Below are 72,089 nucleotides of genomic sequence, written 5' to 3'. Positions count from 1 at the left end.
GAGATGCGTTGATAACTGATTTATTCTTCATTTGGTACATGTTTATATACTACTTGGAACATGGAAGTTTAGTGTAATGATTAGTGAAGTAAGCTATATTCTAAAGTAGGAAGGTAGGTCAGGGAGTTTTGATTGTGGTAGCAGTTTGTGTAGTTGGCTTGGCAGACACTGCAAAATGTGCTGACTGCATTGGCGGGTCAGTGTGCCGTTGAGTCGGCGAGACGGTGAGATAGTGAGACATATAATATGCTGATCAGCAATTCTCATATGCAGTGGGTGCTACTGAGCGTCTGGTACTGTTCCCAACTTGGCTATTGCTTGATTTGTTGGGTGTGGTCATGTTGAGCACCTTTGGGTGCGAACACTCACCATGTCTCTACCCCAACCTGCAATGGCTTCTAGCAGCCAAGCTAATAACCAAGTGAGCGATTTAGTTGCACATATTGTAAATAATGAGTTGAATTTTTTAAGGAATGAGATCGTGAGCACAACTAAATCAAACTATAAAAAAGGTTGAAGATTTTCAAGTAGAAGTCATTGACTCAAATATTAAATGTGAAACTTCATTCGAAATTATCAAATCAGTCAGGGAATTTATTGGAGAAGAAGACAAATATGTTAGTTGGAGAGAATCAGCAGAAATAGTCATGGGGGAATATGCTAGAGGTAGCGAAAGATTCTTTTCTGCATTGTCAATATTGAGAAACAAAATAACTGGTACAGCAAACGATGCCCTAACACACAATGGGACAGTATTAAATTTTGACGCCATAATGGCAAGGTTGGACTTTGTTTTTAGCGGCAAACGTCCAATCCATATAATTCAACAAGACTTAGGAGTGCTAAGTCAAGGGAAACTGTCCATAATGGAATATTATGGGTTAGTTAATAAAAAACGAACTCTAATAAATAAAACTATTATGACTTACGGCAGAAATTTTCGGCTAAAGAGCTAGTGGGATGGCTCTGAGGGCGCCGAGCTGAAGGCTACCGAACGGGTCGCAGGTTGCGGATAGCGAGTGCCCTGGTTCTCCAGGGTAGCTACGAATAAGCGTGGAAGGTGGACACGGCCCGGTTACCACCAAGTCCCCAACACGAAGCGCAAATAAGTAGCCCCGGACAGTCAGCGGGTATCTGCGCCGTAGCAGTACCGACGTCGCGCTTGTGCTGCCGTCTCCGACAAATAGCTCACACACACCCCTACCCATACGCTCTGTACCTACCTCTTCCCTACCCACACAACTCATCTCACCCCGGGCTGGACTAAGGTGTCACTCGTACCGTGCCGAGAGTCAATCTGGCTGGGAGCCCGAGTCATCAAATAACTCAGTCTCAAACGGTGAGCTCAGGCAAGTGGCGACCGCCTGTTCTAATTCAGCCTTACCCGGGTACGGCGGATCTCTGCCCGGGTGGACCTGTCCTTTCTCCGCAGCTCGTGGGAATTAACATGGAGAACTTAACAAATATAAAACTAAAAGACTGCACAAGACAAGAGCCCGACACTCTTATAAAGTCGGAAGTCGTAACCAACGACGAAAGAAAGAGCCAAATCACGGCTCTGACTACCCCAGTTTACGTGACGTCCACCCCTGCCAAGGCCAGCGAACAACGCAGCCGGCTAAGCCAAACTCGCCATAGCGACAAGCCCAAGCCTTCCACCAGCGTAGGTGTGGCTAACCAGCCACTCCAACCTGAGGGTAGGATCAGACATCGAAATTGGATTACCAAAAAATCCAAGAGGACATAGGCAAAGGCAATTATCCCAGACTTCGACATCGCTATGACCACCAGCCACAGCAACAAGCGAGAGAGGTCGATGGAGTCAGCTCAACCAGCGAGCAAGAAGGCTAAGGTAACCAACCGCGGCACATGGTCGAGATCCTTTGCGGAAGTGGTAAAGGATCGGAAGATCATTGGTGTCATCGACCAGAGCGTTGAGGGCGGTAGGATCCCACGAAACCAATGGGGTCTGGTTAGACGGGCCCTTGCATCAGTGGCCTTGAAAGTGCTGGACGAAAACCCAGGCCTGCCACCCGATTGCACAGATGCAGGGTGGTACCAGGGCAATGTAAAGTTGATCGCCTGCGAAGACGAGAGATCGGCAGCACTCTACAAGGCTGCAATTACCAAAGTCGGCGAGGTCTACCCCGGGGCCAAGCTGGCAGTTTGTGAGGCTGCAGACATCCCGTCTCGACCGAGAGCGAGGGTGTGGCTGCCGTCGGAACCATCGGAACCAGAGGCTATACTCAGCCTACTGACCAGGTTCAACCCAAAACTTCCAACAGACGGTTGGAAGGTGGTCAAGGTGGAGAAAATCGAGCGAGTCACCATGAGCGTGGTTATCCTCCTGAACCAGGCCTGCTTGGAACCCCTCGCAGCCCAACAACACAGAGTGAACTACGGGTTCGATAAGGTGCAGCTACGCATATATGACACCGATAAGTTGGCGGCAGACAACCTGGCTGCCTGCGCGTCGTACGAACCCCCGAGCGACGACGAACCAGATCACGAAGAGGCCACCCTCACCGGCTACGTGTCAACCGACTCGGAGCTGACGGAGAGCCTGAAGCAGCTGTGCACCCAGGACACAACCCGACCAGGGCGCTCTGTTCTCCAGGACATAGCGGAGGAAGCGGAGGGTACCCAGCCCGAACCCAGTCCCAAAGATGGTGCAGTTTCTGCAAATTAATCTGCACCACAGCAAGGCAGCATCCGCTGCCCTCCTCACCCGCCTGGCAACAGGCAACATAGACGTAGTCCTCATTCAAGAGCCATGGATTGTTGGTAACAACATCTGTGGCTTATCAACCCCCCTATACAAGCTTTTTTACACCAAGGACAAGGGTAAAACCAGAACCTGCATTCTTACAAAGTCACACTTTAACACATTTCTTATTCCACAGTTTAGCGAAGGCGACCTTACCACGGTCAGACTGGAGCTAAACGAACACACCCATCACACCATAGCATCATTCTATCTGGCTCACGACTACGAAGGGCCACTACCAAACACCACTACACAAGAACTCATACACACTCACTCATCTAAGGAACTCATCCTGGGTGGGGACGCTAACTCACACCACACACAATGGGGAAGTACAAACACCAACGAAAGGGGTGAGTTACTCTACGACTATCTCCTTCAATCAAATCTATTCATCTGCAACAAAGGTAATGACCCAACTTTCATCACTAGAAATAGGAGGGATGTACTAGACATTACTCTAATATCTGATCCCTTACTTAACCAGCTAGACGCGTGGAAGGTGGGGATCGAACACTCATTCTCGGACCACCGATACATAGAATTTACAATAAGTCTAGAACATCCACCCGCCGAGAACATAACTAATCTAAGATTAACCAACTGGGGATACTATAAAAATCTCCTCAACAGGAACCTACCCGCTCCTCCGACACACATACGCAACCGTCAAGAATTAGATAGCCTAGTTAACACTTTTACTGATATCTGCGGTGAGGCCTTAAAAAGGGCTTGCCCAAGTAGAACAGTCAAAACAAAGCACAAACCCCCATGGTGGAACCCAACCCTAGCGAACCTTAAAAGAGAGTGTAGAACTTACTTCAATAAAGCTAAATACAACAATAGCGAATCCTCCTGGAATTTATATCATACAAAACTAAGCCTATACAAAAAGGAAATTAGAATATCAAAACGAAGAGCCTGGGCTAACTTCTGCAGTAGTATAGAATCTACTGCGGAGGCATCCAGACTCAGAAAAATTCTAGCTAAAGCTCCAGCGACCATTGGCTATCTTAAAACCAATGCTGACAGCTGGACGGAAAACAGTCAGGAAACCCTTGAACTACTGTTAGACACCCACTTCCCTTAGAACACCCATGTAATGGAGGACCTCCACATAGAGGAGAATTTAGACGACCAGAGTATTGACAACATTTCAAACCCTGGCCGCATTCAGTGGGCTGTCAACTCTTTCAAGCCCTTCAAATCACCTGGCCCAGATGGGTTCTTCCCGGCCCAGTTACAACGGACACTAGATATGTCCCTTCCCTGGCTGACAGCCATCTTCCACGGCTGCCTTGCTCTAAACCATATTCCAACAAGGTGGCTGGACGTTAAGGTAATTTTTATACCGAAAGCCGGCAAGCCCTCCCACACCAACCCAAAGGACTTCCGCCCGATCAGTCTCTCTTCCTTCTTGTTGAAGACCCTGGAAAGGCTAATCGACACCCACATCAGACTAACCATCGACCATAGCCTACTCTCTGACGCACAGCATGCGTACCGTAAGGGTAGGTCAACCGATACCGCCCTCCACTCTCTAGTGTACAGTATAGAACGAGGCTTCCGCAATAAGGAATACTCTCTTGCAGCGTTTCTAGACATAGAAGGCGCCTTTAACAACGTCACCCCAACGGCGATTACTTGTGTTCTGACTAAACTGGGCATTGAGCGGCCCATAGTGGGACTCATACACACCATGCTAACCAGCAGGGTAGTGCACTCTACTATGGGACCGGCCCACTCGACCAGGAACGTCAGTAGAGGAACCCCACAAGGGGGCGTACTCTAACCTCTTCTATGGGTTTTAGTGGTCAACAAACTGCTTTCACTCCTAGAAGAGGCGGGCACAAAAGTGGTAGCCTACGCGGATGACGTGGTTATCATCGTTTGGAAACATCGTTTGGTGGCCTTCTCTAGATAAAAACTGTAACCTCCGGATCCTTCACAAGATCCAAAGAAGCGCAGAGCTCTGCATCAGTGGGGCGCTGCGCACTACCGTCACTGAGGCACTAAATACAATTCTCGATCTCCAACCCCAGGACCTACTTGCCAAAAGCTGGGCATCAGCCACAGCGCTGAGGCTCCGTGAAGCAGCGGCATGGACAACAGGCTCCACGGGTCACTCCAATATCCTATCAAAGCATTCTCCCCTACCACGTTATACAGACTACGTCCCACCCATAGTCGACTTCGAAAGAAGATACAAAATTTATATACCCACCCGTTCAGACTGGGACAACCTCCCACATCAATTCGTAAACGCCGTCAACATATACACTGACGGCTCCAAGCTTAACTCCCAAACAGGTGAGGGAGTCTTTTCCCCCGAACTAGACTTAAAAGTCTCTTTCCGCCTACCAGACCACTGTAGTGTTTTCCAAGCGGAAGTGATTGCAATTCAGGAAGCCACTACACACCTGAACACGTCTGTACATCAAAACATAGATATCTTCATCTTCTCGGATAGTCAAGCTGCCCTCAGGGCCCTCGACTCCTACACAACGAGCTCAAAAACAATCTCTGAATGCCGCAAATCTCTTAACGAGATGGCCACTCATCTGAGTATCAACCTCATCTGGGTGCCTGGACACCGCAACATTGAGGGCAACTGCATAGCAGTCGAGCTAGCAAGACAGGGGACAACCGCCGATATCCTTCGCGATAAGGACACGGTAGGGATGCCCATGGCTATCTGCAAGCTCCATCTCAGGCAGAGATTGTATACTCTTTCCAACAACCGTTGGAACTCAATCTCAACATGCCACAATTCTAGACTCACATGGCCAAACTACAACACGAAAAGAACAAAAACTCTCCTACAATGTAGCAGGGAGAACATCTCCACTCTCCTAAATGCCCTCACGGGCCACTGTCTTATAGGGACTCATGCGATAAGGCTGGGTCTAAGTAACCACGACTTCTGCCGCAGCTGCAAACAGATAGACGAAGAGGAGAGCATCGAACACCTCCTATGCTTCTGCCCAGCGCATAACCTAAAGCGCTTTCAAACCCTAGGTAGCTACACACTTCCGAACCTTGCGGCCATTCAGGACGTAAGCATTCAAAAACTACTATGTTTCTTAAGAAAAACAGAATACTTCGCGAAAGCAGATAACCCATGAGCTAGGGAAACGGATCTTTTCAGAGATCATGTGGTATCACAAGGGGCCCATTGTGGCCTAAGTGACGGGACTAAAATTTAGTCTCCAACCACTCCTACCTAACCTAACCTAACGGCAGAAATAAACCATTAACTGCTGAAATGAGCGAAAAACACAAAAAGACAGAACTAAGAGTATTCATAACTGGCCTCAACGGTCATATCTCAGTCGTTATATTTTCTATGAATCCACCAGACTTACCGAACGCTATGGTAATAGTACAAGAACTAGAAAGCAATAATTTGAGGGCCCAATTCGCAAACAATTTTACATCATCACAGCGCAAAAATTATGAGTCAAATTTATTCGGGTACCAAAACTCAAATAAAAATCCCAGGCAAGGTAAACATAATAACTATAATAGCAATCAGAGGAATACTTACAACTTGATGTTTAACCAACCCGATAGCCAAAATAGAAACAATTATAATCAGAATAAAAATCATAATTGGAATCAGGGCAGACAGTATAATCCTCAATATAATTCCCATAATCAATGGAATTCCAATAAAGCTCAACAAAACAAGCCAGAATCGATGGAAGTAGATGAATCTTTACAGATTCAAAATAGGCCAAAGTACAATCAGGGTTATAACAGTTATGGCAACAACAACTATAACCAGAATAAATGGAACCAAAATAAAAAACAGGAGACACAAACAACTCCGCAAAATAATCCGCAGAACAAAAGAGAACAAACAGATACGGTCAACCAACTTGCAGCGTTTCTAGACATAGAAGGCGCCTTTAACAACGTCACCCCAACGGCGATTACTTGTGCTCTGACTAAACTGGGCATTGAGCGGCCCATAGTGGGACTCATACACACCATGCTAACCAGCAGGGTAGTGCACTCCACTATGGGACCGGCCCACTCGACCAGGAACGTCAGTAGAGGAACCCCACAAGGGGGCGTACTCTCACCTCTTCTATGGGTTTTAGTGGTCAACAAACTGCTTTCACTCCTAGAAGAGGCGGGCACAAAAGTGGTAGCCTACGCGGATGACGTGGTTATCCTACTGCAGGGTAAATTCCCGCAAACCCTTTGCAATCTAATGGAGACAGCCCTATCCACCCTCTCCCGGTGGACAGCTGGCTGTGGACTGGGAGTTAACCCGGAAAAAACCGAACTAGTTCTCTTTACAAGGAAGTACAAGGTACCAATTCTAGTTCCCCCAAAACTACACCAAACGCGCCTAACCTTTAACAACCAAGCAAAGTACCTAGGTGTCATTCTTGACAAAAAGCTTCTCTGGACTGATAACATCCTAGATCGCACACGCAAAGCGGCCATAGCCCTCTTCGCTTGTAAAAAAGCCATAGGGAGGAAGTGGGGTTTCTCCCCCATGATAGTTCACTGGCTATATACTGCAATAGTCAGGCCCATTCTACTCTACGGAAACATCGTTTGGTGGCCTTCTCTAGATAAAAACTGTAACCTCCGGATCCTTCACAAGATCCAAAGAAGCGCAGAGCTCTGCATCAGTGGGGCGCTGCGCACTACCGCCACTGAGGCACTAAATACAATTCTCGATCTCCAACCCCTGGACCTACTTGCCAAAAGCTGGGCATCAGCCACAGCGCTGAGGCTCCGTGAAGCAGCGGCATGGACAACAGGCTCCACGGGTCACTCCAATATCCTATCAAAGCATTCTCCCCTACCACGTTATACAGACTACGTCCCACCCATAGTCGACTTCGAAAGAAGATACAAAATTTATATACCCACCCGTTCAGACTGGGACAACCTCCCACATCAATTCGTAAACGCCGTCAACATATACACTGACGGCTCCAAGCTTAACTCCCAAACAGGTGGGGGAGTCTTTTCCCCCGAACTAGACTTAAAAGTCTCTTTCCGCCTACCAGACCACTGTAGTGTTTTCCAAGCGGAAGTGATTGCAATTCAGGAAGCCACTACACACCTGAACACGTCTGTACATCAAACCATAGATATCTTCATCTTCTCGGATAGTCAAGCTGCCCTCAGGGCCCTCGACTCCTACACAACGAGCTCAAAAACAATCTCTGAATGCCGCAAATCTCTTAACGAGATGGCCACTCATCTGAGTATCAACCTCATCTGGGTGCCTGGACACCGCAACATTGAGGGCAACTGCATAGCAGACGAGCTAGCAAGACAGGGGACAACCGCCGATATCCTTCGCGATAAGGACACGGTAGGGATGCCCATGGCTACCTGCAAGCTCCATCTCAGGCAGAGATTGTATACTCTTTCCAACAACCGTTGGAACTCAATCTCAACATGCCGCAATTCTAGACTCACATGGCCAAACTACAACACGAAAAGAACAAAAACTCTCCTACAATGTAGCAGGGAGAACATCTCCACTCTCCTAAATGCCCTCACGGGCCACTGTCTTATAGGGACTCATGCGATAAGGCTGGGTCTAAGTAACCACGACTTCTGCCGCAGCTGCAAACAGATAGACGAAGAGGAGAGCATCGAACACCTCCTATGCTTCTGCCCAGCGCATAACCTAAAGCGCTTTCAAACCCTAGGTAGCTACACACTTCCGAACCTTGCGGCCATTCAGGACGTAAGCATTCAAAAACCACTATGTTTCTTAAGAAAAACAGAATATTTCGCGAAAGCAGATAACCCATGAGCTAGGGAAACGGATCTTTTCAGAGATCATGTGGTATCACAAGGGGCCCATTGTGGCCTAAGTGAGGGGACTAAAATTTAGTCTCCAACCACTCCTACCTAACCTAACCTAACGGTTAGGAAAAACACAAAAAGACAGAACTAAGAGTATTCATAACTGGCCTCAACGGTCATATCTCAGTCGTTATATTTTCTATGAATCCACCAGACTTACCGAACGCTATGGTAATAGTACAAGAACTAGAAAGCAATAATTTGAGGGCCCAATTCGCAAACAATTTTACATCATCACAGCGCAAAAATTATGAGTCAAATTTATTCGGGTACCAAAACTCAAATAAAAATCCCAGGCAAGGTAAACATAATAACTATAATAGCAATCAGAGGAATACTTACAACTTGATGTTTAACCAACCCGATAGCCAAAATAGAAACAATTATAATCAGAATAAAAATCATAATTGGAATCAGGGCAGACAGTATAATCCTCAATATAATTCCCATAATCAATGGAATTCCAATAAAGCTCAACAAAACAAGCCAGAATCGATGGAAGTAGATGAATCTTTACAGATTCAAAATAGGCCAAAGTACAATCAGGGTTATAACAGTTATGGCAACAACAAATATAACCAGAATAAATGGAACCAAAATAAAAAACAGGAGACACAAACAACTCCGCAAAATAATCCGCAGAACAAAAGAGAACAAACAGATACGGTCAACCAACCGGCAAATAACCATCTGTTAGGCCAGAATCCGGAGTAGGATTACCCTACTTAATACGATACGATAGCAAGATAAATAAAAAACTTAACATTTTAATTGACACAGAAGCAACCTCCTGCTATATCAAAACTGGGATATATAAAAACAAAAACGAGCTTCCTATATATAAAAGAGTATCTACGGTTAATGGATATTCTAAAATTAAATATTATCACATGGTAAAGATGGGGGCAAAGAAGAAAAATTGATTTATAATAATGACAGCTCTTTTAACCAACTTTTCTTATCCGAAGAAAAAACCATACTTCCATTAAAGGAATATATTATACAAAATACTTTGATGAAAAGGCCAAAATCAGAACTGAGTCTGAAAAGGCAAATCAAAGCAAAACAAGTTTGGGATTTAAATATCCTTAACACGCCGTCGTCGAAGTATCCGACAAAATTACAAGTTTGGGTTTCAAAAATTCTAAACACGCAGTTGTTGAAGTATCCGACAAAATTACTAGTTTGGGATTCAAAAATCCTGAGCGCGCCGTCGTTGAATTATCCGACAAAAATTCTAGTTTGGGATTAAAAAGTCCTGAACAAGCCGTCGTTGATTTATCCGACAATAATGAAATAAACAATATGAGTGAATCAACTCCAAACCAAAGAATGGATTTGGAAAATGAGATAATAAATATTTTTTATATTCACGCTTGCCTCTTTATTTTAGTTGACATTGTATACTAAAACATTACCCTCTATTGTAAAGCATTATGATCCACAATGAAAACGGTAAATCATAAGCTTTCTTGTTATGCACAGCCCAACCAAATGTATAACCAACAGCAGAATATAGTCGTGAAGTAAATATCATTGACTCCGTCGTTTTAATTTTTGGATCAAGCTCCGCCATCTGCACAGGGGCAGAGGCGGTGCAATAACAACAACCACTGGCATTTGCACGAGGGCAAATTTCACCTTTGGCTGCCTCCCATTAGGCAGGGGACTAAACATTGGCGACCGTGACAGGACAGCTGTCCTAAACCTTAACAACTCGGCTGCGAGGGATAACAAGGGATTCAGTAGCAGCTACAATTCAAGCGGATCAGTTGGAAAGTTATCTCAACTTGGACTTTTACGGCATCACACCATTACGTCACCAGTACACCTGAGACACTTACTGGAGCACGTAAGCCTTTAAATCGGCAGATTTAACCCAGTTCACTTGTTATTTGATCTTTCGGATGCAAATAACACAAATAAAAAAAAAGGGAAAGTCTGGTTGTATCTAGATATATGTGTGTGATTTATTTAGCCTATGTCCTAAAAGCTTCTCAGAACACGCAGGCTTGTTGTACCCCAGTGTACGCCGGGGGGTAGCGGGGTACCGTGGTGGCTCTGATGGAATGGCGTGGGAGGCGACGGCGGGAAACTGGCGGCGTCGGCGGGCTGCTGCGCTGGGCTTCGGTGGCTTGCTGGTGGTGCGGTTTGCTGCTGGTGCTGCGGAAGCTGTAGGGGAGAAACCACTCGAACGCGTATTGCCCCTTGATCGAAAATAAATGTACGCACAAAAGTTATCTTGGTAAAAGTAGGCGGGGGTACGACCGCGGTTTATTCAGTTGAACTTCAGAATCGAACTAATTTAGTCTAAGCTCCTCTCTGCGCTCCAAAGCGCAGCGGAGACTTTATGGCAGGAGCTAGGAACAGCGCAGGAGAGCGGGAGCGCGAGAGAGCGGGAGAGCGGTAGAGCGGTGCAGCTGGATAGCGGGGCCAGTCCAGATTCGCCGGACAGTGGGCCTGAACACCCAGTGTTACATCAAAAGTTTTTGCAGTTACTCTAAAACTGTTGTAGGGTTTCAAAACTTGTCTAAGCTTCTCAAACGCATTTTCCTTACAGTTTGGCTGATCGTTCATCTCTTTGCAAACCATCTGTAGAAGAACAGCTAGCTGCACTTAGGCGCAAAAGAACTCTGCTGCAACGAAACATGCAACGAACTTGGAATCGAGCGGTTGCAGACACAGCAATGGATGCTACACGGCAGAGTGTCACTTGGCCCTTTTGGAATCGCACTTTAGGCAATTGTGTCAAGTTCAACAGCAAATTGAAGAAATAGACTTCGAAGAAGATTCTCGCGATCAGTTTGAGGCAGATTTTATAGCAACAAAATCTACGCTTTTAAATCGTGCAAATGTTAGCAAGCGCAATGGCCCTGAGGACTCCGTCTTGATAAGTTCCACCTGCTTAGGGGCCAGTTCCCATAATCGATTACCTTTTCTAAAACTATCAAAATTTGACAGAAAATATGGCGAGTACAACCGTTATATTGCAGCCTTCAATCATAAGGTTCATGATGATGTCTTACTGTCTGATATTGACAAGTTTACGTATCTACTCGGATGTCTTTCTGCTTATGCTTATGCACGCTAATGGTCGATGTCAGAACTATGATCAGTTTCCAACTTGGGATAATTTTTACAACATATTAGGTAGGCATTGTCAGTTTCTAGAATGCAGCGCAAAGCCAGGACAGGAGTTCAAGCTGAATGATAAGCGTTCAGAAAAACTAAATCACCCCCACAAAAAGGCATTCCTAACGGCTAGAGGCAGTTGTATAAAAAGCGATTCTACAGATCACAATCTAGGATCGTGCCCTTCGTTCGTTGCACTTCCACATGAGAAGCGACATGCTTGTGTCAAACTGTCTTCATAAGGACCACATCGCAGCTGACTGTCCTTCGAAATTTCGCTGTAGGACTTGTCGCGGGTTGCACCATTCTTCGTTATATCGCAGGAGTGAAACACAAGAAACTTCTCAATCAAATGTAGAACAGACGAACGAGCAACATCGTTGCTCCACACAGGTAGTCGCATGTCTTTCTCGTAAATCAAATCGAGCTCTTATCCCAACCGCTGTAGCACTTATCCAGGAGAAGTACGGAATGTTCCACCCGGCAAGGGCCTTGCTTGATTCTGGATCGGAAATTAACTTTATCACAGATACTTTGGCCAACAAATTACAACTTCAGCGAAAGCGTCAACATTTTGAAGTTTCTGGTATAGGAGATGTTAGAGCAAAACTTCAGTTCTCAGTCTCGACGACCATACGCTCACGTTTGTCTGCTGACGAATGGTCATTGCAATTGGCTATTACCAAGACAATAGCATTGACTCAACCCGCCACTCGAATAGAATCATCAACGTGGTCAATCCCTGACGGAATAGATTTGGCTGACCCATTGTTTTTTAAACCACAAAAAATTTATATTTTACTATGCACCCAAGAATTCCTCGAATTGATCACTGGCGGAAAATTATCACTGAGGCCTGGGCTGCCATGCCTACTTAACACTACACTTGGATGGATTATTGGAGGACAAGTTGTTGATAATCCGCAATCTACGGCGAAGGCTAATGTTCTTATGTGCAAAATCTCGCAGTCCCAACAGCTGGATGAAAATCTAAAAAGGTTTTGGGAAATCGAATCGTTTCCAGAATCATCTCAAAACCAGTACACAACTGAAGAGGAAGAATGTGATCGCCACTTCTGTAAAAACTATGCTTTTCTCGAGAATGGGCAAGTTCAAGTTCGGCTTCCCTTTTCGAAATCTACCCAACAATTGGGAAGTTCAGTGGATATTGCCAAGCAACGATTTTGGAAAATAGAGCGTCGTTTACAACGTTTACCCGATAAAAAAAAATGTATTCTGATTTCATGCAAGAATATATTGATTTGGGGCACATGCAACCTGTAGGTAGTTTTGACTCAAATCAACCTCACTATGTAATCCCGCATCACGCTGTACTGCGTCCAGACAGCTCAACAACAAAGTTGCGTGTAGTTTTTGACGCGTCTGCGAAGTCCTCATCAGGAGTATCATTAAATAATATTTTAACAGTTGGACCGACAAATCAGCAAGACCTTATCTTAACCCTGCTTTCATTTAGGTTGTATAGGCATGCTCTAACAGCTGATATAACAAAAATGTATCGGCAATTCATTGTAGATCCACAGGACCGCAAGTTTCAGTTGATTTGGTGGAGGCACAATATTTCTGACCCGTTGAAATTATATCAGTTGAATACTGTCACATATGGGCTTGCTTGTGCACCATTTCTCGCCATCAGAAGTTTGTATTTTATAGCAGAGAAATATAGGAAAGAATTTTCTATAGGATTATAAATTATATCTAAAGAGATGCATGTCGATGACCTCCTTACAGGTTCTGACAGCATTGAGGATTTAAAATTGAAGATTGATCAAGTTACTGGAATCTTGTCTTGTGCCGGATTGGAGTTAGCCAAATGGAATTTTAGAAAGTTTTATGATAATATCAAAGAACATCGATTCAAGTTAGACAGCAAAGATATCACAAAAACCTTAGGAATGTCGTGGAGGTACCAATTGGATGAATTTTGCTTTCGGTTCGATTTGCCAAAAACTAACGCTATGACGAAAAGGAACATTTTCTCAATTATTGCACGTTTGTATGACATACTTGGCTTGTTAGGACCAGTGGTTATAAGATGCAAAATTTTTGTGCAGGAGCTGTGGATGAGTCATTTGGATTGGGACAAAATACTCCCTCAACAATTAATAGATCGTTGGCAATCTATTTATCCTGACTTTCACAATTTAAACCAAATCGCCATACCCCGATATGTAGGATTTCCCCCGAAACATGATTGCGAAATACATGGATTCGCAGATGCTTCACAGCGTGCATACGGCTGTTGTATATATCTGCGCTCAATTCAAAATGGATTAGTAGAATCGCATTTAATCATAGCAAAGTCAAAGGTTGCCCCAATTAAAGTCCTTTCTCTTCCACGATTAGAGCTCTGTGCTACATCAATTCTTTGTGATACGTGGAACAAAATAAAACATAAGTTCAGCAACATACAAAAGGTTGTTTTCTGGACAGACTCCAAATTCGTATTACACTGGCTCACTATGCACTCTTCCCAATTAAATTGCTTTGTAGCCAATCGGATCTCAGGAATTCAAACTAAATCATCAAACATTTCTCGGCGTCATGTGCCAGGAAAAGTAAATCCGGCTGACATCATATCTCGTGGATGCAAGGTCAGCGAACTTCAAAATACAAGTTGGTTTATAGGGCCAACCTTTCTTAAGTTGGAAGAACATCTTTGGCCGCAGTCGTTGGACAAAATCGAAACCATAGATGCGGATTTGGAAATAAGAAAAATTTCATCATTCAAATGCACAGAATCTAAAGAAAACATCCTTGAGCAAGTTCTGAATCGAATCTCTTCGTATCATCGTGTTCATCGAGTCACAGCTTACGTTTTGCGGGCGTTTAACAAGATCCCTGCAAGCGAAAACCACTGCATGTCGGAAGCGGTTGAAATGCCAGCAACTGAGTTGCAGCACTCGTTCCTGTTTATTGTAGGACTTATTCAGCATCAAACGTATTGGAAGGAAATTGATTGTTTAAGGAAGGGTAAAGTCCCCAGCGCAGATCTTTAAAGGCTGACACCTTTTCTGTCGGAATCAGCTATAGGAACTCGCACGATGACACTGATTCGTGTTGGCGGGCGTCTAGAAAATGCGCAAATCCCGGTAGAAGCCAAGTTCCCACTTTAATTGCCAAAAGATCACAAATTCACATACAAACTCGTCGAATTTCTTCACCAAACTAACATGGACGCAGGGCCCAAGGCTCTAATCGGAATCCTACGCCTTCAAGTATGGATCGTTAATTCTCGTCGACTGTTTAGCAAAGTGGTGCGCAACTGTGTCCACTGCTATCACTACAAGCATCATTTGCTGGACCAGATCACTTCACTGCTGACCGGTTGTCACTCACAAAACCCTTTGCTGTATCTGGAGTCGACCTGTGTGGTCCATTTCTGACGTCATATCGCATTCACGGAAAGGCTCCATACAAAACATATATGCCCGTCTTCGTTTGCCTTGCCACCAAAGCAGTACGTGTAGAACTAGTATCTGATCTTTCAACTAATACCTTTATTCTCTGTTTAAATTGTATGCTAAAACATTACCCTCTATTGTAAAGCATTATGATCCACAATAAAAACGGTAAATAATAAGCTTTCTTGTTATGCACAGCCCAACCAAATGTGTAACCAACAGCAGCACATAGTCTCACACAGAACGTCGTGAAGTAACTATCATTGACTCCGTCGTTTTAATTTTTGGATCAAGCTCCGCCATCTGCACAGGGGCAGAGGCGGTGCAATAACAACAACCACTGGCATTTGCACGAGGGCAAATTTCACCTTTGGCTGCCTCCCATTAGGCAGCATAGACAGCTGTCCTATACCTTAACAACTCGGCTGTGAGGGATCACAAGGGATTCAGTAGCAGCTACAATTCAAGCGGATCAGTTGGAAAGTTATTTCAACTGGACTTTTACGGCATCACACCATTACGTCACCAGTACACCTGAGACACTTACTGGAGCACGTAAGCCTTTAAATCGGCAGATTTAACCCAGTTCACTTGTTATTTGATCTTTCGGATGCAAATAACACAAATAAAAAAAGGGAAAGTCTGGTTGTATCTAGATATGTAGGTGTGATTTATTTAACCTATGTCGTAAAAGCTTCTCAGAACACGCAGGCTTGCTGTCCCCCAGTTTTACATCAAAAGTTTTTGCAATCACTCTAAAACTGTTGTAGGGTTTCAAAACTTGTCTAAGCTTCTCAAACGCATTTTTCTTACAGTTTGGCTGATCGTTCATCAACCATCTGTAGAAGAACAGCTAGCTGCACTTAGGCGCAAAAGAACTCTGCTGCAACAAACATGCAACGAACTTCGAATCGAGCGGTTGCAGACACAGCAACGGATGCTGCATCGGCAGAGTGTCACTTGGTCCTTTTGGAATCGCACTTTAGGCAATTGTGTCAAGTTCAACAGCAAATTGAAGAAATAGACTTCGAAGAAGATTCCCGCGATCAGTTTGAGGCAGATTTTATAGCAACAAAATCTACGCTTTTAAAACATGCAAATGTTAGCCAGCGCAATGGCCCTGAGGACTCCGTCTTGATAAATTCCACCTGCTTAGGGGCCAGTTCCCATAATCGAATACCTTTTCTCAAACTACCAAAATGCGACAGAAAATATGGCGAGTACAACCGTTTTATTGAAGCCTTTAATCATATGGTTCATGATGATGTCTTACTTTCTGATATTGACAAGTTTACGTATCTACTCGGATGTCTTTCTGGTCCTGCATTGAGTGTAGTGGTTGCATTTCAAGTATCAGAAGAAAGTTACATTGGAGCGCCTTAAGGAACGATAGCATAAAAGAGTGTTGATCTTACTCGAACATGTATCTAGCCTTTTTGCCATCTCTCAAATGAGAAAGTCAGATTCTTCATCCCTTCTAGAAATTTTAGACTCAGTGGCAGCTTTGCGTGGTTCACTACTCTCTCTTGGCACCGAACAAAATGCATTTGAAGCCATTTTAATTCAGCTCGTTTTGCAATAGGTTGATTCATGCTTATGATCGCGGTTAGAACTATGAGCAGTTTCCAACTTGGGATAATTTCTACAACATATTAGGTAGGCATTGTCAGTTTCTAGAATGCAGAGCATAGCCAGGCCAGGAGTTCAAACAGTATGATAAGCATTCAAAATAACTAAAACACCCCCACAAAAAGGCATTCCTAACGGCTAGAGGCAGTTGTATAAAATGCGATTCTACAGATCACAATCTAGGATCGTTCCCTTCGTTCGTTGCACTTCCACATGAGAAGCGACATGCTCGGGTCAAACAGGCAACGCTATATTTAAACTGTCTTCATAAGGGCCACATCGCAGCAGACTGTCCTTCGAAATTTCGCTGTAGGACTTGTCGCAGGTTGCACCATTCTTCGTTACATCGCAGGAGTGAAACACAAGAAACTTCTAAATCAAATGTAGAACAGACTAACGAGCAACCCTTTTGCTCCACACAGGTAGTCGCATGTCTTTCTCGTAAATCAAATCGAGCTCTTATCCCAACCGCTATAGTTCTTATCCAGGATAAGTACGGAATGTTCCACCCGGCAAGGGCCTTGCTTGATTCTGGATCGGAAATTAACTTTATCACAGATACTTTGGCCAACAAATTTCAACTTCAGCGCAGGCGTCAACATTTTGAAGTTTCTAGTATAGGAGATGTTAGAGCAAAACTTCAGTTCTCAGTCTCAACGACCATACGCTCACGTTTGTCTGCTGACGAATGGTCATTGCAATTGGCTATTACCAAGACAATAGCATTGACTCAACCCGCCACTCGAATAGAATCATCAACGTGGTCAATCCCTGACGGAATAGATTTGGCTGACCCATTGTTTTTTAAACCACAAAAAATTGATATTTTACTATGCACCCAAGAATTCCTCGAATTGATCACTGGCGGAAAATTATCACTGAGGCCTGGGCTGCCATGCCTACTTAACACTACACTTGGATGGATTATTGGAGGACAAGTTGTTGATAATCCGCAATCTACGGCGAAGGCTAATGTTCTTATGTGCAAAATCTCGCAGTCCCAACAGCTGGATGAAAATCTAAAAAGGTTTTGGGAAATCGAATCGTTTCCAGAATCATCTCAAAACCAGTACACAACTGAAGAGGAAGAATGTGATCGCCACTTCTGTAAAAACTCTGCTTTTCTCGAGAATGGGCAAGTTCAAGTTCGGCTTCCCTTTTCGAAATCTACCCAACAATTGGGAAGTTCAGTGGATATTGCCAAGCAACGAATTTGGAAAATAGAGCGTCGTTTACAACGTTTACCCGATCAAAAAAAAATGTATTCTGATTTCATGCAAGAATATATTGATCTGGGGCACATGCAACCTGTAGATAGTTTTGACTCAAATCAACCTCACTATGTAATCCCGCATCACGCTGTACTGCGTCCAGACAGCTCAACAACAAAGTGCAAATGCAAAATTTTTGTGCAGGAGCTGTGGATGAGTCATTTGGATTGGGACGAAACACTGCCTCAACAATTAATAGATCGTTAGCAATCTATTTATCCTGACTTGCACAATTTAAACCAAATCGCCATACCCCGATATGTAGGATTTTCCCCGAAACATGATTGCAAAATACATGGCTTCGCAGATGCTTCACAGCGTGCATACGGCTGTTGTATATAACTGCGCTCAATTCAAAATGGATCAGTAGAATCGCATTTACTCATAGCAAAGTCAAAGGTTGCCCCAATTAAAGTCCTTTCTCTTCCACGATTAGAGCTCTGTGCTGCATCAATTCTTTGTGATACGTGGAACAAAATAAAACATAAGTTCAGCAACATACAAAAGGTTGTTTTCTGGACAGACTCCAAAATCATATTACAATGGCTCACTATGCACTCTTCCCAATTAAATTGCTTTGTAGCCAATCGGATCTCAGGAATTCAAACTAAATCATCAAACATTTCTTGGCGTCATGTGCCAGGAAAAGACATTAAATCTTGTGGATGCAAGGTCAGCGAACTTCAAAATACAAGTTGGTTTATAGGGCCAACCTTTTTAAGTTGGAAGAACATCTTTGGCAGCAGTCGTTGGACAAAATCGAAACCATAGATGCGGACTTGGAAATAAAAAAAATTTCATCATTCAAATGCGAATCTAAAGAAAACATCCTTGAGCAAATTCTGAATCGAATCTCTTCGTATCATCGTGTTCTTCGAGTCACAGCTTACGTTTTGCGGGCGTTTAACAAAATCCCTGCAAGCAAAAACCTCTGCGTGTCGCAAGCGGTTGAAATGCCAGCAACTGAGTTGCAGCACTCGTTCCTGTTTATTGTAGGACTTATTCAGCATCAAACATATTGGAAGGAAATTGATTGTTTAAAGAAGGATAAAGTCCTCAGCGCAGAGGCACCGCCTCTGCCCCTGTGCAGATTGCGGAGCTTGATCCAAAAATTAAAACGTCGGAGTCAATGATATTTACTTCATAACGTTCTGTGTGAGACTATATTCTGCTGTTGGTTATACATTTGGTTGGGCTGTGCATAACAAGAAAGCTTATGATTTACCTTTTTCATTGTGGATCATAATGCTTTACAATAGAGGGTAGTGTTTTAGCATACAAGAGGCAAGCTCGGCTGAGGAATTGTGAGATGGTTCCAAAGTCGCCTAGCTGGGGCAACCGAGCGGGTCACAGGTTGCGGATAGCGGACGACCTCTCTCGAGGCCAACTGTGAATAAGCTGGTCGGATAAGTCAAACACGGAACCGTGGACGGAAACCCCAGTAAATAAACAGTCCCGGACAGCCATGGCGACCCCCTGTTCTAACTATCGCCTTACCCGGGCATCGCGGATCTCTGCCCGGGCGGACTTTTCCCCTTCTCCGCAACTCGGGGGAACAAATTATGGAACATATTAAGAAAACCAACAACACAACACAAAACACAGAGGCGGGTACTCTCAAAAAACCCATGGATAAGCTGAACACTGGTTCCACCATCCATACCAGCACGGTCCAGAAAGGGCTGCATCCCAAACTGGGGATGATGGGTGGCAGAAAGCCAGCCGCAAACGCCTCTGCCACGTGCGCATCTGCGCCGAAAGCAGCGGTAGGCACTAGGAGCACCGTTGCCACACCTTCGCCTGAATGGCTAAAAAAGGTAGAGTGGGCAAGGAAGGTGCTTCCTAACTACGGGCAGGATAAGCCCACTCAAGAAGGGACTCAGGCGAAAAGGCAGCGATCCCTCGAACTAACCGGGCCATCGGCGAAGAGATCTAAGATCCAGCCATCGGTCTCTTTCGCCGAAATCACGAAGAACCGTGTACTACTGGGGCTGATTGACAGGGGAAATCCGGAGGGCAGGATCCCCAGGAACAAGTGGAAGGCAGTGGAGTGTATCCTTTCCCTCCTTTGCCTGCGCATGGTACGGGAGAAGCCAGGCACCTCGCCCTGCTGCATGAATGCGGGCTGGTACCAGGGCAGCGTCAAGGTGGTGTCATGCGAGCAAGCTCGGCGAGGTATACGAAGGGGCGAACATCGTTGCGTTTGACTGGTGCGATGTCCCCAGTAGACCCCGAGCCAGGATCTAGCGTCAAGCAGCGATCAAGGAGGACATCCTCTTCATGTTGCAAGAATGCAACACGCACCTCCCCACGAAGGACTGGAAAGTCGTCAAGGTGGAGGAGCATGAAGGGGATGTCAACCAGGCGGTGTTGGTCCTGAACAAGGAGTCAGTTGCTCCGATCGAGACTGCTCGAGGAGTGCTGAGCTTCGGGTTCAGTGCGATACACATCAAGGTGTATAACGGCGACTCCAACGCCGCTAGAAGCTCTGCCGGCAACCCAGCCGAACAGGTGCTGACTGAGGAGTTGGAGGCACCTGATGGGCCGGAGGATGGCTACTCTACTGATCCGTCGCTAAGCAGAGAGATGCGAGCGCTCGGACCGGCTATCGAGGACGTAGACCTCAGCGATACAGAGGAGGCCGACGTCACTGTGGTGGAGGTTGAAGCTGTAGATGTCACTAAGACTTCTACAAATAAACCTGCACCACAGTAAAGCAGCGTCCGCTGCACTTCTGCTTCGCCTGACCTTGTACAGGATCCTTGGGTAGTAGGAGGCAAGGTTGCTGGACTAGGAACAAAGGAATACAAGCTTATGCTTGACCCCAAAGAAGGTAAAATTCGAACGTGCATATTAGCCAAAAGGCATCTTAGTATATTTCTACTTCGTAATTACAGCAACGGAGACAACACCGCAGTAAGCCTGGAGCTGCAAAGTGGGTCTATAAGGGTTCTATCGGCCTACTTGGCCTTTGAAAAGGAAAACCCCCCAGATGCGCTGGTCAGAGGACTGGCAGAGGAATGCGAAAAGCTCAGGAACGGTTTGGTAATAGGCTGTGACCCCAACGCCCATCACACGCAGTGGGGTTGCCCAAACAACAACGGCAGAGGTGAGTCTCTTTTTGATTTTATTCTAAATTCGAACCTATTCTTATTCCCTTGATCCGCCCTTGCCGGTCAGCTTCGCTTACCCCAGACGAGCCGACTGGCACAGGTACAAAGAAGTTCTGACAAATATCCTCCCCGTGGAACCGTCAGAAAGCATCACAAACCCAGAGGAGCTGGACGAAATAGTATATAAATTCACAGAGGCATGCAACACTGCTTTCAAAGTGGCATGCCCCACAGAGAAACCATGGGGTCCTTAATCCTCAGAACCAACTGCAGAAGGCTGTTTAACAGAGCAAAGGCGGGAAAGGAGGACACTAATTGGCTGAACTACAAGTATGAACTAGCCTCTTACAAAAAGGCCATTAGAAGAGAAAAACGAACGGCATGGCAGACCTTCTGCTCTGACGTAGAAAAAACAACTGATGCCGCAAGGCTCAAGAAACTACTCTCTAAGACAGCCGCGCCTTTGGGCTTATCTTCAAAAAGCAAATGGATCAAGGTCAGACTCCAGTAAAGAGTCCTTGGACCTGCTCCTAGACGCTCACTTCCCGGGGAGCCAACAAGCAGGTCATCCTCCTGAAAGAGGAGCAGGAGAGGGAATCGAATTAGATCCACTCCTATCAGACCGCAACATAAAATGGTCCATTCATAGTTTCAAACCATACAAATCGCCGGGACCGGACGGGATAACACCGGCTCACATCCAACAAGCAGGACAAATAGCCATAAACTGGTTGAAAAAATCTTCCAATCCAACCTGGCGGAGGAAAACTACCAACAGCATGGCAAGAAACAAATGTTGTTTTCATACCCAAGGCAGGAAAGGCTACTCACACCACAGCAAAGGATTTTAGACCAATAAGCCTAAAATCATTCCAGCTTAAGAGCTTTGAAAGAATGATAAGCCTACACATAAGGGCCACCGTAGACCGGTGACAAATGTCAGAAGCACAGCACGCTTACACCAAAGGTAAGTCAACCGAATCGGCGCTACACTTGGTGGTAAACAGCATCGAGAAATCACTCAACATCAAGGAATACACACTGATCGCCTTCCTGGATATATAGGGAGCCTTCAATAACGTGCTTGCCACTGCTATAACAGAATCTCTCACAGAACTAGGGGTTGAGACGCCAATGGTGAGGCTAATCCATAAATTGCTGATAAGCAGAATGGTCACAGCCACACTAGGGACCTCAACCCAGACTAGACTAAACAGAGGCACCCCGCAAGGAGGTGTTCTATCACCCCTTCTGTGGAGTATCGCAGTAAATAAACTACTGCGGATTCTGGAGGGAGGAGGCTGTAAAGAAGTGGCATACGCAGACAATGTCGCTATCATCTTTAATGGAAATATCTACCAACACTTTGCGATCTTATGACTGCTAAACTAAAAATACTATCGGAATGAACAATAGAGAACGGACTTGGGGTAAATCCCTCGAAAACGGAACTTGTCCTATTTACAAATAGATACAAAATCCCACAACTCAACCCACCTATTCTAAACAGATACTTGGGGCTTAAATAAACAAGAGAGAACCAATAAAGCGACCATTGCACCTTACTCCTGTAAAAAAGCAATTGGGCTAAGATGAGGCATGTCCCCTAAAATAGTCAACTGGATATACACAGCGGTAGTCAAGCCAATCCTACTATATGAAGTGGCTCTGTGCTGGACCGCGCTACACAAACAATGCATATTGACTCTTCTAAACAAAGTACAGCGAATGGCGGCTTTGTGTATTAGTGGAGCCCTTCGAACCACCCCGAATGAAGCGCTGAATGCGATCTTGAACCTCCCTAGCCTGGACGTAGCAAGCATGGAAAGGGCCAAATCGGCAGCTATTCGACTGAGGGACACCGGGAAGTGGAAAGGCAAATTTTAAAGCCATGCTAAAATTCTCCAGGATCTATGCAAATCCCGAGAACACAGTCACACCCTTTAAGGCCCTGATTCCAGATGGAGAAGAATGGGAGCAGGGCCGACCGGGCACTACGGACGCAATCTGCTTCTATACAGATGGCTCCAAATTAGAAGGACAAGTTGGCGGAGGTGTATACTTCGAATAATTAAATATCAGGAGACTTCCTTCAGGCTCCCGGACCACTGTAGCGTCTTCCAAGCGGAGGTCCACGTTATAAAGGAATCACTAAACTGTTTAGGGAACATAAGCCTCCAAGGAGGACACATAAATATATATAGTGACAGCCAAGCGGCTATTAAATCGATCTACACGACAAGCACCAACTCCCGAACAATAGCAGACTGTCGCAGATCTCTCCACGAGATGGCTAGTCCGTAAACTATCAGCCTAATATGGGTTCCTGGTCACCGGGATATCGTAGGCCACTGCATAGCGGACGAGTTAGCCAGGCAGGGCAACATCATGCCGCTCCTCCCAGGAGGAGCATGTCGGCATGCCCTTGGCAACTTCCAAGCCAAATATAAAAAACTATTTTAACAAACTAGCCAACACCCATTAGCAAAACGCACCACAGTGTCGTATCTCTCACCAGACATGGCGTGTGATAAACAATAAAAAACCTCGGAACTACTCAAATTCAGCCGCACAGAGTGTGGCATGCTAGTTCGAGCCCTAACAGGCCACTGGCTCGTTGGTAGGAATCCCCTTCATCGACTATCTTACCGAAATATCGGAGATTAATCAACTAGACTCCCAAGATAGCAGATATCGAGAAATAGTGTTCTTAGGTGGGTACACCTAGTTAATCCGATCCATACCGGCAGCCAAGTAAAAGCTCTAGTCTGGTATGAAAGACCTTGGACAATAAGAGAAAAGGGGAGAATCCATTGGGGTGTCTTGCTGACGGAAGCCGGCAACTCCGAGGAAAGTCGACTTTCCCAGGGGCAGTCGTCCACGGAGTCTTCTGCCAGCAGGACTAGCCACCCTATTCAACAGTCCTTGAGGAGGACACAAATAGCAGCTCGAAAGAATCTTATGAGTCGAACCACCGCAGCCATTGTCGTTAAAGAACGTAAAGAGGATCAACAATATGGTCGACATCCGACATACTGTGATGTTTGTGGCCGCCTTACCCGTGATCCCCATGCTTCTAAAAATTGTTCGATAAGGGCGACCGTGTTGATGGTCTTCGAACCGGTCTCCAGGATGACCATAGCTGTCGACACGACGTTTACCCGGTGCCGTTGAGGGAAGGAAGAGAGCGATGGACCCGGTGTCGAGGTGGCTGTGCGCGGCGGAGGGGCGAGCGCTCTGCAAGTTGGAGGATCTTGCCGGCGGAGAAGCGGAACGGAGCAAAGGATTTGGAGTATTCTAGGGCGGGCTTTACCTTCTCCGAATCACGGAACGGAAAGCTTACGAAATTCTTGCCGTTATCGTCGGTCGTTGTCGTCCAGAGAAAGTTTTCCTCACGGGTCAAATCCGAGGCTTTTGCCACTTTTACTGGCAGAACCTCAACCTCTCAAAATTTGGTGAGAAGCCTATCCAGGGACGTGTCAACTGTGTGGGAGATTCGTGTGAAAAAAACGGAAATCTGATTTTCCCTTGGAGCAGGAACGGGTCCTGTTAGGATCCACCCGAAAATGGTTTCTTGTCCGAGGAGAGAGCCACAAATATTCGTGCCGCTTAGGAGAATGGATGGCAGTATGTCGGCCCCGACCAGAATATCTATCTGTGCGCTCTCGTAGAACTTTGGATCCGCTAGTGGCAGTTCGGGAAGATCCTATAGAAACTGTTGCGGAATCGGACGAGATGGAAGGTTTCCAGCTAACTGCGAAAAAACATAGGCATTCGTGTTTATTTGCCAGCTAGGCCTGTTCGAATGGCAGAGTGATAGACCTTTTTGGATTCAGCGGATACTGTCTGGCTTAAGCCTGATACTTGGGCTTGGATTACTTGGTGAGGCAACTTAATTAATTTGAACAGCCGCTCAGAAATAAAAAGTACCTCAGATCCTGAATCTATCAGGGCACGTGCTTTGAAATTCGACCCCAGGTGAAGAATGTCAGTTATGGCGGTGCCCAGCAAGTCGGATCTATACCCCATCGCAAAGTTATTTTGGACTGTGGAGTCCGTGGACCCGGTAGCGGTGGCAACGGGTGTATTAGGCGCTGGGTAGGAGTTGCCTCTGTGTAGCAGGGTGTGATGGCGGCCGCGGAACTAAAAGCAACTATGAGTGCTTTTGCAGTCATTAGCTGATGCCCCGGATTATTTATATAAATGGCAGTAAACAGATCCCTAAAGGTCGGCCAACGCAGATAATCTCCGGTGAAAACCTCGGTATCGCACGGAGGCAGCCGACAGCCGCGATCTGAGCACCACATCTTTTGTAAACGGAATAGCACAGCTCAGTTGGAAAAAAAGTTTTTGGCACACACAAAAAAAACCTGGGAAAGGACCTGGTGTTTCGTGGGGACGTTGACGTTGACGTTGCTTACTCTTGGATGGCTGAGCTGCACGTCAGTTGCCATCTGTCGCCAGGAATGGTGCACAATTGATTCCAAATGTTACCGTCTGCAATTCAAAATCTTGAATGTGCCCTCGCTGTTGCGGAATAAGATGCGTTGGAACCGGGTGTTCTTCGGATCTACCCATATCTGTCGAAACATTTTCTCGATATCGGAACTCTATACGTATTGGAAATCTTTCCACTTCAGGATCTAGATGGTTAGATCGGACTGTAAGACTGGGCCAGCATGAAGGATATAATTTAAACTGGCCCCATTCTCTGAAGGGCTGGAGCCATAGAATATCACACGCAACTTTGTGGTCGTACTTTCTGGCTTGAGAACGGCATGATGCGGAAGGTAATAACTAGCAGAGTTATGGGTAGGAAGGACTTTTCTCATGCGGTTGAGTTCGAGATACTCTTGAAACACGAAGTCATATTTGGTTTTCAGCTGACTGTCCCTTTTTCGTCGTTGCTCGGTTCTTAGGAACTGCGACAACGCGGAGGATCTGGACCGACCTAGGGCGGATTTCACGTTTTCAGGATCACAAAACGGAAGGCTAATTATATACCTGCCGCTATCGTCTCTCGTGGTAGTCGGAAAAAATTGTCATCTCAAGTTACATCTTATGATTTTGCCACTTTTACTGGAAGTTCCTCCACCTCCCACATGTACATTAGACGACTATCCCAAATTTCAAGCCTCGGATTGTTGATGTAAATGGCCGTAAGACCGTGAGCGTGGCGTAAGCAGGTCCCTAAATGTCGGCCAGCGAAGATAATCCCCAATGAAAACATCTGTATCGCACGGAGGGAGCCGACACCCGGACAAAATATAGGTCTGGGAAGTTTCAGCTTGTGTTTGCGGAGTATGCGAGACTTCAGTGAACTTGTTCAGGGCATTTTCGGCAGCAGTTAAAACCATTTTGGTGCCAGCACGACTAACCCTTTCTTGGGGAGAAGGAGACTATTGACGGTTTTAGGTGCCGGCGGCTTTTTTTCGGACATGGAACAGGCGATAGTGCGTTAGAACTTTCTTTGGACACACCAAAACAATATGAAACAGTTTTAGTTTAGTGGTGTGCTCGCCTTTGTTTTTGTCAGAACGGAATGTGTGTGTGGATGTGTTTTGATTTATTGGTGGTAAGATATTCACAAAAAATCTTCCCCAGGCTTGATCGCTAATTGGAATGGTAATATTGTTAACAGATTTATTCGGACTCTTGAAATAAATCTCTTCAGGAAAAAGTACACCCCAAGGTTAAACGAATATCAAAAAGAAATAAATAATATATGTATGTAATATATGTAAGTGGCAATGTATGTACGTATCAATCTGGCTGGCGGGTATGTGTTGTAATTTTTTGATTTTTTGAGGACTGTATTGGGGCGGAACAGGTGTGCAAAAATATTTTAGCTGAGGAAAAACACTTTAAAAATGTAGGGGGCGAGTTTTGGCGGATCACTTTGAAAATCGGAATTAATTTGCACTGTGCGCTTGGAACTATTCACTGAATTTGGATCTCTTTTGGAGATGTGTATATTTGACACATTTGTATGTATGGATGAAATTAGCTTTGATGTATGTATACATGCTGTAACGAACTGATTTTTGTGGACTGCTCGCTACGAGATTCGTGCGGCTAGCTCAGTATATTGTGTGTTCGTCCCACCAAATTTATATTAACGTGACCGCCCAGTAGCTCAGTGAGAAAGCACAGAATTCTCGGGTTCTTAGTGGGTTTATTGCGGGTATATTATTACAAATGTCTTGGCAGCTTGGTTGGCCTTGCCTCTTCGCTTGTGGCCTTCGGTACTTCCGACGGTCCTGATCGATTCGACGACCTCTCGCCTTGACGCCTCGGTGCGCCAGTCCTGTAGCTCCCTGAAGATCTTCGCAGCTCCCTGAAGATGCTCACTCGCTGCTCGCTCCTCACGCGTGACTTGGTAACTGCTGGTAACGACTCGGACTCGCGAGGGGGTTCAGCCGTGCGGGCTTAGGGAAGCGTCACCGTTCTCAGACTAGGGTGAACAGAAGCTGCTCTCTCCAGGATCTCTACGTTCGACACACCGCCGCCTGTCCCTTGCTCTGTCCCGGATGGTCCCACTGTGGATTCTGCTCAGCCCGCGCGGACAGTCAAGGCGGAACGCCAGGAAGCTGTCTCGCGCTTTACTTCTCTTCCACGCCTAGTGTAGGCGAACGTTCCACCCTAGCCTCACCCTTTTGCTTTTGGTCCGGGACGTTTCCGCGGGCTTTTGGTGCTCGGGGCTCGGGCACGCCGCTCCGGGACCTCGCAAGTCGAATCCGTAGGGTTCTCCTGGACAATTCCACTCGAGACCGTACCGATCGACCGCTCTCCCCTCTGGCTTGTTATACTCTCTCCAGGCGTAACGCCAGGACTTTGTGGATAGGGTTAATCGACCGCCTTGACCTTGCCGTGTGACGCCCTCTGGACCTCAGCTACCTGTGTCTCAATTCGGAGATTCCTGGTATCCCAATCCCGAACGTCTTGACGTAGCAATCTTGCTCCTCGTAGGCTCCCACGGCGCTGCTTCTCCGCCGACTTGACTTGCTGTTGCTCCCTTGTAGATTATCTGGTTTTTTGATTGTTCACTTTGGTATCTGATTGATCTTGACGGTTTGACTCCTTGTGATCGACTGATCCAGCTGCCAGCGCTCTCCGGCCTTATATAGGGCCTCCCGGCACTTCGCATATCGACACCGACGGTGCAGCGTTGCCACCTGCTCGTTGCGATATTTCCACCTTTGGCCGATATTACCATTTTTGTGTACCCATCGATCGCACTATCGTCTAGTGCCAATCGATCGCCTATCGAGGCGCCCCCTTCCCTGGCTCATGGTGATTTTGCAACCTTCTAGGTAAGTTTTCGCTTCCGGGTGCGGAGAGGACTTCGCATTTGCTTCGGTGCAGGTGAGTATTTTGGTATCATTTGGCTGCTTCCTGTATTAACCCAATGTGAATTTCAGGATGCCGGAGCTGCCATGTATGCTTCTTTCTTTTGGCCCCTGTTTCAGCCGCGTTTCCCGTCCTATGCCGGTTTTAAACTCTGTTTAGTCTCTTTTGTTTAAACTTTATTCGGCCGCTCCTCGAACACTCTCGTGCCCGCAAGCCCCAACCGGACTCGGAACGCGCGCCCCGCTCTCCATACGCGCACGCTGCGCCTGCCGCCCAGGATGCGAGCCTCCTTCACCGCCGGTGCCTCCGCTATCCCTTCGGGCCATTCGTGCTCCGCGATCTCTCGCCGTCACGGGCCCTCCGGCGCCGACACCGTCCGCGACAATTTCGGGCTTGCCACCACCTCGGACACTTCGGGCCCCGAGTGCTGCCGCTTGAGCGGAGGTCGGCCACCTTCCACGGGCTCGGGCCTCACCCAGGGTCCTCGCTCCAGCGGCTCATCTGGCTCCGCGGTTACCGACGCGCTCCCTGTTGGCATTGGCGTCGATGGCCCTGTCCTTGGCGTTGTCAGTCCGGTGCTCGGTGTCGGTGGGGCCCAATGCTCCGGTCTGCCGCTGGTCCTGCGATCCAGCGGGCTTACCCGGGGACCTTTGTGTTCTTAACGTTCTCCTGATGTCCTTTATGTGTTTCATTGCACCTTTGTAGTTGCCCTGTAGTATCCTTGGAGTCGGTTTGTAGTGTCCCTTTCGAATCCTTGGAGGTATCCTTGGAATTTGCTAGTAGTATCCTTTGGGAATCCTTGGAGGTATCTTTGGACTACTTTCGTAGTATCCTTTGGGAATCCTTGGAGGTATCCCTGGACTCCTTTCGTAGCATCCTCTGGGCATCCTTGGAGCTATCCTTGGACTCCTTTCGTAGTATCCTTTGGGCATCCTTGGAGGTATCCTTGGACTCCTTTCGTAGTATCCTTTGGACATCCTTAGAGGTATCCTTGGACTCCTTTCGTAGTATCCTTTGGGCATCCTTGGAGGTATCCTTGGACTCCTTTCGTAGCATCCTCTGGGCATCCTTGGAGGTATCCTTGGACTCTTTTCGTAGTATCCTTTGGGCATCCTTGGAGGTATCCTTGGACTCCTTTCGTAGTATCCTTTGGGCATCCTTGGAGGTAACCTTGTACTTTCAATGTTGTTTTGCGTCTGTTGTGTCTGCTTGCTGTAGCCGTTCGCTTGTGTTTTCCGTTTGTTGCTGTTTCAGCTCGCTTACGTGGATGGTCCGCTCTTTCTTTGTGTTTATGTGTCGTATTTTGCAGATTACTGGTGACGCAAAACCCATGACTTGGTAAGGTCCGTCGTATCTTGAGGCCAATTTTGCTGCGAACCCCTCGGCCGCTTTTGATAAGTGGTATTCCTTGGCCCACACGACGTCACCCACCCTTGGCGTCCATTGCCTCCTCCTTAGGTTATAATGCCTAGCCTGATCCTAAGATGCTTTCTCCAGGTTCCGCCTTACAATCTCGAAGATTTCTCTGAGTTTGATTGCTTTCTCCTCCGGCGTCTCAGTCGGTCGTCCGGTCCCTACGGTTTCTCTGTCGTATAGGGCGCTCGGTAGTCTTGGTTCTCTGCCTTGGGTAATGAACGACGGTGTGTAACCTGTGGATTCTGAAACGCTCGTGTTTACTGCCAGCATGATTTCCGGTCATTATTCGTCCCAGTTTCTTTGGTCCTGCCCTGCGAATTGCGCTATCATTGTTTTCACCGTCCTATTTGCTCTCTCAGTCGGGTTCTCCTGTTGGGTGTATGGTGCTGTGAACTGTGGCTTGGCTCCCATTTCGGTCAGGAAACTCTTGAAAATTTTGCTGGCAAACTGGACTCCGTTGTCCGTTATGACTATTTTGGAGACCCCATACCTCGCGATTATGTGTTCTTTAAAAGCTTTCTTTAGGGATTCGGCCGTCGCGCTTCGCAGCAGCACCATTTTAGTCCACTTGGAGAACCGGTCTATCAATACCAGCCGCATTTGGTTGCCGTGCTTCGAGCGCGCCAGGGGTCCGACGAAGTCCGCACATACCGTAGCCCATGGTTCCTCTGGCACCTGCGTCAGCATTTTCCCAGCTATTTGCATCTGATTCGGCTTGAATCTCATGCATGTCTCGCATCCTCGCACGTGGGCTCGGGCGTCTCTGTGCATTCCTGGCCAGTAATACCGGGCTGCCAGACGTGCTATTGTCTTCCGGCTTCCTACATGGCCAGCCGCCGGTGAGTCGTGGTTCTCCTTCAGCACCGTTTCCCGTAGAGCTTTCGGAACGCACATCTTCCATGTTCCTGTACAGGGTGTTACCCTCCATCACGTAGTCCGGATACTTTTGCGACTGGGTCCTTATCTTTTCGCGCATTTCCAGAATCCAGCTGCATGCTGCAGAAGCTTCCGCCGCCGACGTCTCCTTGATCTTTCGAAGTTTTTCCGGCAGTGGCTGCCTTGACTAAGTGTCTGCCACCACGTTGAGTAGTGCTTTCCTGTACGCTATTTCGAAGTCGTACTGCTGCAACTCCAGGGCCCATCTGGCGATCCTCCCTGAAGGGCTTTCTATGTTGTTGAGCCACTTCAGCACCGTGTGGTCGGTTACTACTTTAAAGTGGTAACCTTCCAGATACGGCTTGAGCTTCCGGATCGCCCAGACGATTGCCAAGCACTCCTTCTCGGTCCTTGAGTAATTCTTCTCAGCCCCGCTGAGCGTTCGGCTTAAGTAAGAGATTACCTTTTCGCCTTGTTCAGTTTCCTGGGTCAAGATTGCCCCGATGCCGTAGTCGCTCGCGTCAGTTTGCAAGATGAATGGTTTGTCGAAAACCGGGCATGCCAGTACGGGGTCTGCGACGAGTCTTGCCTTCACCTCTTTGAACGCCGTCTGATGTTCCTGTGTCCACACCCACTTATTGCCCTTGAGTAGCATATTGTTGAGAGGTTTGACTATTTTTGCGAAGTCAGGTACAAACCGGCGTTACCATGATGCTGCGCCCAAGTACTGTCTGAGCTCTCTTACTGTCGATGGTGGTTCTAGTTTGGCGATGGCTGCTACCTTTTCCGGATCCGTGCCTATTCCTTCGCTAGTCACTCGATGACCAAGATATAACAGCTCTTTCTTGAAAAATTGGTATTTCTCCGGGCTTAACCTCAGATTTGCCTCCTTTAGCCGTCGGAACACTTCCTTTAGGTTGGCCTTGTGTTCTTCCAGCGAGCGCCCGATCACTATGATGTCATCCTGGTAAGCAAATGCGTGCGGCGACATTTCGGGTTGATCACCCGGTCCAGCACCCGTTGAAAGGTCGCAGACGCCGAATGAAGTCCGAATGGCATTACTCTCCATTGGAATAAACCTTTGCCCGGCACTGTAAACGCCGAATACTGCCTGCTGTCTGCTTTCAGTGGGATTTGCCAGTACCTATCCTTTAGGTCCAAGCTGGTGATGTACCGTGCTTCCCTCAATTGGTCGAGAATATAATTTATTCGGGGCATCGGGTGGGCATCCTTAATAGACTTGGCGTTGATTTGCCTAAAGTCGACGCACAGTCTCTATTTGCCCGTCTTTTTTTTAACCATCACGATGGGAGAACTGTATGGGCTTGTTGAGTGTTCTATGTATCCCATTTGGAGAAGCTCGTCCACCTTCGCATTGGCCTCCCCTTGAACTTTCGGATTCTTGGGATAGAATCGCTGCTTTATTGGGTTGTCGTCTTTCATCGTGATCTGATGCTCTGCCATGTTTGCGCTCCCTTCATGCTGCTGAAACTCGATAGCTCTGCCTACAGGAATTTCGTCGTGTCGTCATCTTCGCTTGCCCGTTGTACGACTGCCACCGATAGCTTCTCCTCGAGCCATCCTTTGTGACGATTCCTGGCCGGTATTATCACTTCGTGTCCAGCGCACTTAATCTCGGTACCGACTTGTGTTAGAAAGTTCCATCCTAACACCAATGAATCCACTACCCCTGGTAGTATCAGCAGGCTCATGCTCAGTCGCTTGTTCCCGAACGCGATTTCCACATCCAGCTGCTCATCGATTACGCCCCATCTTCCGTCTTCAAACCTAACTTGCCGTCGTATCCTCGTCGAGATTCCTGGTATCCCAATCCTGAACGTCTCGACGTAGCAATCTTGCTCTTCGTATGCTCGCACGGCGCTGCTTCTCCGCCGACTCGACTTGCTGTTGCTCCCTTATAGATTATCTGGTTGTTTGATTGTTCACTTTGGTATCTGATTGATCTTGACGGTTTGACTCCTTGTGATCGACTATCCAGCTGCCAGCGCTCTCCGGCCTTACATAGGGCCTCCGGGAACCGTTATTTCCCTTCTGCGCATGGCCCGCTGGATCTCTCCACTCCGGGTCCAAAGTCCGTGCCTCCTGGTTGACCCACTTGTCCTTCACGTACCGCTTCCGATCGATGCTCCGCCCACTGCTACCGTCCCGCTGATTCCCGTGATGCTTGTGGCACGCCTGTGTGCCGCTCCACTGCCGAGATGTGGCACTTCTTCTCCCGGTCCAAAGTTCACGGGAGAGTCTAAAGTCCGGTGGAGTCCGTTATTCGCTTTTGCACAAGGCACTCTTGCCTTGCCCGCGAAGTCTCCATTATCTCTCGATCTCCATCCTTTGTCTCCAAACTCTCTCGCTCTCCATCCTTGGTCTTAAAACTCTCTTGTTCTCCATCCTTGGTCTCCAAACTCTCTCGTTCTCCATCCAAGTCTCCAAACTCTCTTCGCCGCGCCGTAACTACGCGAATTCGCCGCGTATCTGGTTAGCGGCCGGTCATCTGTTGCTGCTTCTACTTGTGGGGAGTTATTCAACTCCTCACATTCCCCCCTACTTCGGGAAACATTTAAACTTGTTCCTACTTTCCGGAGTTTCCTTGCTTATCCTTGCCTTTGAGTCCTTGTGATTCCCGCGGCGCTCCCTCGTTTCTCCCTCGATGCTCCCACGACGCTCTTAACTCTGTTGAGTTTCTACAGCGCTGGTCATCCTCCTCGTAGCAACTTGAATCTCCCGCGCCGATATTTTCCATGACCCCACTGGGACATCGATACTCGTGGGCTATCGATCCCCAGCTCAATGCTCATTGCTGCGTTCTACTCCTTTTATTGGTTCCTCCGCCTGGTCGATGTTTATTCGCATATCGATACCGACGGTGCGGCGTTGCCACCTGCTTGTTGCGATATTTCCACCTTTACCATTTTCGTGTACCCATCGATCGCACTATCGTCTAGTGCCAATCGATCGCCTATCGAGGCGCCCCCTTCCCTGGCTCATGGGGATTTTGCAACTTTCTAGGTAAGTTTTCGCTTTTCCTCACTCCTTTCTATTTCATCCTTCCTCTCTCCATACGACCGCTCTCGCCTCTCGTCTCTCTCTCTCGCCCTTCAATCGTCCTCAGCCGGCTGATTCTGGCTTCACGCTGGCAACACTCGAGAGCGGGTGCGAGGGCCGCGCTTGACCGTCCTGCTAAGATAAATAAACCAATCGTAAAGTAAACACAAGCTTCCTTTCGAAGCCCAAACTTTTCCGTTCAAAGCCCACAGTATTGCGTTCTAAGTTCAGAACATATTGCGTTCCGATTTTCAATCAAATTGCGTCGGTCAGCATAATTTCATTTCACAACGAGATGCGACAGTTTCAGCATAAGCTTTTATTTTAAACAAAAATTAAAGTTCTGGAAGCTTAAGAAAAGGAAAGCTTCTGGCCGAGGTTGATTGGATAATTTTTAAAACTAAGAGTCAGTCCTATTTTGTCCGAGACCGCGATCGGTTCGAAAGTAATAAATAAGTATCTTGTAAAAGTGATAAGAAAAAAGGTTTAACACCCAGTTTAATAAAATAATAAAACTTTTTTTTTTAAATATTACCAGTGTCGAATTTAATTGGCGCCCAACGTCAGCCCCACGTTGGGCGCCAATTAAATTAATCAAAAGTTCTAAAAAAACAATTTAATGAAAGTTAAAAATTAAATTTAAACAAGGGAGAACGCTATAGTCGAGTACCTCGACTATCAGATACCCGTTACTCAGCTAAATGGAGATATGCAAGCAGCAAAGCGAGATTAAAATGCGCCACCTACCGGCGGTATACAGATTTAAGCGTTATGGGCGTTAGAGTCAGAACTAAGTATCCTCAGGCAGGGACGAATGACAGTTACAGAATACTATAATGAAGTCAATAAAAAAATGACACTACTAATAAACAAAACCATAATGACATACGGAAAGGACAGCGTAATTGCCAAAGAAACAAACAAAACAATAAGGAGCAATGCTTTACGAATTTTTATATCTGGGCTAAATGGATCTTTCTCAGAAACTCTTTTCTCATTAAATCCACCAGATTTACCCAATGCTTTGGCAAAGGTCCAAGAACTAGAATCAAACAATTTCCGTGCTCAATTTGCAAACAGGTTTAATGGATTTAAAAATGAAAATAAATATCAGGGAAAGAACTTACGGTTTGATCAAAAAAGACAGAACAATAATACTAATAAAACGGGAAATTATTGGAATAATGACCAGAATTATAATTGGCCACAAAAGGGAAACTTTTGGCAAAACGATAATCATAATAATAATCAAAAGCAACAAGCCGTCGAGCCAATGGATGTTGATCCATCGATTCAACTCCAGAATAAACCTAGTTACAATCGACAGCCGAATAATAATTGGCAGGCAAATAATAATCGAGGTAGATACAATAATAATTATTATCAAAATAATAATCGATCAAATAACTATCGCGCTAATCAAAATAAAGAGCAAACTCAAGCTCAGAAAAGGGAACCAGAAGGAACAGTAAATCAGCCAGCTAATAAAGTAACCAGATTAAACAATATCAACGAAGATCATTTTTTAGACCAGACCCCTACAGGGGAATGCCTTATTTAAATAGGACAGACCGAAAAACCAAGAAGCAGTTAAAGATTTTAATAGATACAGGAGCCACTGCTTGTTATATAAAAAAGGGAATTTTCGAAAACAAAAATGAGTTATCAATATACAAAAAGGTAACTACAGTTCATGGGTATTCAATTATTAGGTATTACCATATTATAAATATATTTGAAACAAGACAATTATTTTATGAAATCGAAGGATTAGAATCCGATCTGCTAATTGGATTTAATTTATTAAGAAAAATTGGAGCTATAATAAATATAGAAAAGGGAGTCTTGGAATATAAAGGGAAAACAGAAAAGTTAAAATATTATGACAATGAGGAAAAAAATGAAATAAGTTTAATTGAAGAAAATAATATTCTTCCGTTAAAAGAATTTATTATAAAAAAATATTTTGATGAAAAAAATAGCGAAAACACAGATTTATTATTTGTGGAAAATAGTGAAAAAAGCTTGGGAATTCAAAATCCTGAGAGTGCCGACGAAGTAAATACCGTCAATAAAAATACAAATATCTTGGGAATTCAAAATCCTGAGAGTGTCGACGAAGTAAATACCGTCAATAAAAATACAAATATCTTGGGAATTCAAAATCCTGAAAGTGCCGACGAAGTAAATACCGTCAAAAATCAAATAAATAAAAATCGTTTGAAATATAAAAATTTCAAGCCCGCCGTCGTTGAGTTATCCGACAAACAACAGATAAACAATATAGGTACTGATCAATTAGACGGACTAAAGGAAAAAATAGTTCTCTATATTGAAAAAGAGCATTCAAAGATAAATATGCAAATTCCTTTTAGAACAGACATAAAGGGGGAAATAAATCTTATTCACGACAGGCCAATATACGGGAAACAATATCCGTACGCTTTTTCTGTCACCGACTTCGTGAACAGCGAAATCAGTAGAATGTTAGCAGAGGAAATTATAAGGCCTAGTCGAAGCCCTTATAATTCACCAGTTCTGGTAGTACCAAAGAAAGGAGAAAATCAAGACGGAAGCCGTAAATTAAGACTCGACATTGACTATAAAAAATTAAATGAAAGTACCATACCTGACAGGTACCCAATGCAAGACCCATCAGTAATTCTATCTAAGCAAGATATTTTTTAACAATAGATTTAGAATCAGGTTTTCATCAGATATTAATGAAAGAATCTGATGTTGAAAAAACATCCTTTTCAATAAATAATGGAAAATACGAATTTTTAAGAATGCCATTAGAACTAACAAATGCACCAAGAATTTTTCAGAGAGCAATGGACGACATCCTAAGAGAACAAATAGGGAAAACATGTCATGTCTACATGGACGACATCATAATATTCTCAAACTCGATTGAACAACAATATAAAGACTTATACAAAATTATAAATATGTTATTAAAGGCAAACATGAAAATCTCTTTAGAAAAATCAAAGTTTTTTAAACGCGAAACCAGTTTTCTAGGATACATCGTATCTTATAACGTTATCAAGACAGACCCAGAAAAAATTTACACCATTATTAAATATCCGCTTCCAAAAAATATTCGGGAACTAAGAAGTTTCTTAGGCTTTACGGGCTGTTATAGAAAATTTGTTTTAAATTACGCCTCTATAGCCAAACCTCTAACAAAATATCTTGGAGGTCATAATGGCAAAATTTCAAAAAGAATGTCAACAAAAATGTTAAGTCAGCTGGATGACCCAGCTATTAAAGCTTTTAACGAGCTGAAAGAAAATCTCATTGCTCAAGTAGAATTAGTTCAACCGGATTATAATAAAAAATGTACGCTGACCACCGACGCCTCGGACGTCGTAATTGGTGCAGTATTATCTCAAGAAGGTAATCCAATTACTTTTATTTCAAAAACCTTGACTAAAACGGAACAAGTTTATGCAACTAATAAGAAGGAACTTTTAGCCATAGTATGGGCTCTTAAAAATCTAAGAAACTACTTATACGGAGTAATTGGAATTGAAATCCAAACCGATCATCAACCGTTATATTTCTATCTCTGATAAAAATCCTAATTTTGAAATGAAACGCTGGTACTCCTTCATAGAAAGTTTCACTCCAAAAGTCATTTATAAGCCAGGTACAACTAATGTAGTTGTAGATGCCTTATCAAGAATTCAGATCAACAACTTAACTGACGGTAACGAATCGGTCTCAGATCAAAACACTCAGCATTCAGCAGAGAATAGTTTTGAGAATGTTCTACAAGAAACCCGTAAACCCTTAAACCAGTTTAAGCAACAATTGCTATTAGCAACGGGGAGGTATACAATACATGAGTCAATTAATATATTCGAAAATACCAGACATATAATAGAATTTGACACTCCCGAAAATTTGATATCAATCTTAAGAAAATATATTCCTCCTAATTTAACGGTAGGTATTCATTGTACTTTAGAGGACTTTTATAGAATTCAAAAACCACTTAAAGATAATTTTGTGAATAAATTTTTGTATACAAAAATATTTGTCCAAGATGTAGAAACTTCTAAGGACAGAGCACTTATAATCGAAGAAACACATCGCAGAGCACACAGGGGACTTGACGAAAATTATAAACAAATCAGTAGATTGTATTATTGGCCAAACTTTCTTACAAAATTAAAAACATACATAAAAAACTGTAAAATTTGCAATGAAAACAAATATAACAGACACCCAATTAAATTTCCAATTGGAGAAGCCCCAATCCCGAATAAAGAAGGCGAAAATTTACACATCGACATACGAGTATATAACGCGCAATGTCTTGCTTTCATAACTTGTATTGACGCTTACTCAAAATTTTTAGTAGTAAAAGAAATCCAAAATAAATTAAATATCGAAATCAAAGTAATGGAACTTCTTCAACAACTTCCACAAGCCAAAGTAATAATGACCGATAATGAACCAAGCTTTACCTCGGCCCAATTTAAATCTTTTGCACAAAGGTGCGGTTTAACTTTACATTACGCAGACCCGAGGCACAGTACCTCAAACGGACAAGTTGAAAGGGCACATTCTACATTAACAGAATTAGCTCGGTGCTTTAAAGAAGAATTTAATTTAACCGACTATTCCGAAATAGTAATAAGAGCCGGTCAAGAATATAATCAGAGCATTCATTCTACAACGAACCAAAAACCTTTTGACGTACTATATAATAAAATAGAGCACGATAATATTCCTCAAATTTTAAAAAATACACAATAGAAAATGTTAGAAACACATAATGAAAACAGAAAAGAAAAAGTATATCATGTAGGACAGGTAGTTTATTAAAAGAAACACGGGGAAAGAAATAAACTTAAAACTAGATATAAGAAACAAGTAGTTAAAGAAAATTTACCTTACAAAATAATAATCAACCATAGAAATAGAATTATTCACAAAAATAATATAAAATTCTAAAAATGTATATGTTACTATTTTTTTAACTTTTCCTTATTTTATTAACAAAACCAGAAATAACTGACTATACAAGTCACGAGTATCTTTTATTCAAGGACAATAAAGACGTATTGACGTACGATTCATACGCAGAATTATTCCACGTAACTAACTTAAGTTTTTATAAAGAAATAATAAAAATTGGAATCAGATAATATAAAAAGGGATACTAATAAAAGGTCACAATGGGAAATTAAATATGACATAGAAGTAATCGAATTAATTTTATTACAATTAATATCAACTAGATCAAAAAGGGGGATAAATGACATAGGCACTTAAGACTTAAGAGAGATGGAGAGGGAGAGCGGACGGCAGTGCGACCGCGCGATATGTAGACATCTGGATAAAACTGCTGCTCGACACTGCCTCCTGAAATTAAACGCCCTTTTGACGTAAACATTCTGCCCCCCCTTGCGAGGACACCCGTAGCAAGAACCTCAGGATAGTGGGCTCAGGAATATGTTGGAAATGTAGATCGGTCGTCCGTATGTAGGAGAGTGTGGTGGTCCTTTCCACACTTGTGGCAGTGATGACCACTGCGGCAGGAGTCCTTGGTATGATTGTGAGTCAAGCAATTGGAGCAGTACTTTTGGATATGTACTTCCTGGAGCCGATTCTGGGGGCTTATATATGATGGACGTTGATGCACTACGAGCAGTACAAACAAGTGGCCCAACGACACCAAGCACGTGCTTTTTACGCGCGGGGCCCTTTTATCAATTTGGGCAAAAATACGAGTTCGCGAGGAAGATACAAAAAACAAATAGAGGCGGGACACAAATGAAAATAAAAGAAGCATCTAAGAATGATGCAAATGAGTTAAAATATTATTTTAATACCGGGATAGAAGTTGAAGTGCAAATTAAATGATAAAGGTTATAATTCTTACATAGAACGCGAAAGGGCTCGTGCAGACAAAAATTAGATGTACATCGTGGCAAATTTAGGGGATAATAATTTCGTGTTAGTCTAACAGGAACATTGAAAGTTAGGCGGCTTACAAGTTCTACAGAATCAATATCTCCTCTTATAAGATTTTGCATAAAAATAGTACCAAGCATTGTTCTACGATTTGCAAGGGTAGGTAAATTAAGCAATAGGTAGGTAGCCTTATGTTTTGATCCCAGTTTAAACTACGAAGGGCAAAAAGAAGAAATTTTTTTGTACCGACTCAATACGGTCAATATGCACTTGATATTGTGGACTCCAAACCGAAGAACAATATTCCAAAATAGGACGGACAAGGGAGGTAAATAATAATTTGGTTGTATAAGGGTCATCAAATTCTTTTGACCAACGCTTTATAAACCCAAGAACACTCATGGCCTTGCTGACAGTGGACATTATGTGGCAGTCAAATTTAAGTTTTGGGTCCAGAAGAACGCCTAAGTCATTAACTGAATATATACGGTCGAGTGGCGTATTTTGAAGAGAGTAACTAACAAAAGTAGGAGTACCCCTATGAAAAGTCATAACGTTGCATTTAAGGCAGTTCAAATTTAAAAGGTTATACTCACACCATCCCTGAAAACAATCAATATCTGACTGTAAGTTGAAACCCAACGCTATATCATTATGTGATAAACAAAGCTTAACATCATCAGCATACATTAGTACACGAGAGTGTGTTATGATAGAGGGAAGATCGTTAATAAACAAAGTAAATAGCAAAGGGCCCAAATGACTACCCTGCGGCACTCCAGATGTCACATATATCAGTTTTGAGGCAGCGTTCTTGAATATAACCCTCTGAGTCCTACCATTCAAATTACTTGAAATCCAAGTTAATAGATTACATGGAAACCCAAGTTGATTTAATTTGAATAAGAGAAGAGAGTGGTTGACAGAGTCAAAGGCCTTACTAAAATCTGTGTATATAACGTCAGTCTGCATTTTATTCTTAAATCCATTTATTACAATAGATGACAATTCCAGAAGGTTGGTGGTGGTCGATCTTCGCTTAACAAAACCATGCTGACACGGTGATATTAGCGAGGAACATAAATGTTGCAAATGAGAAGTAATAATACGTTCAAATGCTTTAGGAATTGCCGACAATTTAGAAATACCTCTGTAATTCTGGGCATCCGCCTTCGCACCCTTTTTGTGAAGTGGAATGATAAAAGAGTCCTTCAGATAGTAGGAAAAACTGACGATGAAATAGACAAATTAAAAAGTTTAAGAATCGGTTTACATATGGCTGACGCACAAAACTTAAGCACACACCCGGGGAGTCCATCAGGACCGGGAGAATAAGTTGGCGTTGTTTTTTCTAAGTCTCTTACGAGAGAAATTTCCGTTACTTCAGGGGTAAAGATACAATTTGCCTTATTTAAGGGATTAGGGTAGTTAGAATTTGACCAAGCAGCCGAACTATAAGTAGTTTGGAAAAATTGGCAAATAAATCAGCAATTTCAGAATCCGTCGATGCCTCCATTGAGTTAAAACGTACCGATGAAGGCAATGCTGACGACTTACGCTTGGCATTGACAAAGTTATAAAACTGCTTCGGATCATTTGAAAATTCAAATTTACATCGACTTAAATACATAGAATAGCAATGACTATTGAGAACATTAAAATCCGATCGAGCCACCACATATTTCGAAAAATCAGATGGCTTACCCGATTTCTTATACTTTTTATAAGTGTTTGTCTTAAGGTTTTTAAGTTTTGAAGCGCATTGGTAAACCAAGGTGGCCTGTTTGTCTTTGAAGGAAACCTATCAGGAACGCATTCATTAAAAAAGGTATTTAACACTATATAGAAGTGTTCAGTGGCACTTACAATATCCATACAATTGTACAATTCTGTTCAATTATATTGAGAAATCATGTCGTTAAGTTATTTATAGTTACATTTTCGGAAACATCTCACTTTAGTTTGAGAAACTAAAGGAGAGAGGGTATCAACGCATGGGAGGCAGATTGCCTACTTGCTGTAACGATAATTCTAGAAGACCATCTACAAAATCATGGGCGGATAGAGGTATAGCGACTAGTGAGGCTAGTTAGCCGTAGAAAGTGGTGGCACTTCCGTAGAGGATGGACCTTTAGGCAGACTCAGGCATTGATGGCATTGGTAGGTTTTAATACCTCGAGTACGTCTGCCATCCAAGGCGGGGTATGGAACCCAATATTCGGATGGATTATTCTTAGGAGGGACTTTTTGTACGGAAACTTGCGCTGAATAGGACGAAATGATGTGTGGAAATGAGGCGGATACTGGCCTTGGAGGGTCGGATGGAATCGGCGGAGTAGTAGGGCCGCTGTTTCGATGCAGAAATGTGTGATGCCGATCTTGGCAAGTGAGACAGTTGTGAGCGCTTGTGCAATCCCGGAATTGATGGCTGCTTGCAAAGCAATTGGAGCACAACTGCTTCCTTTGAGTATAGGCTAGGCGATCGTCTACCGTTATTTGTAGGAAGCGTGGACATATACGCACGGGGTGGTTCTTCTTCGAACACAGATCGCAGCCTTTGGGTATCGGAACTAGCCTTGTGTTGAAGGAATTTATTTTTGGAAATTCTGCCACTCGATTTGTGTCTTTGGACTGGGCGTGGTGGAGATTGGCAGATAGGAAGCTGTCGACGGCCTCAAGAGTTCGATGGCGCTCCGTCAAATAGGAATCAAGCTCAAGCCACGTAGGAATTTCGGCTTTATTTTAGATGGATTGCTCCCATAATGAGAGAGTGAGCTTTGGTAGTTTTGTCGAGCACATATAAACCAGGATAGGGTCCCAATTCTCAATATTAACACCGTAAAATTTTAAGGAAGTTAAGCAACCTTGAAAAGTGCGTTGAAGTTCCTTTAAGGCTGCTCCCGACTCCTGTGCTATGGATTGCACATTGAAAAGTGTTTTCAGGTGACTGTTCACCTGCAATCGCTTATTTTCGAAACGCTCAGTTAGTTTACTCCAGGCTGAGCGAAAGCCATCATTGGTGAGTGGGGATCTCGAAACTATGGAATGAGCTTCGCCACTTGTTTTCAAATTTAAGTGGTATAATTTTTCAACGGGCGTTAGACTCGGATTGTCTATGTATATTGCCGTGAAAAGGTCCCGGAAAGTCGGCCAGCGAAGATAATCGCCAGAGAAAACCTCTGTGTCGATAGGAGGGAGCCGACAGCCATAAGGTATTTGGGAGGAGCACTTTTGGATTTGTTCCATCAGCTGCGCGGCAAATATTTCGTAAGTGGAGTACGTTTGATAATACTTGGACTTTAGTATGGATTTTGTGTCTGCGGCGCTCTCGCCTGCAGCTATATTGCAGTCGGAGCTTATGTCGTATGCTGCCTTTACCGTTTGCCACAAGGAATTGAGGTGATCACGACGGATTTTATAGGCGGATAACGTTGGGGTAGGAGCACCTGGAGCGTTCACAGTGGCCTCAAAGTGGATCAGACAGTCAGCTGTGGCCATAAATCGGATTAAAGCGGATTTTACTGATGTTGCCATGACGTTAAGTAATTTAGAAAGTGAATTCAGAAGTAAGAAAACGGTTTGAAATCAAATTGGAATTTAGGAACCAATCAAGATTGTAAATATATACGGTCAAACTGTCGGATAGGCAGTGTCAATATGTTATATCGGATGGTCAGACTTATGTAAAGATGTATGTTTGGAAGGCACATTTATTGTGAGCTCTTGACACACTGTGCACTGGCGAAAATATCGATATACGTATGTATTTACACTGTACATATGTACATATGTGGGGTGCGAAGAGCGGAATAACGTTGCGGGAATTGGAAAGACTCCGCTTATGTTTGTATGTCGGTGCGTTTTTTTGTCACCTGCACAACTAAATTGCAAACGATTTGCTGGAGTAAATTTGTGGGTATTGTAACTTTGTTTTTAATTTTAGAAATAGTTTAGCCGTATTTGTAGGTCGAGAAAAGTAGTTGGAATGGACTGTATTAGAAAGAGTAGTTATAGTGGACTGTATTAGAATATTAATGTAAATATACACACGCAGCTGGAACACAGTAAAAAACAAGGAAGAACGCTATAGTCGAGTACCTCGACTATCAGATACCCGTTACTCAGCTAAAGGGACCAAAGGGAAATGGAGATATGCAAGCAGCAAATCGAGATTTAAATACGGCACCTACCGGCGGTAGACAGATTTAAGCGTTATGGGCGTTAGAGTGGGCGTGGCAAAATTTTTTTTTGGATTAATCGATAGGTATTGACGAGACCAATACATTTCACTTAAAATTTTTTATCTAGCATGAAAACTGTGGCCGTCACAGGTTTGGGCGGTTTGTGGGGTTAGAGTGGGCGTGGCAATTTTTTTTTCGGGTCACTCGATAGGTATTGATGAGAAGAATACACTTATGTTAAAATTTTTATTCTAGCATCCAAACTGTAGGAGCCACAGTTTTGGGCGGTTTGTGGGCGTAAGAGTGGGCGTGGCACATTGCTGAAACAAACTTGCGCTGCGTAAGAAGCTCAGGAATCTGCACGCCAAATCTCAACAGCCTAGCTCCCATAGTTTCCGAGATCTCAGCGTTCATCCGGACGGACAGACAGACGGACAGACGGACATGGCTAGATCGACTCGGCTAGTGATCCTGATCAAGAATATATATACTTTATGGGGTCGGAAACGCTTCCTTCTGCCTGTTACATACTTTCCGACGAATCTAGTATACCCTTTTACTCTACGAGTAACGGGTATAATAAAGAGTGCAAATCTTAAGGAAAAATGTTCTGACCGGGAATTTTTTACTGCGGCTGAGTTATATTTTACACACAATTGGAATTGAAAATATATTTGAGATATATTTTAGTTGAATAGTAGCACTGAAATATCTTCTGAAATTGTTTCAAGTGTGCAACTGTGGGCAAAGGAAACTGAAATATTGTCGGGCACAAGTAACGGAATTGAAATACATATATTAAATGCCGTTGCGTCGGATAAATCACTTTTGGAATTAGACAATATATCATACAGAAAGTTAGTCGAAATAGGGTGCGAAAAAACTAGCTGTATGACCGGCAATTATTAAGTGGAACTTATCTGGAGCGTTTCAAGGCTTCTGGGACAAAATCAAAGGAAACTCCAGGAGAGGAAGGTCCAAAGATTTTGAAATCCGGTTCGAAGGACCAAAATGTTGGGGCGGGGTGGCTTGATCGGTGGAAATAGTTGAAGCCCCAAGATCGAATGGTACCAAAAACACACGGGAGTACTTTGGGGTTTTTGCGCGACGTGCGTGGATGTTTATTGGATCACTTTGAAAGAATAACTGCTTAAGCCTAACTTAACTTAAGCGCTCCAGAGCAGAGCGGAGACTTAAGGGAGAGATGGAGAGGGAGAGCGGACGGCAGTGCGAGCGCGCGATATGTAGACATCTGGATAAAACTGCTGCTCGACACTGCCTCCTGAAATTAAACGCCCTTTTGATGTAAACGAGAACCAGAAAAACCTATTAGCCAAGAATATTTTTTAACAGAATTAAGAGATCTATTAAATGAATTTCATATTGAATCGGGTCGATCCATTTTAGAAGGGGGAGAGTTATCCAACCCGTGAAACGGTTCCACTTATGGAATTTATAAACAAATTTTTGAATTCAATTTCAGCTATGTTACCCTTGCCTTCAGCAACATTGCCTTTGCCTTTGTTTAAGATTTTGCCTTTGCCACCCACTTCGAGGGCCGCGCTTGACCGTCCTGCTAAGATAAATAAACCAATCGTAAAGTAAACACAAGCTTCCGTTCGAAGCCCAAACTTTTCCGTTCAAAGCCCACAGTATTGCGTTCTAAGTTCAGAACATATTGCGTTCCGATTTTCAATCAAATTGCATCGGTCAGCATAATTTCATTTCACAACGAGATGCGACAGTTTCATCATAAGTTTTTATTTTAAACAAAAATTAAAGTTCTGGAAGCTTAAGAAAAGCTAAGAGCTAAGAGACAGTCCTATTTTGTCCGAGACCGCGAACGGTTCGAAAGTAATAAATAAGTGTCTTGTAAAAGTGATAAGAAAAAAAGGTTTAACACCAACTTTAATAAAATAATACAACTTTTTTTTTTAAATATTACCAGTGACGAATTTAATTTGTGTGCCCCTTTCTTCTGGCACCTGTTTCAGCCGCGTTTCCCGTCCTATGCCGGTTTTCAACTCTGTTTTGTTTCTTTTATTTAAATTTTATTCGGCCGCTCCTCGAACACTCTCGTGCCCGCAAGACCCAAACGGACTCGGAACGCGCGCCCCTCTCTCCATACGCGCAAGCTGCGCCTGCCGATCAGGATGCGAGCCTCCTTCACCGCCGGTGCCTCCGCGATCCCTTCGGGCCATTCGTGCTCCGCGATCTCTCGCCATCGCTGGCCCCCCGGCACCGACACCGTCCGCGACAATTTCGGGCGTGCCACCACCTCGGACACTTCGGGCCCCGAGTGCTGCCGCTTGAGCGGAGGTCGGCCACCTTCCACGGGCTCGAGCCACACCCAGGGTCCTCGCTCCAGCGGCTCATCTGGCTCCGCGGTTACCGTCGCGCTCCGTGTTGGCATTGGCGTCGATGGCCCTGTCCTTGGCGTCGTCAGTCCGGTGCTCGGTGTCGGTGGGGCCCAATGCTCCGGTCTGCCGCGGGTCCTGGGATCCAGCGGGCTCACCCGGGGACCACTCTCCTCCCAGATTCGGGGCTCCCTTTGTGTTCTTAACGTTCTCCTGATGTCCTTTATGTGTTTCATTGCACCTTTGTAGTTGCCCTGTAGTATCCTTGGAGTCGATTTGTAGTATCCCTTTCGAATCCTTGGAGGTATCCTTCGAATTGGCTCGTAGTATCCTTTGGGAATCCTTGGAGGTATCCTTGGACTCCTTTCGTAGTATCCTTTGGGCATCCTTGGAGGTATCCTTGGACTCCTTTTGTAGCATCCTCTGGGCATCCTTGGAGGTATCCTTGGACTCCTTTCGTAGTATTCTTTGGGCATCCTTGGAGGTATCCTTGGACTCCTTTCGTAGTATCCTTTGGGCATCCTTGGAGAAATCCTTGTACTTTCAATGTTGTTTTGCGTCTTTTGTGTCTGCTTGCTGTAGCCGCTCTCTTGTGTTTTCCGTTTGTTGCTGTTTCAGCTCGCTTACGTGGATGGTCCGCTCTTTCTTTGTGTTTATGTGTCGTATCCCAAAGGAAGGCAATTATACAATGCAATCATAAAACTGAACAACAAATTAGACTATGTTTCCCCTGGCAGCCCCACATACTGGCCAACAGACCCCAGGAAAGTTCAAGACCTAATAGACTTTGCGGTGACAAAAAACATTCCCCGCAATATAATAAGCGCCAAAGCGCTTTCGGACCTGTCGTCAGACCATTCGCCAGTGCTAATAACTCTTCTTCAAAGCACAAAAACCACAGATCACCCCCTTAGGCTGACGTCGCACAGAACCAACTGGTTAAAATATAAAAAGTATGTAAGCTCACACATCAAATTAACCCCTCACTTCAACATCGAAGCGGACATCGACTGCTCTACCGATGCTCTTGAAGAAGTATTCGTGGAGGCAGCCACTATCTCAACACCACAAGGCAGGGACGTGCAAGCCATCCACTTCAAAACTAATCTGAAAATTGAACGGTTAGTCCTAGGAAAGAGGCGCCTGCGACGTGCCTGGCAAACCAACAGATCGCCGTCATCAAAACAACGTCTTAAGGAAGCCACTCGCTCACTAAATCGAGCTCTAAAGCAAGAAACAGAAAAGGCACAGCTGCAGTACATTAAAAAACTATCGCCAACCAGTACAAAACATCCTCTGTGGAGGGCTCACCCAAATCTGAGCTCTCCAATCGAAACAGTCACTCCGATAAGAAACTCATCTGGCATCTGGGCCCGCAGCGACGAAGATAGAGCCGAAACTTTTGCGTTACATCTAAGAAACGTCTTCCAGCCGAACCCTGCCACTGGTTCATTTTTCCTACCACAAATCGAATCTGAATCTATTTCCCTACCACCATTGTTTCAGCCAAAGGAGATCGCGAAAGTCATTGGGGAACTGAAACCGAAAAAGGCCCCTGGCGGTGACCAAATAACCCCAAAAATGTTAATTGAACTTCCAAACTCTGCCATTGAGGTTATTTGTAAGCTCTTCAATGGGATTATAACTCTCGGCTACTATCCGAAAAAATGGAAAAAATGTATTATCATTATGATACCGAAGCCCGGAAAAGACCACACAATTCCGTCATCCTACAGACCAATTAGTTTATTATCGTGTCTGTCTAAGCTGTTCGAAAAATGCCTTCTAACTCGCATAACACCATATCTAGGAGCACACAATGTTATCCCTGCTCATCAATTTGGATTTCGTCAAAACCGTGGAACAGTCGAACAAGTTAACAGAATAACATCAGAAATACGCACAGCCTTCCTCGATGTATCTCAAGCCTTCGATCGAGTATGGCTAGATGGCCTCATGCACAAAATCAAAATACACTTACCTGATTACACTCACAAGCTTCTTGAGTCGTATCTATACAACAGGACCTTCGCAGTAAGATGCAATACAACAACATCAGACGACTACATTATCAAAGCTGGAGTCCCGCAAGGAAGCGCGCTAAGGCCTACTCTGTTCCTCCTATACACAGCGGATATTCCCACGAACGAGCAGCTAACAACATCTACGTTCGCTGACGACACCGCAATTTTAAGTCGCTCGAGGTGCCCAGGCCGAGCCACAACACAGCTAGCAAACCACCTCCTCGTAGTAGAGAGGTGGCTATCTGATTGGCGGACTAAAATAAATGAACAAAAATATAAACACATAACATAATAACACACACACTATTATTGAATAATACGCAGATTCCCCAAGTCAACGATGTAACGTATCTCGGCGTCCACCTTGACAGACGACTAACCTGGAGAAGACACATCGAACGCAAGAAAGTATATCTAAAACTAAAGGCCAGCAGCTTCCACTGGATTCTTAACGCTCGTTCGCCCCTGCGTGTGGACTACAAGGTTTTGCTCTACAACTCCACTCTTAAGCCCATCTGGACATATGGCTCCCAGCTATGGGGGAACGCAAGCTGAAGCAACATAGACATTATACAGCGCGTTCAATCGAAAATCATGCGAACTATCACTGGGGCACCATGGTATATTCGCAATCAAAACATCCACAGGGACCTAAGCATTCTTACCGTAAAAGATGAAATAGACAAACATAAAGCGTCCTACAACGAAAAACTCTCTGTGCACCCCAATCGCCCCGCAAGAGGCTTGACTTGGGTTTCCAGCCGATCCCGTCTACAACGCAACGACCTGCCAGGCCAGCTATAACTTTCGGGACCCCTTAGCACAACATCAGTCATATGACTGTGAGTTAGATTAATTAATCTAAGATTTGATACACCTATTGTTAGTATCCATTTAAAAAAAAAAAAAATTTTGGGAGGTGGAGGAACTTCCAGTAAAAGTGACTTGTGAGGAAAATTTTCTCCGGACTACCACGAGAGCCGATAGCGGCAGGTATATAATAAGCCTTCCGTTTTGCGATCCTAAAAACGTGAAATCCGCCCTAGGTCACTCCAGATCCTCCGCGTTGTCGCAGTTCCTAAGAACCGAGCAACGGCGAAAAAGGGACAGTCAGCTGAAAACCAAATATGACTCCGTGTTTCAAGAGTATCTCGAAAGTACGACCACAAAGTTGCGTGTGATATTCTATGCCTCCAGCCCTTCAGAGAATGGGGCCAGTTTTAATGATATCATTCATGCTGGCCCAGTCTTAAAGTCCGATCTAACCATCCAGATCCTGAAGTGGAAGGATTTCCGATACGTCTACAGTTCCGATATCGAGAAAATGTTTCGACAGATATGGGTAGATCCGAAGCACACCCGGTTCCAACGCATCTTATTCCGCAACAGCGAGAAGCACATTCAAGATTTTGAATTACAGAATCAATTGCGACCCATTCCTGGCGACAGCTGGCAAACGACGTGCAGCTCAGCCATCCAAGAGCAAGCAACGTCATTCGCGATCACATGTATGTAGATGATGACATTTCGGGAGCTGACTAAGCAGAGGACGCTAAGCTCATTGTTCGCGAGCTACAAAGTGCTCTAGATTCCGCAGACTTTCCATTGAGAAAATGGACCTCCAGCCACAAAGAAATCTTAGCTCATGTCCAAAGCCATCGTCTTCTGACCACAGACTTCCTCGAAATCGACACTGAAAGCACAGCCAAAACTCTTGGCTTACGTTGGAAAGCGACGTCCGATGAGTTTTTCTTCGTCCCACCAGATTTAGCAACGGAAATCTCCCCCACGAAACGCCAGGACCTTTTCCAAATTTTTTTTGTGTGTGCCAAGACCTTTATTTTAACTGAGCTGTCGTTTACAAAAGATGTGGTGCTCAGATCGCGAATGTGATATGATAGTTCAAGCTGTTCCTTCTCAGATCAACATTTCCATTGGCTGCCGGCTGCCTCCGTGCGATACTGAGGTTTTCACCGGAGATTATCTGAATCCAAGGCTGACATCGAAAAACTGTTTCACCTGAATGCAAAAACATGTGGCGATGCACACGACATAGTTTCATAGGGGGGGCCCCCCTTTCCAACGATGGCTTTCGCTCAGACTGGGCTAACCTAACTGAGCGTTTCGAAAACCAGCGATTGTTAGTAAGTAACCAATTAAAAATACTTTTCAATGTTCAGTCCGTTAATCAGGAATCTGGGTCAGCTATCCGTGAACTTCAAAGAACCATCCAGGGTTGCCTCACGGCGTTTGATAGGTCCGGAATTCAAACCGAATGATGAATAAATTCTTACGAGACAAGCCCAAAGGATGTGTCCTTTGTAAGAAGGAAACCATTCTGTCCGCACATGTGCACGATTTCTCCAGATGATATAAAGAGAAAGCAGCTGTGTCTGAACTGCTTCGCACGAGGGCATCAGCTGCGTGATTGCAAAAACACTCATAGTTGCTTTACGTGCCGCGGCCACCGTCACACCCTACTACACAGAGGCAACTCCTACCCAGCGCCTTCAAATCCTTCTCCGAGACCCAGATCATGACCAAATACACCCGTTGCCACCGCTACCGGGTCCGGGTATAGATCCGACTTGCTGGGCACCGCCATAATTGACATCTTTCTCCTGGGGTCGAATTTCAAAGCTCGTGCCCTGATAGATTCAGGATCTGAGGCATTTTTTATTTCTGAGCGGCTGTTCAAATTAATTAAGTTGCCTCACCAAGTAATCCAAGCCCAAGTATCAGGCTTAAGCCAGACAGTATCCGCTGAATCCAAAAGCTCTGTCAGTTTGCCATTCGTTCTCCGAACAGGCCTAGCTGGCAAATAAACACGACTGCCTATGTTTTTCCGCAATTAGCTGGAAACCTCCCGTCTTGTCCGATTCCGCAACAGTTTCTACAGGATCTTCCCGAACTGCCACTAGCAGATCCAAAGTTTTACGAGAGCGCACAGATAGATATTCTGATCAGGGCTGATGTACTGCCATCCATTCTCCTGAGCAACACCCGGCCGAACATTTGTGGCTTCCTCCTCGGTCAAGAATCCATTTGCGGGTGGATCCTAATAGGACCCGTGCCTGCTCCAAGGCAAAATACGTTTTCCGCCTTTTATACACGAATTTCCCACGCGGGGAAATCTCCCTAGATAAACATCTCACCAAATTTTGAGAGGTTGAGGCTCTGCCAGTAAAAGTGGCAAAAGCCTCTGATTTGGCCCGTGAGGAAAACTTTCTCCGGACGACAACGACAGACGATAACGGCAAGTATTTCGTAAGCTTTCCGTTCCGTGATTCGGAGAAGGTAAAGTCCGCCCTAGAATACTCCAGATCCTTTGCTCCGTTCCGCTTCTCCGCCGGCAAGATCATCCAACTCTCAGAGCGCTCGCTTGACTGACTGTTTATTTGGTACTTTAATTGATCTTGACGGTTTGACTCCTCGTGATCGACTGATCCAGCTGCCAGCGCTCTGCGGCCTTATATAGGGCCTCGAAGCACCGTTATTTCCCTTTTGCGCACGGCCCGCTGGATCTCTCCACTCTGGGTCCAAAGTTCGTGCCTCCTGGATGACCCACTTGTCCTTTATGTACCGCTTCCAATAGATGTTCCGCCCACTGCTGCCGTTCCGCTGATTCCCGTGCCGCTTGTGGCACGCCTGTGTGCCGCTCCACTGCCGAGATGTGGCACTTTCTCTCCCGGTCCAAAGTTCACGGGAGAGTCCAAAGTCCAGTGGAGTTCCGTTATCCCCTTCTGCATACGGCACTCTTGCTCTGCCCGCGAAGTCTCCATTCTCTCTCGATCTCCATCCTTGGTCTCCAATCTCTCTCGCTCTCCTTCATTGGTCTCCAAACTCTCTCGCTCTCCATCCTTGGTCTCCAATCTCTCTCGCTCTCCTTCATTGGTCTCCAAACTCTCTCGCTCTCCTTCGTTGGTCTCCAAACTCTCTCGATCTCCCCGCCGCGCCGTTACTACGCGAGTTCGCCGCGTATCTGGTAAGCGGCCGGCCATCTGCTGCTGGTTCTATTTGTGGGGAGTAATTCAACTCCTCACATTCCCCCCTTACTTCGGGAAACATTTAAGACTGGTTCCTACTCTCCGGCGTTTCCTTGCTTATCCTAGCCTTTGAGTCCTTGTGATTCCCGCGGCGCTCCCTCGTTGCTCCCTCGATGCTCCCTCGATGCTCCCTCGACGCTCTTAACTCCCTTGAGTTTCTACTGCGGGGGTCATCCTCCTCGTAGCAACTTTAAATCTCCCGCGCCGATATTTCCTGTGTTCCCACTGGGACATCGATACCCCTGGGCTATCGATCCCCAGCTCGCTGCTCATTGCTGCGTCTCACTCCTTTCCATGTTTCCTCCGCCTGGTCACACCATTCGTGCGTGATCGATATTTATTCGCATATCGATACCGACGGTACGGCGTTGCCACCTGCTCGTTTGCGATATTTCCACCTTGGCCGATATTTCCATTGTCGTGTGCCCATCGATCGCACTATCGTCCAGTGCCAATCGATCGCCTATCGAGGCGCCCCCTTCCCTGGCTCGTGGTGATTTTGCAACTTTCATACTATGAAATTCATAGGTAAGTTTCTTTTGCATTTCCCTCACTCCTTTTCATCTCATCCTTTCGTCCTCTCTCGCCCTTCACTCGTCCTCTGTTGGCAGCACCTGACTCCACATTGGCAGCTTTTGAGAGCGGTTGCGGAGAGGACTTCGCATTCGCTTCGCAACCAGGACAGCCGGTAAGTATTTATGATGTCTTTCTGCTTCCTGCATTAAGCCCCCTTTAAATTTCAGGTTGCTGGTGCGGCCCATGCATGCCCCGTTCCTTTTCATGTTTTTAGTCAACTGTTGGTGTGGTGCGTGTTTCTGTTTTTTTTTTTTTTTGTGACCAGCTGGCTACGGTGTAGATCTGATTCTGCACCGTCCTCCCCTTTTCCTCGGGTAACAACTAGACGAGCTCGTCCGGCGCATGCCGTATAGAATCTCCGGATGCTGCGGTGTATGTCTGGACTGCGCATCTTGTGTTGCTTGTCTCCTTCCGTGCATACTCTCTTCTACGTTATCCGTATCCTTGTGCCATTTTGTAAGTGTCCCTTCCGCCTGGCGTTATCGCGGATGACTCTGGCAACTGCCCGACGCTGAATCCTGTTGCCTTGCGGTCGGGATCACCGTCCATCCCTATCCACGTCCTTGTGCCCTACCCTTATGGTTGACCTTTCTGCGTGGCGTGTGGATGACTCTCGCTTCGGCCTGACGCCTCATCCTGTGGCCTCGCAGTCTGGATCAACGTGTGATCCTTATCCATGTCCTTGTTCTATCCTGATTGTCCTTTCCGTGTGGCGTATGGATGACTCTCGCTTCGGCCTGACGCCTAATCCTGCCGCCTCGTACCCGTTGTTAGACATCTGATGTTTCTGCTGTCTGCTCGTTTACTTGTTGCTTGAGCTCGCCAACGTGAACTGTCTTTTCTTTCTTCGACTGTGTGTGGCGAATTTTGCAGATCACTGGAGAGACGAAATCTACAACCTGGTAAGGGCCATCGTACCTCGGGGCTAGTTTTGCAGCGAATCCTTCGGCCGCTTTGGACAGGTGATGTTCCTTGGCCCACACTATGTCGCCCACCGCTGGTGACCATTGACTCCTTCTCAGATTGTAGTGTCTGGCTTGGTCCTGGGACGCCTTTTCCATATTTCGCCGCACGATCTCGAATACCTCTTTTAGTTTGTTGGCATTTTCCTCAGGGGTCTCCGTAGCTCGTCCAGTGCCTAGGGTTTCCTTATCATATAGGCTGCTGGGTAGACGTGGTTCCCTTCCCTGGGTAAGAAACGCCGGTGTATGGCCAGTGGATTCCGATGTGCTCGTGTTCACTGCTAGCATAATCTCCGGCCACTTCTCGTCCCAGTTTCTCTGGTCCTGCCCTGCGAGCTGCGCAATCATGGTCTTGACCGTTCTGTTCGCTCGTTCGGTCGGATTTTCTTGTGGTGTGTATGGTGCAGTGAACTGTTGTCTGATACCCATCTCGGCCAGAAAACTCTTGAAGATACGGCTTGTAAACCGTACCTTGCTATTATGCGCTCCCTAAACGCCTTCTTGAGCGACTCTGCTGTCGCACTGCGTAGGGGCACCAGTTCCGTCCATTTCGAAAACCTGTCTATCATGACCAGCAGCATTTGGTTCCCGTGCTTAGATCTTGGTAGGGGTCCAACGAAGTCTGCACATACCGTGGCCCATGGTTCCTCCGGCACTTGGGTCAACATCTTCCCAGCCGCCTGCATCTGATTGGGCTTAAACCGCATGCAAATCTCGCATTTTCGTACGTGGGCTCGGGCGTCTCTATGCATGCCTGGCCAGTAGTATCGGGCTGCCAACCGTGCAATTGTCCTTCGGCTTCCTACGTGTCCCGCGGACGGTGCGTCGTGGTTTTCCCTCAACACTGTTTCTCGTAGCGACTTCGGGACGCACATCTTCCATGACGCGACGTCTTCACTGCCTGCTCGGTGAGGTATGTTTCTGTACAGTGTCTCACCATCCATAACATAGTCCGGGTACTTCTGCGGTTGGGTCCTTATCTTTTCGCCCATGTCCTTGATCCAGCTGCACTCTCCTGAGGTTATTGTTGCCGATGCCTCTTTTACTCCTCGTAGCGTCTCTGGTAGTGGTTGTCTTGATAATGCGTCGGCCACCACGTTTAGCTGGCCCTTTCTGTACGCTATCTCAAAGTCGTACTGTTGTAGCTCCAGGGCCCATCTGGCGATCCTTCCTGAAGGGCTTTCGATGCTGTTGAGCCACTTCAGGGCCATGTGGTCGGTTACTACCTTAAAGTGGTAACCTTCCAGATATGGCCTGAGCTTCCGGATCGCCCAGACGATCGCCAAGCACTCCTTCTCCGTTGTCGAGTAGTTCTTTTCCGCGCCGTTCAGTGTTCGGCTCGAGTAGGAGATTACTCTTTCGCCCTTTTCGGTGTCCTGGGTCAGTATCGCTCCGATGCCGTAGTCGCTGGCGTCTGTTTGCAGGATGAAAGTTCTACTGAAGTCCGGGCATGCTAGCACTGGATCTGCCACGAGTCTTGCCTTAACCTCCTCAAACGCCATCTGGTGCTCTGGTGTCCACTCCCACTTACTGCCTTTGCGCAGCAGGTCGTTCAGGGGTTTGACGATTCTGGAAAAATCTGGTACAAACCGGCGGTACCACGACGCTACTCCTAGGTATTGCCGGAGCTCTTTGACAGTCGATGGCGGTTCTAGTTCGGCGATGGCGGCTACTTTTTCTGGATCTGTTCTGCTAGTCACTCGATGACCCAGGTACAGCAGCTCCTTTTTGAAGAAGTGGCATTTTTCTGGATTCAGCCTCAGATTTGCCTCCTTTAGACGCCGGAACACTTCCCTCAGGTTTCTTTTGTGTTCTTCCAGCGTGCGACCGATCACTGTTATGTCATCCTGGTAAGCGAATGCGTGAGGTGACATCTCGGGGCCAATTACTTGGTCCAAGACTCGCTGAAACGTTGCCGACGCCGAGTGAAGTCCGAACGGCATTACCCTCCACTGAAACAGACCTTTGCCTGGTACCGTAAATGCTGTATATTGCCTGCTACTTTCTTCTAGTGGGATCTGCCAGTATCCATCCTTCAGGTCCAAACTGCTGATGTACCGCGCTTCTCTTAGTTGATCTAGGATGTAGTTTATGCGGGGCATTGGGTAGGCATCCTTCACTGACTTCGCGTTGATCTGCCTGAAGTCGACACACAGTCTCCACTTGCCTGTCTTCTTTTTCACCATCACGATGGGGGAGCTGTATGGGCTCTTTGAATGCTCTATGAACCCCATTTGGAGAAGCTCGTCCACCTTTGCGTTGATTTCCCCTTGAATTTTTGGGTTCTTTGGGTAGTATCTCTGCTTGATTGGCTTGTCGTCCTTCATTTTGATCTGGTGTTCTGCCATATTCGATGTTCCCGACATTGTGCTGAAGTCTGCCAGCTCTGTTTCAAGGAACGCTGTAGTATCGTCCAACTCGTTTACTTGTTGAACGACTGCTACTGATAGCTTCTCCTCGAGCCATCCATTGTGTCGGTTCCTGGCTGGTATTATTATTTCGTGTCCAGCACACCTTATCTCGGTTCCGACTTGTTTCAGGAAGTTCCATCCCAACACTAATGGATCCACTACCCCGGGTAAAATCAAAAGGCTCATGGTCACTTGTTTGTTGCCGAATTTGACCTCCACCTCGAGCTGCGCATTAATTCCGCCGCACCTTCCATCTGCCAACCTAACTTGCCGTCTCGTCCTTGTAATCTTTCCTAGAGCAGCGATATTGTCCGCCAATTCTTCGCTAACGAAGCTTGCCGTTGCTCCGGTGTCGATTGTGGCTTTGTAGCTTTTCCCACCAATCATCACAGCTGCGGACAACTGCTGCTCCTCCTCGATTAGCTCGCCCGTTAGTTTGCAGAGGTGGCATTGTGCGATCCCCGCTCGCCTCTCTGCGGCTGAGATCGCTGGCCATTTCCCGATCGTTGGCAGCAATCGACGCTCCTAACACCCACCTTGCCGCATATCCAGCAAAACAGCAGCCGCTGGTTACGACATCCTCTAGCCCAGTGTCCGTTCCCACCGCATTTCCGACAGGCCTCCTGCGGGTCTGTGATATGGGTGGCATCTTGTGGCCTCTGTGTGTTGCTTGGCGGCCTCCACAAGGTATTGTTTGGCTGTCTCTGTTGCTGTGGGGGTGGTGCCCAATGGCCTCCGCGTGGTGCGTCTGTTGCCTGCTGTCGTCTGGCTTGGTGTGGTGGTGACCATTGGTCGTTTCCTCGTGTGTCCTGGTTATCTTCCTCCTCACATCTCCTGCATGTCACCTGTGTTGGTGACGCCGACTTTGTCTTTGAGAACTTGTTCTCCTGTGCGAAGACTTCCCGTTCCTTTTCAAGTTCTTCGTACTCATCGGCTAGGATCATTAGCGTGTCCAGGTCCGACACTTTGTATGCTCTTAAGAACATTCGTAGGCTTGGGGTGCAGTTCTCCTTGATGATCCTTAGGGTCTCTTTAGCGGAGTAATTAAGTGGCCTCACCATCGTCTGCATGTCGATCATGTAGTCCTTGAACGACTCGCTGAAGCCTTGCTTCCTTTGCCGGACCTGGTCCGCCAGCCTGGTGAAGAAATCTCTTGGCAGGAAATATGTGTGGAAACTTTCAATGAATTCTGCCCAAGTTCTCCACTGCTTATTGTTGGCGATGAACCATTTCAAAGCCCTTCCTTTTAGCAACTCCGGCATCGCTCGAGGGATCATATCGAGCTCCAAACCGTACGTGTTGGCGGACCATTCTACTTGCTCCAGGAACTCGAATGGTTTTTCCGCCCCGTCGAACCTGAACGACCATTCACGGACCTGTTTAGCGACCTTTGCATAGTCCGACTGGCTTGGTCTCGGGGTTAGCGCTGCTGCTTTCTTTTCTTGGCTTGATTCTCTCCTGTGGGCCTCTTTTTGCATGTTGTCAATGCTCAGGCTTGCCACAAAGTTGTCCCCTTCAGCGTTCGTTAGCGTAATGCTTGGGCCAGCTCTGTCGTAGTATGTTGCCTCCAGCTCGGCCCAGATGTCGACGAGTTGTGGATCATTCTCTGTTTCGGAGTAGTATTCCGATAGTGCCTTCCTCATGTCGTCTAGCCTGCCCTCCAGGGCGACATTGAGCCTCTGTGCGACATGAGCGAAGTCTTCCTTCTTGAGGCGGTAAATCCACTTCTTTCCCATTTTTACTGTGCTGTTCTCACTGTTGGGACAATCACGTTGGGCGCCAGATGTAACGAATTTTGCGTGTCTGCTCGCTACGAGATTCGTGCGGCTAGCTCAGAAGATTGTGTGTTCGTCCCACCAAATTTATATGACGTGATTGCCCGTGGATCAGTGAGAAAACAAAGTGTTCAAATGGTAACAGTGGGATTTATTCTCGTGGTATTAGTACAGCGGGTGTGTGGCTGGGCTGGCTTCGGTATCTCTTGGCTCTGGTTCCGCCGGCTGCTGGCGCTCCTCTTTCTGGCTCCTCGACGCGTTGACTCGTCCTCCTCTGGATCCTGGGTCTCGGGACGCTCGTAGTGGCCGCCTCTGCTTGCTTGCCGACGCGTTGCCTCGGGGTCGCTTGTAGCGCCTTAGACCCGCAGAGAGTTCGGCCTTGTGGGCTTAGGGAAGCGTCACCGTTCTCAGACTAGGGTGAACAAGCCTTGCTCTCCAGGCTGACGCCTTTCGAGGCAATACCCGTCCCTTGCTCTGTCCCGGACGGTCCCGCTAGGTTCTTGCTCAGTTCGCGCTGACAGTCAAGACTGCCTAGCGGTTCACTTCGCTTTACGCCTAGCGCAGACGAACGTTCCACCCGGCTTCACCCTAATGCGTGACGTCCGCGACGCTCCTGCGCTCCCCAACGAGCTCCGCGCGGCGATGGTAACGTGGCTGCCGGAAATGTCTGCTGGCGTCGCTGTCGATGTCCTCTGCGCTGTCTTCTGACCAGTATCTCGTTGTTCTGGCGCTCGGGGAGCTGGGCGGTCGCTGCTCGGGAACTTCGCCGGTAATCGCAGGGCTCTCCAGGCTGCCGCCTCTTGAAACCGCAAATCGATCTACCGCTCGTCCGTCACGCCAGGTCCTGCTTGGTCGGGCAAGGTACGCTGGGTCGCAGACAACTTTCCTCCCCAAGCTGACGGCTCTTCGACGTAGGACTCTTTTGCTTATCTCTGACAGACCCGCCGGGCGACTCGCCAGGGTGTGGTCGTGACAAAGTTAGAAAACAAACGCCTTGACTTAGCCGCGTGATGCCTTTCAGAACTCAGCCACCTGTGTCTCAATTCGGAGATTCCTGATGTCCTAATCCCGAACGTCTCGACGTGGCGATCTTGCTCCTTGTATGCTTCCCACGGCGCTGCTTCCGACGACTCGCTTGGTTGTAGCTCCCTCGTAGATTATTTGCTTGACTGACTGTTTATTTGGTACTTTAATTGATCTTGACGGTTTGACTCCTCGTGATCGACTGATCCAGCTGCCAGCGCTCTGCGGCCTTATATAGGGCCTCGAAGCACCGTTATTTCCCTTTTGCGCACGGCCCGCTGGATCTCTCCACTCTGGGTCCAAAGTTCGTGCCTCCTGGATGACCCACTTGTCCTTTATGTACCGCTTCCAATAGATGTTCCGCCCACTGCTGCCGTTCCGCTGATTCCCGTGCCGCTTGTGGCACGCCTGTGTGCCGCTCCACTGCCGAGATGTGGCACTTTCTCTCCCGGTCCAAAGTTCACGGGAGAGTCCAAAGTCCAGTGGAGTTCCGTTATCCCCTTCTGCATACGGCACTCTTGCTCTGCCCGCGAAGTCTCCATTCTCTCTCGATCTCCATCCTTGGTCTCCAATCTCTCTCGCTCTCCTTCATTGGTCTCCAAACTCTCTCGCTCTCCATCCTTGGTCTCCAATCTCTCTCGCTCTCCTTCATTGGTCTCCAAACTCTCTCGCTCTCCTTCGTTGGTCTCCAAACTCTCTCGATCTCCCCGCCGCGCCGTTACTACGCGAGTTCGCCGCGTATCTGGTAAGCGGCCGGCCATCTGCTGCTGGTTCTATTTGTGGGGAGTAATTCAACTCCTCACATTCCCCCCTTACTTCGGGAAACATTTAAGACTGGTTCCTACTCTCCGGCGTTTCCTTGCTTATCCTAGCCTTTGAGTCCTTGTGATTCCCGCGGCGCTCCCTCGTTGCTCCCTCGATGCTCCCTCGATGCTCCCTCGACGCTCTTAACTCCCTTGAGTTTCTACAGCGGGGGTCATCCTCCTCGTAGCAACTTTAAATCTCCCGCGCCGATATTTCCTGTGTTCCCATTGGGACATCGATACCCCTGGGCTATCGATCCCCAGCTCGCTGCTCATTGCTGCGTCTCACTCCTTTCCATGTTTCCTCCGCCTGGTCACACCATTCGTGCGTGATCGATATTTATTCGCATATCGATACCGACGGTACGGCGTTGCCACCTGCTCGTTTGCGATATTTCCACCTTGGCCGATATTTCCATTGTCGTGTGCCCATCGATCGCACTATCGTCCAGTGCCAATCGATCGCCTATCGAGGCGCCCCCTTCCCTGGCTCGTGGTGATTTTGCAACTTTCATACTATGAAATTCATAGGTAAGTTTCTTTTGCATTTCCTTCACTCCTTTTCATCTCATCCTTTCGTCCTCTCTCGCCCTTCACTCGTCCTCTGTTGGCAGCACCTGACTCCACATTGGCAGCTTTTGAGAGCGGTTGCGGAGAGGACTTCGCATTCGCTTCGCAACCAGGACAGCCGGTAAGTATTTATGATGTCTTTCTGCTTCCTGCATTAAGCCCCCTTTAAATTTCAGGTTGCTGGTGCGGCCCATGCATGCCCCGTTCCTTTTCATGTTTTTAGTCAACTGTTGGTGTGGTGCGTGTTTCTGTTTTTTTTTTTTTTTGTGACCAGCTGGCTACGGTGTAGATCTGATTCTGCACCGTCCTCCCCTTTTCCTCGGGTAACAACTAGACGAGCTCGTCCGGCGCTTGCCGTATAGAATCTCCGGATGCTGCGGTGTATGTCTGGACTGCGCATCTTGTGTTGCTTGTCTCCTTCCGCGCATACTCTCTTCTACGTTATCCGTATCCTTGTGCCATTTTGTAAGTGTCCCTTCCGCCTGGCGTTATCGCGGATGACTCTGGCAACTGCCCGACGCTGAATCCTGTTGCCTTGCGGTCGGGATCACCGTCCATCCCTATCCACGTCCTTGTGCCCTACCCTTATGGTTGACCTTTCTGCGTGGCGTGTGGATGACTCTCGCTTCGGCCTGACGCCTCATCCTGTGGCCTCGCAGTCTGGATCAACGTGTGATCCTTATCCATGTCCTTGTTCTATCCTGATTGTCCTTTCCGTGTGGCGTATGGATGACTCTCGCTTCGGCCTGACGCCTAATCCTGCCGCCTCGTACCCGTTGTTAGACATCTGATGTTTCTGCTGTCTGCTCGTTTACTTGTTGCTTGAGCTCGCCAACGTGAACTGTCTTTTCTTTCTTCGACTGTGTGTGGCGAATTTTGCAGATCACTGGAGAGACGAAATCTACAACCTGGTAAGGGCCATCGTACCTCGGGGCTAGTTTTGCAGCGAATCCTTCGGCCGCTTTGGACAGGTGATGTTCCTTGGCCCACACTATGTCGCCCACCGCTGGTGACCATTGCCTCCTTCTCAGATTGTAGTGTCTGACTTGGTCCTGGGACGCCTTTTCCATATTTCGCCGCACGATCTCGAATACCTCTTTTAGTTTGTTGGCATTTTCCTCAGGGGTCTCCGTAGCTCGTCCAGTGCCTAGGGTTTCCTTATCATATAGGCTGCTGGGTAGACGTGGTTCCCTTCCCTGGGTAAGAAACGCCGGTGTATGGCCAGTGGATTCCGATGTGCTCGTGTTCACTGCTAGCATAATCTCCGGCCACTTCTCGTCCCAGTTTCTCTGGTCCTGCCCTGCGAGCTGCGCAATCATGGTCTTGACCGTTCTGTTCGCTCGTTCGGTCGGATTTTCTTGTGGTGTGTATGGTGCAGTGAACTGTTGTCTGATACCCATCTCGGCCAGAAAACTCTTGAAGATACGGCTTGTAAACTGCACTCCGTTGTCCGTTATGACCACCTTCGGGACCCCGTACCTTGCTATTATGCGCTCCCTAAACGCCTTCTTGAGCGACTCTGCTGTCGCACTGCGTAGGGGCACCAGTTCCGTCCATTTCGAAAACCTGTCTATCATGACCAGCAGCATTTGGTTCCCGTGCTTAGATCTTGGTAGGGGTCCAACGAAGTCTGCACATACCGTGGCCCATGGTTCCTCCGGCACTTGGGTCAACATCTTCCCAGCCGCCTGCATCTGATTGGGCTTAAACCGCATGCAAATCTCGCATTTTCGTACGTGGGCTCGGGCGTCTCTATGCATGCCTGGCCAGTAGTATCGGGCTGCCAACCGTGCAATTGTCCTTCGGCTTCCTACGTGTCCCGCGGACGGTGCGTCGTGGTTTTCCCTCAACACTGTTTCTCGTAGCGACTTCGGGACGCACATCTTCCATGACGCGACGTCTTCACTGCCTGCTCGGTGAGGTATGTTTCTGTACAGTGTCTCACCATCCATAACATAGTCCGGGTACTTCTGCGGTTGGGTCCTTATCTTTTCGCCCATGTCCTTGATCCAGCTGCACTCTCCTGAGGTTATTGTTGCCGATGCCTCTTTTACTCCTCGTAGCGTCTCTGGTAGTGGTTGTCTTGATAATGCGTCGGCCACCACGTTTAGCTGGCCCTTTCTGTACGCTATCTCAAAGTCGTACTGTTGTAGCTCCAGGGCCCATCTGGCGATCCTTCCTGAAGGGCTTTCGATGCTGTTGAGCCACTTCAGGGCCATGTGGTCGGTTACTACCTTAAAGTGGTAACCTTCCAGATATGGCCTGAGCTTCCGGATCGCCCAGACGATCGCCAAGCACTCCTTCTCCGTTGTCGAGTAGTTCTTTTCCGCGCCGTTCAGTGTTCGGCTCGAGTAGGAGATTACTCTTTCGCCCTTTTCGGTGTCCTGGGTCAGTATCGCTCCGATGCCGTAGTCGCTGGCGTCTGTTTGCAGGATGAAAGTTCTACTGAAGTCCGGGCATGCTAGCACTGGATCTGCCACGAGTCTTGCCTTAACCTCCTCAAACGCCATCTGGTGCTCTGGTGTCCACTCCCACTTACTGCCTTTGCGCAGCAGGTCGTTCAGGGGTTTGACGATTCTGGAAAAATCTGGTACAAACCGGCGGTACCACGACGCTACTCCTAGGTATTGCCGGAGCTCTTTGACAGTCGATGGCGGTTCTAGTTCGGCGATGGCGGCTACTTTTTCTGGATCTGTTCCTATTCCCTCGCTAGTCACTCGATGACCCAGGTACAGCAGCTCCTTTTTGAAGAAGTGGCATTTTTCTGGATTCAGCCTCAGATTTGCCTCCTTTAGACGCCGGAACACTTCCCTCAGGTTTCTTTTGTGTTCTTCCAGCGTGCGACCGATCACTGTTATGTCATCCTGGTAAGCGAATGCGTGAGGTGACATCTCGGGGCCAATTACTTGGTCCAAGACTCGCTGAAACGTTGCCGACGCCGAGTGAAGTCCGAACGGCATTACCCTCCACTGAAACAGACCTTTGCCTGGTACCGTAAATGCTGTATATTGCCTGCTACTTTCTTCTAGTGGGATCTGCCAGTATCCATCCTTCAGGTCCAAACTGCTGATGTACCGCGCTTCTCTTAGTTGATCTAGGATGTAGTTTATGCGGGGCATTGGGTAGGCATCCTTCACTGACTTCGCGTTGATCTGCCTGAAGTCGACACACAGTCTCCACTTGCCTGTCTTCTTTTTCACCATCACGATGGGGGAGCTGTATGGGCTCTTTGAATGCTCTATGAACCCCATTTGGAGAAGCTCGTCCACCTTTGCGTTGATTTCCCCTTGAATTTTTGGGTTCTTTGGGTAGTATCTCTGCTTGATTGGCTTGTCGTCCTTCATTTTGATCTGGTGTTCTGCCATATTCGATGTTCCCGACATTGTGCTGAAGTCTGCCAGCTCTGTTTCAAGGAACGCTGTAGTATCGTCCAACTCGTTTACTTGTTGAACGACTGCTACTGATAGCTTCTCCTCGAGCCATCCATTGTGTCGGTTCCTGGCTGGTATTATTATTTCGTGTCCAGCACACCTTATCTCGGTTCCGACTTGTTTCAGGAAGTTCCATCCCAACACTAATGGATCCACTACCCCGGGTAAAATCAAAAGGCTCATGGTCACTTGTTTGTTGCCGAATTTGACCTCCACCTCGAGCTGCGCATTAATTCCGCCGCACCTTCCATCTGCCAACCTAACTTGCCGTCTCGTCCTTGTAATCTTTCCTAGAGCAGCGATATTGTCCGCCAATTCTTCGCTAACGAAGCTTGCCGTTGCTCCGGTGTCGATTGTGGCTTTGTAGCTTTTCCCACCAATCATCACAGCTGCGGACAACTGCTGCTCCTCCTCGATTAGCTCGCCCGTTAGTTTGCAGAGGTGGCATTGTGCGATCCCCGCTCGCCTCTCTGCGGCTGAGATCGCTGGCCATTTCCCGATCGTTGGCAGCAATCGACGCTCCTAACACCCACCTTGCCGCATATCCAGCAAAACAGCAGCCGCTGGTTACGACATCCTCTAGCCCAGTGTCCGTTCCCACCGCATTTCCGACAGGCCTCCTGCGGGTCTGTGATATGGGTGGCATCTTGTGGCCTCTGTGTGTTGCTTGGCGGCCTCCACAAGGTATTGTTTGGCTGTCTCTGTTGCTGTGGGGGTGGTGCCCAATGGCCTCCGCGTGGTGCGTCTGTTGCCTGCTGTCGTCTGGCTTGGTGTGGTGGTGACCATTGGTCGTTTCCTCGTGTGTCCTGGTTATCTTCCTCCTCACATCTCCTGCATGTCACCTGTGTTGGTGACGCCGACTTTGTCTTTGAGAACTTGTTCTCCTGTGCGAAGACTTCCCGTTCCTTTTCAAGTTCTTCGTACTCATCGGCTAGGATCATTAGCGTGTCCAGGTCCGACACTTTGTATGCTCTTAAGAACATTCGTAGGCTTGGGGTGCAGTTCTCCTTGATGATCCTTAGGGTCTCTTTAGCGGAGTAATTAAGTGGCCTCACCATCGTCTGCATGTCGATCATGTAGTCCTTGAACGACTCGCTGAAGCCTTGCTTCCTTTGCCGGACCTGGTCCGCCAGCCTGGTGAAGAAATCTCTTGGCAGGAAATATGTGTGGAAACTTTCAATGAATTCTGCCCAAGTTCTCCACTGCTTATTGTTGGCGATGAACCATTTCAAAGCCCTTCCTTTTAGCAACTCCGGCATCGCTCGAGGGATCATATCGAGCTCCAAACCGTACGTGTTGGCGGACCATTCTACTTGCTCCAGGAACTCGAATGGTTTTTCCGCCCCGTCGAACCTGAACGACCATTCACGGACCTGTTTAGCGACCTTTGCATAGTCCGACTGGCTTGGTCTCGGGGTTAGCGCTGCTGCTTTCTTTTCTTGGCTTGATTCTCTCCTGTGGGCCTCTTTTTGCATGTTGTCAATGCTCAGGCTTGCCACAAAGTTGTCCCCTTCAGCGTTCGTTAGCGTAATGCTTGGGCCAGCTCTGTCGTAGTATGTTGCCTCCAGCTCGGCCCAGATGTCGACGAGTTGTGGATCATTCTCTGTTTCGGAGTAGTATTCCGATAGTGCCTTCCTCATGTCGTCTAGCCTGCCCTCCAGGGCGACATTGAGCCTCTGTGCGACATGAGCGAAGTCTTCCTTCTTGAGGCGGTAAATCCACTTCTTTCCCATTTTTACTGTGCTGTTCTCACTGTTGGGACAATCACGTTGGGCGCCAGATGTAACGAATTTTGCGTGTCTGCTCGCTACGAGATTCGTGCGGCTAGCTCAGAAGATTGTGTGTTCGTCCCACCAAATTTATATGACGTGATTGCCCGTGGATCAGTGAGAAAACAAAGTGTTCAAATGGTAACAGTGGGATTTATTCTCGTGGTATTAGTACAGCGGGTGTGTGGCTGGGCTGGCTTCGGTATCTCTTGGCTCTGGTTCCGCCGGCTGCTGGCGCTCCTCTTTCTGGCTCCTCGACGCGTTGACTCGTCCTCCTCTGGATCCTGGGTCTCGGGACGCTCGTAGTGGCCGCCTCTGCTTGCTTGCCGACGCGTTGCCTCGGGGTCGCTTGTAGCGCCTTAGACCCGCAGAGAGTTCGGCCTTGTGGGCTTAGGGAAGCGTCACCGTTCTCAGACTAGGGTGAACAAGCCTTGCTCTCCAGGCTGACGCCTTTCGAGGCAATACCCGTCCCTTGCTCTGTCCCGGACGGTCCCGCTAGGTTCTTGCTCAGTTCGCGCTGACAGTCAAGACTGCCTAGCGGTTCACTTCGCTTTACGCCTAGCGCAGACGAACGTTCCACCCGGCTTCACCCTAATGCGTGACGTCCGCGACGCTCCTGCGCTCCCCAACGAGCTCCGCGCGGCGATGGTAACGTGGCTGCCGGAAATGTCTGCTGGCGTCGCTGTCGATGTCCTCTGCGCTGTCTTCTGACCAGTATCTCGTTGTTCTGGCGCTCGGGGAGCTGGGCGGTCGCTGCTCGGGAACTTCGCCGGTAATCGCAGGGCTCTCCAGGCTGCCGCCTCTTGAAACCGCAAATCGATCTACCGCTCGTCCGTCACGCCAGGTCCTGCTTGGTCGGGCAAGGTACGCTGGGTCGCAGACAACTTTCCTCCCCAAGCTGACGGCTCTTCGACGTAGGACTCTTTTGCTTATCTCTGACAGACCCGCCGGGCGACTCGCCAGGGTGTGGTCGTGACAAAGTTAGAAAACAAACGCCTTGACTTAGCCGCGTGATGCCTTTCAGAACTCAGCCACCTGTGTCTCAATTCGGAGATTCCTGATGTCCTAATCCCGAACGTCTCGACGTGGCGATCTTGCTCCTTGTATGCTTCCCACGGCGCTGCTTCCGACGACTCGCTTGGTTGTAGCTCCCTCGTAGATTATTTGCTTGACTGACTGTTTATTTGGTACTTTAATTGATCTTGACGGTTTGACTCCTCGTGATCGACTGATCCAGCTGCCAGCGCTCTGCGGCCTTATATAGGGCCTCGAAGCACCGTTATTTCCCTTTTGCGCACGGCCCGCTGGATCTCTCCACTCTGGGTCCAAAGTTCGTGCCTCCTGGATGACCCACTTGTCCTTTATGTACCGCTTCCAATAGATGTTCCGCCCACTGCTGCCGTTCCGCTGATTCCCGTGCCGCTTGTGGCACGCCTGTGTGCCGCTCCACTGCCGAGATGTGGCACTTTCTCTCCCGGTCCAAAGTTCACGGGAGAGTCCAAAGTCCAGTGGAGTTCCGTTATCCCCTTCTGCATACGGCACTCTTGCTCTGCCCGCGAAGTCTCCATTCTCTCTCGATCTCCATCCTTGGTCTCCAATCTCTCTCGCTCTCCTTCATTGGTCTCCAAACTCTCTCGCTCTCCATCCTTGGTCTCCAATCTCCCTCGCTCTCCTTCATTGGTCTCCAAACTCTCTCGCTCTCCTTCGTTGGTCTCCAAACTCTCTCGATCTCCCCGCCGCGCCGTTACTACGCGAGTTCGCCGCGTATCTGGTAAGCGGCCGGCCATCTGCTGCTGGTTCTATTTGTGGGGAGTTATTCAACTCCTCACACGTTCCTTTAAGTTAATATAATAAAGTCAGGTAAGTGTTACATTTAGTTTAAGACGTTGTGCATTGATCTTAGTTTAACGTACGTACATTTTGAAGATATTCAATGGGTCCCGTTAGCCGAAAGTGGATGATGAAATGTTTTTTGCCAATAGAAATCCTGCAGAGGGTGAAACATAGCTCTAAAAGGTAAATACACATAAACAACAACAAACGCATTTTTTAAACATATGCCCATACATTTATTACAGGAGCGTTGGCCAATGATTCGGAGGACCCGGACAAAGGCTTAAGAAAGGCGATGACCAATGTAAAAACCAAATTAACGTAACATAAAACTAGGCTTACTAACAATAGTTGTCCCTTAACAGAAAAGCTAAATAACACTTTTGTATTAAAATGAATTTAAAAGTAAATAAAAATGTATGTATTTTAAGTTCTATATTTTCATAAGTCAAAACTCATTGGAAATATTCTGAATTTCACAAGTGATTTCACTTGGGACGTGTCACTTGCAAGTGATTTCATAAGTGAAAACTCATTGGAAATACTCTGAGCTTCACAAGTGATCTCACGTGGCCATACGACAAATGAGTATAAGAAACAAGTGAAGTCCCGTGGGACTTCGCAAAATTTTCATTTGAACTTTCACTTGTGAATAAGCGGACTTCCCATACAATTGTCTAAATGGAGTGTGACTTGTTCTTCACTTGTGCAAGGGGACATGTGATTCACAAGTGAAACTTTTTTTTTTGGAACTTTTGTTCACGAAGCGAACAGCTGAACGGCGTAAGCCACTCGTATTCGATGGGGGAGGACGCGCAAATTCAGTTTCTCCGAAAGAAAAATAACGCATAAATAAATACAATACGAACGCTAAATAAATAATAACAAACATTTTGGTGCAATAGGTGTCGGGTCTTGCCAAGAAGTACATAAGCTGAAGATTGGTCATTTCGTCAGAAAAGAGTACAGCAATATTTCTTTTCAAGTTAAGATCAATTCCTGGGTTGCGAGCCGTTTGAAGTCTTCATGGGCCTGCACCAATAACAATTTTCCTATAAGGGCGCCAATGCAATTCAAATACATTTATTTCTCAAAAAATTCCAAAGCGCCAAGTATAATTCTAGTCCGTCTCATTCAAACACGTGTATATCTTATAGTCCAGTGCTCACATCGACGAAAACCGCGTGCTAACCATAGGAGTGTGCGAGAGGCAAATACGCTGTTAACGCATTTCGTCGGGTCTGTTTTTCAGCGCGGTACTCAGATGAGCTAAGGAAATACCAGAAAAAATACCAGATTTCGCGAGTGTATTTCGATGAACGCCTTTAGCCGCGGCCCAAAGAATAAGAAATTGTATCTTTGGCGGTGTTCGTGCAGAGGCGGTATGGAATTTAAAAATGGAAGGGAAACCCCAAAAACGACTAAAGGAGGTCAGTGCAGATGAAATAGGACGTCTAATCCAAGCTGTTGCCTATTATTGTGGGATTTCACCGACAGAAAGGGAAGCTTTAAACTACGAATTTACATAAATAAAAACATTAGTTGAACATTCCATTTATTTGTCCTTTAATTTCTATTCGTTTTTAAATTACTTCTTGACAGTAAGACCATGGTACATGCATTGCTTATGGACTATGAATACATCGGGCACACTACAAAGAACACGATTTTTCGACTAGTAAAACTCTTAGCCGAACAAAACTTCGAGCTAACCATTGGCGGCTAACGCTTTTCGTCGGGTCTGTTTTTCAGCGCGGTACTCAGATGAGCTAAGGAAATACCAGAAAAGATACCAGATTTCGCGAGTGAATTTTCGATGAACGCCGTTAGCCGCGGCCGAAAGAATAAGAAATTTAATCTTTGGCGGTGTTCGTGCAGAAGCGGTGGGGAATTGAAAAATTAGAAGTGGAAGAAAAACACCAAAATCGGGTAAGGGAGGTCAGTGCAGATGAAAAAGGACGCCAAATCCAAGCTGTTGCCCATTAAGAAGCCTACAAGGAGCAAGATCGCTACGTCGAGACCAAAACCCCGAGTGCCAGAGAACCACACTACAAGCCAGAAAGGGCGAGCAGTCGAACAGTTCAGGCATTTAGGAGGCGTTGTTCTGGAGAAGCCCAACGGTTCAGCAAGTCCCAGAACGGCGATCGTCCAAGACCTCAAGGGGCAGAGGCTACGATACATCCAGCCTTCTAGCAAGCACGAGCAGACGACATCGACAGCGACATCAGTAGACATCACCGACAGCCACATCACGATTGCAGCGGAGAAATCATTGAGGAGCGCAGGAACGTCTCGTCTGCGCTAGGCTTAAAGCGAAGTGAACAGCTAACAGCAAACTGAGCGAAACCCTAGTGGGTGGAGCACGGGACAGTCGGTCATTGTCTCGAAGGGCGTTGCCCTGGAGAGCGGGGCACCTGTTCACCGCAGTCTGAGAACGGTGACGCTTCCCCAAACCCGCAAGGCTGATCTCTCTGCGAATTCACAACAAACGGCGTCGGTCAGCGAGCAGAGCCGAGCGACGAGCAGCCATTGGAGTCAGCGCGAGTCGACACCGAGACCAACCGAGCCACCCACCCGCTGTAACAATCTACTAAGCCAGCCGCACGAATCTTTTAGTGAGCAGACCAACAAAAATCAGTTCGTTACATTTGAGAAGAACGACCCACAACTCGTCGATATCTGGGCCGAGCTGGAAGCAGCATACCACGACCACGAAGCACCATAACAACCGCCGAAGGAAACAACCTACTGCCATTTTCAGCTTTGACAATCTACAAAAGGAGGTCCAAAAGAGAGAGGTAAGCCAGGATAGGAAAACAACTACGCTGACCTCGAGACCCAGCCAGACAGACCACGCAAAGGTCACTAAACAAGTCCGCAAGTGGTTCTTCATGTTCCACGGTGCGCAAAAACCATTCGAGTTCCTGGAGCACGTGGAATGGTCAGCCACTTACGGCCTGGATCTGGATATGATTCCCCGAGCGATGCTCGAATTGCTTAAAGGAAGGGCTTTGAAATGGTTATTTGCCAATAACAAACAATGCAGAACCTGGGTGGAATTCATAGAAACCTCTTACACCTAATTCTGCTGAGAGATTTCTTCACCAGGCTGGCGGATCAGGTCAGGCAACGGAAGCAGGGTTACAGAAAGTCGTTCAAGGACTACGGGATCGACATCCAGACGATGGGGAGGACACTCAATTAAGAATTATTAAGGAGAACTGCACACCGAGTCAAAGGATCTTCTTAACAGCGTACAAGGTGTCGGACTGGGATACGCAAATGATCTTAGCCGACGAGTATGAGGAACTGGAAGCGGGAAGCAATCGCACAGGAGGACAAGTTCTCGAGGACCAAGACGACGTCCTCAACGCAAGTCACGTGCAGAAGATGCAAAGAAGCAGGCAACCAGGATAAACGGGGAAATGACCAGTGGGCACTACCACACGAAGTCCAACGGCAGCAGGCAACTGAAGCAACAGATACAGCCAAAAAATACCTTGTGCAGGCCGCCAAGCAACACACAGAGGCCAAAAGATGCAACACACATCACAGACCCGCATGAGGCCTGTCGAAAATGTGGTGGGAACGGACACTGTGCTAGAGGATGTCGAACCCGACGTCTGTTATTCTGCTGGGTATGCGGCAAGGTGGGTGTTGGTAGCGTCGAGTGCTGCCAACGATCGCAGCCGCAGAGAGACGAGCGGGGGTCGCACGGCGCTGTCTCTCCAAACTAACTAGGAAGCTAATGGAAGGGGACCAGCAATTGTCCGCAGCGGTGATGATTGGTGGGAACAGCTACAAAGCCACAATCGACACCGGGCAACGACAAGCTTCGTTAGCGAAGAACTGGCGTACGATCTTGCTGCTCTAGGAAGGATTACAAGGACAAGACGGTTTAGGTTCGAGGTGGAGGTCAAATTCGGCAACAAACATTTGACTATGAGCCTGTTGATTTTACCAGGAGTAGTGGATCTGGGATGGTGCTGGGATGGAACTTCGTTACACAAGTTTGAACCGTAATAAAGTGTGCTGGACACAAGATCATAATACTCGAGGAGAAGCTATCGGTAGCAGTCGTTCAAGTGGAGGCTGTGCGTCAACTTCAGACAGATCAACGCGAAGTCTGTAAAGGATGCCTACCCAATGCCCCGCATAAAATACATCCTATACCAGCTACATCAGCAGCTTGGACCTGAAGGATGGATACTGGCAGATCCCACTGGAAGTAAACAGCAGTCAATACACGGCTTTCACAGTACCAGGCAAAGGTTTTTTCCAGTGGAGGGTAATGCCGCTTGGAGGGTAATGCCGTTTGGGCTGCACTCTGCATCTGCAACCTTTTCGAAGGTTTTTGATCGGACGCACGATAAAACAACAGAAGGAAAACCTAAGAGGAGTGTTCTGGCGTCTAAAGGAAGCAAACCTGATGGTGAATCCGGAAAAATGCGAATTTTTTAAGAGGGAACTGCTGTAGAAATTGTGAGATGGTTCCAAAGTTGCCTAGCTGG

The 72,089-nt window shown here is 46.7% G+C and overlaps 1 protein-coding gene across 1 annotated transcript; it reads right to left on the bottom strand.

Moving 5' to 3' along the window:
• Positions 1-29,350: 29,350 nt before the first annotated feature.
• On the bottom strand, positions 29,351-50,984 carry LOC139354374 (cylicin-1-like). Its single transcript, XM_070998597.1, has 4 exons — positions 50,881-50,984; positions 46,391-46,866; positions 46,127-46,326; positions 29,351-29,710 (listed from the first exon to the last, which is right to left on the bottom strand). Exons 1-4 carry the CDS (start codon positions 50,982-50,984, stop codon positions 29,351-29,353), a joined length of 1,140 nt encoding a protein of 379 aa, XP_070854698.1.
• Positions 50,985-72,089: the final 21,105 nt, after the last annotated feature.

The sequence above is a fragment of the Drosophila suzukii genome, assembly GCF_043229965.1.
Source record: "Drosophila suzukii chromosome 2 unlocalized genomic scaffold, CBGP_Dsuzu_IsoJpt1.0 scf_2c, whole genome shotgun sequence".
NCBI lineage: Eukaryota > Metazoa > Arthropoda > Insecta > Diptera > Drosophilidae > Drosophila > Drosophila suzukii.
This window is presented reverse-complemented; position numbering and strand designations above follow the sequence as displayed.

Coding starts and splice junctions, on each gene's coding strand:
- LOC139354374 (XM_070998597.1), bottom strand. CDS start 50,984: ATGGCGGTGCCCAGCAAGTCGGATCTATACCCGGACCCGGTAGCGGTG. Junction 46,327..46,390: donor TGCCAACACGGAGCGCGACG/GTAACCGCGGAG, acceptor AGCCCGTGGAAG/GTGGCCGACCTCCGCTCAAG. Junction 29,711..46,126: donor TCGGCAGGCGCAGCTTGCGC/GTATGGAGAGAG, acceptor CAACATTGAAAG/TACAAGGTTACCTCCAAGGA.